The 66,894-nt window shown below is 42.8% G+C and overlaps 2 protein-coding genes across 4 annotated transcripts in view; both read left to right on the forward strand.

The window, feature by feature from the left end:
* The first annotated feature begins 10,613 nt into the window (after positions 1-10,613).
* Positions 10,614-60,596, forward strand: arhgef1a (Rho guanine nucleotide exchange factor (GEF) 1a). 3 transcript variants are annotated; one of them, XR_004555538.1, is made up of 23 exons: positions 10,760-10,822; positions 20,225-20,387; positions 21,159-21,226; positions 21,793-21,856; positions 22,286-22,418; positions 24,333-24,442; positions 25,405-25,548; positions 25,657-25,907; positions 26,606-26,731; positions 27,309-27,432; positions 27,727-27,803; positions 28,285-28,456; positions 30,525-30,601; positions 30,742-30,914; positions 31,873-31,940; positions 38,021-38,209; positions 50,003-50,089; positions 50,650-50,699; positions 50,906-50,956; positions 56,097-56,378; positions 57,098-57,260; positions 58,029-58,482; positions 58,555-60,596. XR_004555538.1 is itself a non-coding variant. In XM_034126236.1 (22 exons), exons 1-22 carry the CDS (start codon positions 10,760-10,762, stop codon positions 58,055-58,057), a joined length of 2,664 nt encoding a protein of 887 aa, XP_033982127.1. In that variant the 5' UTR covers positions 10,614-10,759; the 3' UTR covers positions 58,058-60,596. The 3 variants fall into 3 exon arrangements, 2 of the variants coding, with proteins under 2 accessions (XP_033982127.1, XP_033982128.1); XM_034126236.1 differs by having other exon boundaries at positions 10,614-10,822; positions 58,029-60,596; XM_034126237.1 differs by having other exon boundaries at positions 57,113-57,260; positions 58,029-60,596.
* A 4,323-nt stretch (positions 60,597-64,919) lies between these two features.
* tpm3 (tropomyosin 3) overlaps positions 64,920-66,894 on the forward strand; it is a 13,386-nt gene continuing 11,411 nt past the window's right edge. The window contains exon 1 of the mRNA XM_034126264.1: positions 64,920-65,160. Within this exon, the coding sequence (XP_033982155.1) occupies positions 65,047-65,160 (114 nt within the window). The 5' untranslated portion in view covers positions 64,920-65,046. The remainder of the gene's footprint in view (positions 65,161-66,894) is intronic.

The raw sequence follows: 66,894 nt of genomic DNA on the forward strand, positions 1-66,894 counted from the left end.
GATTTGATACGCTGCGTATTTTTGAAACCCTGTTTGCAACGAAGGTTCGAAACCTTAAGGTCTCATTACTGATGTACTTCAATACGGAAGTACTATCAGTCCAAAAGATGGAGTCTTTAAGTTGCATTTGCAGCTCCTTCCTACACATCTTGTCCATACGACTTGCAACCACGGCAGCCATCAATTCCATTCGAGGGATGGTTATTGGTTTCAATGGGGCCACTCTAGCTTTTCCCATAATGAAGACACAGTGCACTTGTCCTTTGATGTTATGTAATAACAGGTAAGTCACTGTTCCATAGCCGTCTTCACTTGCATCTGCGAAGTGCTGTAGCTGAGCAGAGGTCACTTCCCCAAAATCCACCAGTTTTAGGCATCTGTCAACTTTAAACTCTTCGAGATTGCAGAGCTCCTTCAGCCAACTTTTCCACTCTTGTGCAGCTGAGGCTGGTATAATATCATCCCAACCAAGTTCCCTTCTGCACAAGTCTTGAAGAATCATCTTGGCTGATAGGACCACAGGTGCCAATATTCCTAATGGGTCAAAGATTGAGCTGACCATGGAAAGGATCCCTCTTCTGGTTATGGGTTTGTCCTTGATCATGATCTTGAACTTAAAGACATCTGACTCAACACACCACTGTACGCCCAATGCTCTTTCCACAGGGAGTGTGTCATTATCCAAGTCCAGATCCTTAACTTCTTTCGCTCTCTCCATCGAAGGTATAGCAGCAAGCACGATATGTCTGTTGCTAATCCACTTTGTGAGATGAAAGCCCCCTTGAGCACAAAGTGCACAAAGGTCATGATAGAGTGCCACTGCCTCCTCCTCTGAGACCACAGATGTTAGACAATCATCAACATAGAAATTGTGCAGGACAGTGTTGATTACTTTGGGGCTGAACTGCTCCCGATGGTCCTCTGCACACTTTCTAAGGGCAAAACTGTGGTTATATCTCTCACAGGCTCCGCCCTCTACTGGACTCTATGGGTACTACCTTATCATGCAAGCATTCACCTACTGAGATTTCTATAGACGTAGCCGGCCCCGGGGCGGGCCTACCTGAATGTGTGCGCATCTCACTTCCGTATAAAAGGAGGCCTCGCCTCCTGACCACCATCCTTTACTCTTCAGCGAGCGGAGGTGATAGCCTAGCACTGAGTCCGAGACGTATTATTTGAGAGAAAGGAAGAAAGAAAACGAGTATTTTTTAAAATCATGCCCTGGATTAAATAGCGGGCGTCGATCCCCACCACCTCTGCTTCGAGTGTGGGGGACCAGGATATGGCCGAGGCGGTGCAATTCATGTTCGCCATTCCTTCCGGGTCCGGCGTCCATGGAAGTCCACCGCCCAGGGCTGTACTCTCCCTGGATGATGATCATGGCGGCGGGTGTGTGGGCTACTCGCTCATTGCTAGAGATGCCCCCGCCTCACAAGGTCAGAGCGATTATTGGGCCGCAAGGCCGAATAAGTAGCTTGGTCCACGGGCCTCGGTGGCTTCACATGATATAGGGGCGACCCTACTTCACAGGCCGCCGCCGCTGCCTGCCGTGTGATGTCCCTGGGATATCACGCCGCATGGCACTTTCCAAAGAGGACCTGGGAGCCCCCGTGTTTACGGAAGGGCTCTTTGGATCGATCTCCTTGCTCACGGGATAAGGAGTAATCGCAGTGTGGCTGCTTCTTGCCCATCCCCAGAGGAAGAAACACTGTCATACACTCCCCGCCTCTGCTGTAAACCCCAGTATAGGGAGCCAGCAGGTGGGCGTGTGCACGTGAGTGGGATAAACCGAGTGCTGTCAAAGCACTGTGCGGGCTCAAGAGACGCTATTGCCGGCGTGCTGTTGTCAGAAAACACACCTTGCCTGGTATAGCTCCGATTAATGCATTTCACCGTTGAATGGGAAATACAGCGTTAATACGTGGGCGCGCGGCCCTCGTAAGAGTGGCCGCGGTGCGTTCAGGGACCTCCGCAGGAGAACGGTGGTTTACGTTTGCAAACTCTAGTTCTGGAGTGGTGTGTGTGTGGGAAAATGCATTCAATAAACACGGTTGCATTTATCCCAGAGTAAGAGTCATCTCTCTCCACAAATTCCATTTTTCCCCATAATGTCCGTTTCAAAGAGAGGGCATTGTGACGGCGCGCGCGGCCCCCTCCCCTGAGGGCGGGCCGCGGTGCGTTCAAAGACCTCAGTAGAGAGAAGAGTCACCGCGGCGCGCGCTCCTCCACAGGCTTGCAGACGAGAGAGCGCAGACGAAGGGAGAGGTGCCGGCACGGAGATCCCGTGCCCGCGGCGCCCTCCACCTCTTCGGCCCACCCCGTGGAACCGGCGTGTCGGCACTCACGGGGACGGGCTGCCCAGCCCCGGCAGGCTCCGCAGCAGCAGAGAGCGGCCGGGTGGAGTGCTCCGTCTTTACGGAGCTGTCTGGCGGGGGGAGAAAATCTCTCCGCCCAGGACGAGAGGGCGAATCCCGCCTCCTCCCTGTACAATGCACAGATCACTACGTTTTCTAAATAAAAATGAGGTTGATCTGTATCCAAATCTAGGTGTCTTTTGTTTTCACAAATGCTACACTTACACACAATGTTAACCGTACAAATTCCCCATTCGCTGCCCCAGCTGTAGCTCCTGTAAAGGAGGTGACTAGTGGGCATGCGCAGATAAGAGGGATGAACCGCAGGGAGTGCTATCTAAAGGAAAGCGCTATGCGGTTACAGGGACATTATGGCCGGCGTATTGCTGTCAGAGAACACACTACGCCTAGAGCAAAGACTCCAGTTAATGCAGTTTACCGTAGTGGTAAAGGCTGCATTATGGCGGAGCCCGCACTCACACAAGAGCGCGTGGCGGTGCGTTCAGGGACCTTAGTAAAAACACTACGCCTATAAAAACTCAGATTAATGCTGTTTACCGTAGTGGTGAGAACAGCATTATGGTGGTGGTGTGTTCAGGTACCTCAGTAAATAATCGGTCCTTTCTGTGTCAACCCTCCATGGGCAAATCTTCCATTCATGGGGAGTTTTGCGGCGGAACGGGTCACCAGAGAGTATCACAGCTTCATAGCTGCGGCCCCACAGCTGAGGGCTTGTCCATAAACACAATGTTATGGGGAATGGAAACTCAGCTGTGTACTAATAAGGTGGTTGGACAGGTCGCTGAAACGGGGCTATTCACTCCAGTTTTGCAGCGTCCCACCTCCTTTTAGGGGCATGCGAGAGGTAAATCTGTCCTCCCAGGAGGAGATGGGTTTCCTCTCATAAGAGATTCGGGCTCTGGTGCAGAAGCAGGCTGTGTCTGTTGTGCACCCTCAGCACAGAGAAAAAGGTCTTTATTCCATGTACTTCCTGGTTTTCAGGAAAACAGGGGAATTCAGACCTATTCTAGATCTCTGCGGCCTGAATCGCCACATTTCCTGCAGGAAATTCCGCATGGTAACTATGAAACAGTTACTGGGCTTGTGCAGCCAGGCGATTGGTTCACCACCATCGACCTGAAAGACGTGTACTTTCATGTAGAAATTGCTCCAGAGCACAGAAAGTATCTGCGTTTTGCCTTCCAGGGGATAGCCTACAAGTACAACAGGCTGCTGTTCGGCTATTCCCTATCCCCACGCACATTCAGCAAATGTGTGGCCACAGCGCTTTAACCGCTGCGCGCCCACGGCATGAGAGTTTTCTTTTACCGAGACGACCTCATAGTCATGGCTGGGTCCCGGGAACAGGCAATGTTTTGCACAGCACGATTGATCACACACCTAACCAAATTAGGCTTTGCGATCAATTGGAAAAAGAGCACCCCCATACCTCACCAACAGGCGTTGTATTCGGGAGTGGTGCTCGATGCAGACGCGCTACGCGCCACCCTGTCAGAGAGCAGACGTGCGTCCCTTCTCCGGGCGGTGCACAGGCTGCGACAGGGGGCAACAGTGACAGCTTTAACTGTCATGCATGACCCGCTGGGGTTACTACATATGCGCCGCCTGCAGAGGTGGTTCTCCAGCCTGCGTTTGGATCCCAAGAGGCACAAACCGCGGCTGGTGACCATCCCCCCCTCAGTGGAGGGCAACCTCCGGTTTTGGGGGTCCCCGGATCACCTCCGGAGGGGGTCTCCACTGGGACGGGTGACCTCCTACATCACAGTGTTCACGGACATCCAGAACAGGATGGGGAGGGACCTGCCTGAAGAGGGCTATAGGTGGGCGCTGGGCTCTACAGAGTCTCGACACAGCAACCTCCTAGAGCTACGGGCGGTAGTGTTAGTTCTCCGGCATTTCATGCCCCTAATTCAAGGGAGACATGTAATGGTCAGGAGCAACAACAGCACCACAGTGGCTTATATCAACAGGCAGGGCGGAGTCCGCTCCGCCGCCTTGTTGGCCACAGCGGAGAGGCTGTGGTTATGGGCTTCAGAGGTGGTGTTATCTCTGAAAGCCCTCCATATCCCGGGACTGGAGAACAGGGGGGCCGACCTCATGGCGAGGGGCGGCCCCCTGCCAGGCGAATGGACGCTTCACCTGGAGGTGGTGAAGCAGATCTGGGCCCAGTTCGGGAGAGCGGAAGTGGATCTGTTCGCCAGCCGGCACAACAGCCACTGTGCCCTGTGGTTCTCCATGGCCCTGAGCGACGACCCGCCCTTGGGGGTGGACGTGTTTGCACACGAGCCATGGCCAAGGAAGCTGCTATACGCCTTTCCACCGCTGCGTCTCATTCTCTCTCTCCTGGGGAGAGTGAGGCGAGAACGTCTGGCAGTCATTCTGGTGGCACCGGATCGCGTCGGGGCTCCGTGGTACTCAGAAATGACACAGATGAAGGTGGGCCAGCCCTGGGGGGTTCCCCAGTTATGGGGGGCGATATCTCAAGAGGCAGGTGCAATCGGGGCGTTACCCACTCTGGGCCGTCCTCTCCAGGCTTGGCTCCTGAGAGGGACAGGCTGAGACAGGGTGGATTGTCTGACAGCGTTATTCAGTCTATCCAGGCAGCTAGAGCAGAATCCACCACAGCCTGTTACAGGCCGAAGTGGCTGAGATTCCAGCGATGGTGTGAGGAGCGGGGAATAGAGCCCCTATCTTGTGAGTTGGGCTCTATTTTATCCTTCTTACAGTTACTGGTGGACAGAGGGCTTGCTCATTCTACAGTGAAAGTGTATGCAGCAGCCATCTCGTCCTGTCATGAGGGATTCAACGGCAGGTCAGCCTTTTCTCAGCTGTTGCGGTTTTTACAGGGGGTCAGGAGGCTGCGCCCGGTAGTGCACGCCTCCGCCCCACAGTGGGACCTGCCGCTGGTGCTCGAGGCTCTGGTCACGGAGCCTTTTGAGCCTCTTGAGCTCTCCTCCCTGAAAGCACTGTTGTGGAAGACAGCGTTGCTACTTGCCTTAACGTCAGCCAAGAGAGTGTCCGAGTTAACCGCTCTGTCGGTGCACCCGAGCTGTTTACTGATTCGGGGTGACCAGAGTGGGGCGACACTCAGACCGAACCCCTCCTTTGTGCCCAAGAGCCGAAGGAGTGCGTTCAGGTCGAGGGCTATTCAGTTGGGGGGTTTTAGTCTTCCACCCCATGGTGGGGCTAGGGAAGCTAAATTACACCTCCTCTGCCCGGTGCGTGCGTTAGCATATTATGTAGAGCACACAGCTGCCCTGAGACGCACTGAACAGCTGTTTGTGTGCTTCGGGGGCGGGGTGACTGGAAAAGCTCTGTCCAAGAAACGCCTGGCAGGCTGGCTTTGCGAAGCCATTGCACACGCCTACAAGCAGGCAGGGAGAGCCTGTCCCATGGGGGTCCGTGCGCACTCCACACGAGCTGTGGCTGCATCAACAGCCTTATTCAGCGGTGTGAGTGTGGAGGATATATGCACGGCGGCGTCTTGGTCAACGCCAGGCCCCTTCATAAAGTTTTATCTCTTGGATATGTCTGGCTCTTTCTCAACGTCTGTGCTTGCTGGGGCAACACAGGACTGGTGAGGAGGGGGGGGGGGCTCACGCCGTTAAATAAGGCTGTTGACACAGCCATAGCTTGTGTAGAGTGTGCACGGACCCCCGTGGGGAAGGCTCTCACCGCCTGACCGTAGGCATGTGCAATGCACTCGCAGAGCCAGCCTGCCAGGCGTTTCTTGGACAGGGCTTTCCCGATCACCCCGCCCCCGAAGCACACAAACAGCTGTTTAGTGCATCTAAGGGCAGCCGTGTGCTCCACATAACACGCTAGCACACGCACCGGGCAGAGGAGGTGCAATTCAGCCTCCCTCGCCCCACTATGAGGTGGAAAAGCCCCCCAACTGAATAGCCCTCGACCTGAACGCACTCCTTAGGCTCTTGGGCACAAAGGAGGGGTTCGGTCTGACGGACCGTCCACACAGCAGCGTTAAAAAAATCTTGGAGGTGGGCGTATCTGAAGCTTGGGGATTTTTTGCGAGCAAGGCACCAACAACCAATCACATGAATCTCCCGCCCCCGACATACGAAGCAAAAAAGTTTGAAGTAAACTGGATATAAACTCCCCAAACAGGCGAAAACATACCACTGCCTCTGCCACCTACCTCCATGCCTGGCTCCTCCGGTTTATATCCCGCTAATTTCTCCTCCATTTTTTGGAATATGAGGAAATGACCTGCGGTATGTCTCTCCCAGCATACACGCCGTTTGATTGGCTAGAGCTTGAACTGTCAGATTTGCGTACACGGGATTTGATTGGCTGACGCTTCCACCTCAGCCTCAAAAGTTGAACATTGCTCAACTTTGAATCCTGAAAATCCTGAAAATCTCCGCTCGCCTGCCCACAATGCAGTTCGGCGAAAAGTGAGGGAAAGTGACGTCACCCCATTCAAAGTGAATGGGCAGAAGCGTTTCAAGATTTTTTTAACGCTGCTGTGTGGACGGTCCGTGAGTGTCGCCGCACTCTGGTCACCCCGGATCACCAAGCAACTCGGGTGCACCGATAGAGCGGTTAACTCGGACACTCTCTTGGCTGACGTTAAGGCAAGTAGCAATGCTGTCTTCCACGACAGTGCTTTCAGGGAGGAGAGCTCCAGAGGCTCAAATGGTTCTGAGACCAGAGCCTCGAGCACCAGCGGCAGGTCCCACTGCGGGGCGGAGACGTGCACTACTGGGCGCAGCCTCCTGACCCCCTGTAAAAACTGCAACATTAGTGGCTGAGAAAAGGCTGACCTGCCGTCAAATCTCTCATGGCAGGACGAGATGGCTGCTGCATACACTTTCACTGTGGAATGAGCAAGCCCTCTGTCCACCAATAACTGTAAGTACGACAAAATAGATCCCAACTCACAAGATAGGGGCTCTATTTTCCGCTCCTCACACCATCGCAGGAATCCCAGCCACTTCGGCCTGTAACAGGCTGTGGTGGATCCTGCTCTAGCTGCCTGGATAGACTGAATAACACTATCAGACAATCTACCCTGTCTTAGCCTGTCCCTCTCAGGAGCCAAGCCTGGAGAGGTTGGACCAGAGTGGGTAACGCCCCGATTGCACCTGCCTCTTGAGACATCGCCCCCCAGAACTGGGGAAGCGCCCAGGGCTGGCCCACCTTCATCTGTGTCATCCCTGAGTACCACGGAGCCCTGACGCGATCCGGCGCTACTAGGATGATTGAGGGACGTTCCCGCCTCACTCTCTCCAGGAGAGAGAGAATAAGACGCAGCGGTGGAAAGGCGTAGAGCAGCTTTCTTGACCATGGCTCGTGTGCAGACGCGTCCCCCCCCAAGGGCGGGTCGTCGCTCAAAGCCATGGAGAACCACAGGGCACAGTGGCTGTCGCGCCGGCTGGCGAACAGATCCACCTCTGCTGTCCCGAACCGGGCCCAGATCTGCTTCACCACCTCCGGGGCCCGCCGGCGGGGGGGAAAAACGCATAATCTGCAGGAAACAGCATCTGAGGGCTTCTTAATATTTAATAAACTATGAATGTTTCATATCCATGTAACGGGAAGAAACTCAGCTAACTGATGATATGAACCATTTTTAGCAAAACAAAACACAAGACTAACGCTGAGCCTCTGAATTAGCCCTGAGCGAAAACATGCTAACGCCGTTAGTACAGAACTCACGGTATAACACCCTTATTACTTATCGTAAATGCAAATCCAACCCATCGATTAGCATCGTGAGATTACACAGATTCGATAGGTATCTGTATCATCACTCCATGATCAGAACTTGCGACATTAGAAACAAAAACAGACATCACAACACGTGGCATTAGGTAGCCAACACGGCAAAATGGCTTACCTTTGTTGTTGTCTGATCAAAAGTTGTCTTCAATGGCATTAAAACGATAAAAACGCTGCTGAAGGTTAATCCATAGGTTAATCCAATGTGTCTGTGTCACTTTGAAATGATTTATGATAATCCATCAGCAATAAACCTAGTTTTACGTTTTCAGATTTCAGAGCGTAAAATAGGTTTCGCTTTGGGCAAACTGCGCATAGCCCCCACTTCTCAATGGTAACGTTGGTGTGTATGTGGAAATCCCCCTTCGATTCTATTGGCTCTAACGGTTCAAAAGAGAAACGGCAAAAACGCCCATTTCCACCCAAATGACCCAAGAGGTGGAGTTTTTTTTCTAAACCTCTCTAGAAAAGGTCAAATGTCACTTGTTTTGCATCAATCTTGATACAGGGTACTTATTATATGTTGTACTTTGGATTCCTAAAGCTTTTAGTCTACTAACCCATCATCCAAGGGTGGTTTTCACTATAAGTAAAAAATAATGTTTGGACGGACACTATAATTTAAATTTCTTTACTATGTTCAATCTGAATTTTCTTCAAAATAAAAAACATCTATATTGATTCTGACTTTTCTACATCCAACTCACAGGTTTATCATTACTTTGAGAAAAAAGATTATTAATTTTCCCCTTTCAGAAGTGTAGTTATGGTCATTTGTTCTGGAAATGTCATTTTCGAGCCTGAGACCTGAAAAACAGGCTTGGGGCTTAACAGGTTAATTAACTATTAGTAGAGAATAACAAGTAATGAATATACTTTATAGGGATCTGCAGATAAATGTTTAGTCTTCTCAAGCACCAACTATCAAATATAGGAGTTGTTGGGAGGTGCAATGTTTACAGTGTAGTATGTGCAATCGAGAAGGTTAAATAGGGAAAGTGCAATATGTGTAAATAGGTATGGATACAATAGGGATATGTGCAATTTGACGGACACTATGCATAGGTGCAATAGGGAAAGTGCAATATTTGATTTGTGTATGAATGCAGTAGGGAAGGTAAGAACATGTTTTTATGAACCCCACAGCTTCCGGTCTTCCAAGACCCGACCGGACAAAAAGACGTGTTGCAGGCACGAAACATACTACCAATAGAAATACATTGCTTTTAAAATCGTTCAGTGTGACACGAAAAAAAGGGGAAAATCGTGTTGGTGAACACGAATCAATAGATTCAATGTCGTGACTATAACACGAAATGCCGTGAGACTGGGTTGCTCAGGGAGGAGAAATCGGCGGAGCTGCAGCTGAGAAAAGATTGAGTGTGTGTGTGTGTGTGAGGAACAGCTCCTCGGACGTAACGTAACGGCTCCACGGATTGGTCCATTTGGGTATGGGCACGTCACTGTACCCAGGAAGAAAACAATGGAAAAAGAGAAATCTCCAACGAGGCGTTCTGGGGCAGCATAGACAGGTCTTTTCTGTGTTAGAGTTTTACTCTCTACAGGGTGTACTTTGAGGGTTTGTGACTTTGCAGACCGTTTACATGCATAAAAACCTTCATAACACACAAGGGGACGGGTAATAACCGGAAAAGCATCACATGGGACCTTTAAATAAAGCTTAGCGAAAGTTCAATCAGCAAGAATTCTGTTATACCCCTCCCATCTCTCTTTCTATCTCCCCCTTTGCTTGCCTCTAACTTAAACAGATGACTGAGGGCTGTCAGTTAAACCAATCAGATTTTGCCTCAATCTCTGCGAGCCAATCATCTTGTTCCTGTCAAACTCTAAAACTGTTCCTTTATCTGCTGCTGTCAGCTGTCATTTAAGTGTCAAATCGAAGCAGCCCTTCTCCGCCATAAACACCTCCATCCATCTCGACCGTGGGTCATCTACTGAGCTCATTATTCCAATACACATCGCATCATGCCACATCTTCAGAATGTATCTGTTTGCATGGTACCCATTTTAAAAACTGTAATCAATACTACTCATATTAATAATATCACAACAGTAAAGATTCCACTTTATATGTTAGGGCCCAAATAAGCTGCTCTCCAAGTAGAGGAGCTGATAACGTATAGCACACAAACACATCATCCTCTAAAACATAAATGTAATATTTATGCTTTGAGATATTCTTTGTGATAAACAGATAGGCCAAAAAAGCCTTAATCAACATAAATAATAACACTTTAGTTCTTTCCTCAGTGTAAACCGCTTTAATGTTAGCATTTTGTAAAGGGTCATATTGGGCAGTAGCAAAGGATAGTCTATACCAGGCATTAACAGCTGAACACTGTGTGTGCATGCGCGTGTGTCTGCGTGTGTCTGTGTGTGTGTGTGTGTGTGTGTGTGTGTGTGTGTGTGTGTGTGTGTGTGTGTGTGTGAGGGGGCGGTGATGATTCAGAAGTCAGATTTCTCACAGGAACAGCCACTTCACTAGAAGCAGAAGCACATTGCAGTTGGCCAGTGAGGGAAGAATACTTTTTTGATTTTCTCTTTGGAAGGGATCTAGAGGATTAAATAGAGAAGCATACACACGTTAATATTGGATATTTGATTGTCTGACTGTCACAATGTCCAGAGTTACCAACCTGTCGAAGCTGCGACAAGAGAGAGTGAAGGAGATCAACCTGCGGGTGAGTTGGCATTATGTTCATCATTAGGTGTGACAACAAAAAAGACTATCACGCGCTGGCATCTAACTGACTTCTGGTCCTGCCAACCACACAATGTATGTTTACGACAGGGAAAACACAAGTTAAGTGAAGATTTCCACTAAATGATATCATGTATATTTTAGTAGTCATTTCCTGTCTCTGTGTTTGTCACTTCCCTCCTCTTTCTTCATCATGTGTCATTGCCTGTTTTTGCACTCTAACCCATAAAACATTTCCTAATTTGACACGGGGCCTGCTCTGTGCTTCAGGAGCACGGGCCTCTCAGGCCATGGGCCCTGTTATAGGGGGGGTGCCATTCTCATCCAGATCTGCAGGATAAGCCTCTTTGTATTTGTGAATGTAGGTGGTGGTCTGTATGTATGTTTGCTTGAACACAGTGTGCTTGCTCACTTGATATTTGACTATAGCAACTGTTGCCATAGAAATGGCAGTGGGTGTGTGTGTGATATAACTGCTTTATTTGAGAATGTTGTAGGCCTGAATAATCTGTGTAAATAAATATATAAATAAATATCCAGGACTAAATGTACTAAGGCACCAGTCTCACAGGCGTTCTCATTAGAAAGGTGCGCACACGAGAGGGTCAGGTAAAAACGCTTTGTCATGGGATCAGCCAGATTCACTAATGTCACACAATTTGCAGTTCTTGTGAGCTACCATGGATGTATGAAAGGAACTGGACAAAGCATTGGAGGCAGGGCCCCATTCATTCCTATGAAAGTTGATCAGTGGCGCATGAAGCCAAAATGACCTGACTCTCGAGAACGGAAATACCCAGATCTTCCAGGAATCTTCCCCATCCTCTGGCTCCCAGCGACTACTATGTCAGGGCCGACATCTCGGATCAGTCAAATGAATGGAGGAGGTAAAATAACTCTGGATTCGGCCATAGATTGGCGCAGGAATGAGTCATAAACTGGGAAATTAGTTGGCATTTCAGCACTTCTGGGTTCCCTTGTTTCAAAGTCAATATCTTTTTGAGAACTTGGTTGGATGCCTGAAATGAGGTCTAAAACATGCTAATGAGATTTTCACATTTTCTTCTACGACATTAAATAGATCAGTAAATACTCCACTGGGGAATAACCCTAACCCTAAAAAAGACAGTTGCTAACAACATGACTACAGAAACGAAATGTCATCATGCCAAACATTAGCCGCCTTTAGCTTAGGCGGCTAAAAGTCATGTAAAGTAAGTAAGTAAGTAAAGTCATGCGACCGCCAAACTTTATTTATAGCCTAATATTAGCTTTTTAGTTTTACTTCTGGCTATTGCAGTTATGCTTCAATTATTATAAGTATCATAAACATCTGTTTGCCACATGGAAAAATCCCATTGCTTTTTGTATGAAAAATGACAATTACGACATCAATCTCAATCAATCTTTATTTATTTATTTAGCACATTTAAAACAACCTTCAGTTGACCAAAGTGCTGTACAGGCACTGTACAAGTTCAATAGACTCAGCAGTCCGGATATGTACTGGGAGGCTGTTCCACAGTCTGGGAGCTGCAACACCGAGGAACCACCACCATATTCTGCTGAGCTGAGCACAATGCTCTAGCTGGAGCATGGGGGTGCAACAACTCAGACAGGTAATGTGGTGCCAGTCCATGCAATGATTTAAAAACAACAAGTAAGTACTTGAACTGGATCCTGTAACTGACAGGAAGCCAATGAAGGTCTGCCACGACATCTTACATATGCTTTTCTAATATACCCTTTAACATTTTGAACAGAACCTAACTAACATGATTTCCTTAAAAAAAAGGGAGAAGAACCAAAGGAATCACATGGGGAGTTATTGATCATCTTGGAGGATAAAGTGATATTGTTGATAGTATATACCCAAAATACATACAAATAAAGGAAGAGAGAGGCCTGGTCAGTGGCGGATGGCCCATAGGGGCGCTGGGGGCGCCGCCCCACCTCTTCCCACATTCTAGATTGTCATTAAAACATTTTTTTTTAAACATTTTTTTTTTAATGAACAAGGCACATATTATATAGTTGGTGTCAGATAAATGTATAATCTACGATAAAATATCGAAAAAAATTGTTTTACGATGTCTGAAGTTACTGATAAGATATGTTTCCTGCTTGGGGCGCAGAAATCTTTACCCATAGAGTGGTGCAGTGATGACGTATTTACCCGGAAGTAAGCTGCGCATAAGTTCCCTCGACAAAAAAGCAATGAGATTTCTCCATAGGATAAATGCATGTTTTGTTCAGCCGGATAATATCCACATGTCTACCCTACCTTTATAATTTTCTAATCATAAATCTAATCGCCAGAAGCAAAATGCTAACGTTATGCTAAAGGAACTACAGCCGAGTACAGCAGCACGACTTCAACGTCACGCCAACTTAAGATCCATATTCAAACATACAGATTCAAAATGGTACAAGTTGAAGCGTTTGTTTGAACAGTTTGCAGGAGACAGGTACTTGCTTTCAAGCAGAACAGGGCAAACAAACTTAGCGGGAGTGTTTACGTGTTCGGCGTAATGACGTACAACGTCCTCCACGACTTCTGTAGTCCTATTCAGCCACTTGTTAACAACCATCGTTTTTCAGACACGTAAACTCTTGAAAATTCACCAGCGGGGTAACTGCTGATGGATTTAATGTCCTAGAACAAAACGTGATCCGTCTCTTCAATGTGTCTCAACCACAGACCTTATTTCCAGATATTTTCCAAAATCCTATGGAGAAATCCCATTGGCTCTGAGACGAGGGAACCGGTAAAGTGGTAAAATGCTAACTCACTTCCGGGTTTTAGGACTCGTCACTGCACGACTCTATTGACTCTCGTTATAAGTGGTGCATGCGCAGTCCGCACCTCTTCAATGCAACAGATAGGAGCAGCTCGGGGCGCACCCAAGCTGCGCCCAAAGCAGCTGTTGACACCGCCAACAACTAGGGGGCAGCAGGAGCGCCAGAGTGAGTGATTGACGTTTGAATGAGAGAGAGTTAGACGGAGACGGAGTGTAAACAAAACTAGATAGCGAATATGGAGAAGGAAAATGATGTTTAATCACTTAAAGAAACACCCTTTGAGAGGAGGAGACTGGAGGGAAAGCTGAGAGTAAAAGAGCTCGGACCTAATCAGCCTGACATAGGCAGGAGTTAAGGACAGAGGAAGGCAGTATACATGCTCTTTTTCAAGGAGCTGGTTTAACAAGAAGGCTAACTGTAGCAACACCAGTGCTATATTTAGCTTCCCCTGCCTCCCTTTTCAAACGTCAGGATCAGACCAGTCTATGGACCAGACCCAGCATGGATCCAGACAGATGTGAGTGACTTAAAGCACATATCAGACAAAAACTCAAAAGCATGAACAGACTAGAGTCCACATGGATGATGCTATGCGACTAGCCATGTTTAGGAAAGTAAACACAGCTGTCCAGTGAGGGCTACAGGATAGGGATCAGTAAGCATAATAAGGAGGTTGACAAAAACACTCAAATAATAGACTGTATCAAGTGCTGTGTGCCTTTGAGCTAGCCCTGAGTTGTAATATGACATATGTTTTGAGTTTGTGTATAAGTTTGCTTACATTTTGGTAGAGCCCCCCCTGGAGAAAAGTGCACCAGCCGCCACTGGGCCTGGTGTAGATTGAGCATGCCGGTTTGATTCCCTCATGTTGTACAGACAAACTGCAACACCTGAATGCAGCTTTCCTTCCTTCTTCTCCCCCAGCACTATTTTTAGTTTTTCATGTTCTGACTAAATTGTGGATTTCTTTTAGAGAACATGTTGGGCATTGTGTGAGGAAGTGCTGCTCTTCTCTACAGCAGTTCCTCCACATTGTTGGCACAGTCACTTCTCTTTTGGCAGCCATGTTTTTTCATATCAGCCTTTTTCTATGGCTAACATGTTTCTGTGTTAAACATCATACATGGTAGATAGTTCAGATAGGGCCAAATAACATTGCGTGTTTACTTTGATGGTTCAGGTCTCAGAAAACAGTTTGAGCTGGTTTGTGGACAAAGTGTCTTAGGGTAAAAAGGATCAGGTGGGGGACTTTTGTCTCTGTTCATCTCTTGATACTGCGGGGCCTTGTGATGGAAAGAGTGGGGGTCGCTTTGTTTTAGATGTATCCAATATTTTATTGATTATCTTTGAATTTTTTATTAGAATGGATATTGGTCGGATTCAGCTCTGCAGGTGTTGTCTGTTTTTGTCTAGGATGATTTTACAAAAGTAATGAGTGAGCATTTTCAATTAGCTGATTTTATTATTTGTAAACGTTTAGTTTTGTTTGCGGGTCCACACTTTGCTTCCATAAAGCAGAATGGGTTCTATTATTGATTGCAGTAATTTAAGCAAAATTAAAATTGGAATTAGTCTGCATGCTTTTCTCTCAGTTCATTGTCTGCTGGTTCTGAACTTCCTGGGGCTGTAGGACTGGACCAGTAGGAGGTGGTGTGAGGGTTCTCTGTCTCTGGTGCTCTGATCCTGGGATGGCTGCCTTGCAGTGGAGGGGATGGAGGGCGGTGTTGACTGGCAGGTTGTCTCCTGAGTACCAGTGTGTATGATATAGTGGTGGCTACGCTGGCCTAGGGTGGACTCTGGCTGGAGAGCATTGTCAGTCTTGGGACACCGACATTTACTGACTTTTTGAATGGAACAGCTGGTTCTCATTTACAGATTTCCCATTCAGGTCTAAGTGTAACAATGTCAGCATCACTGGGAGTTATATTGTCTCCAGATGTCTTGTGGTGGAGGGGGTGGGTCGTAATGAAGCTTTTTGTTGTGGCCTTGTCTCAGTGGAGGTGGAGGGCTGTGGTTCAGGCTGGGGTCTGTTGGTCTGAGTCTGGACCTGCTTGTGGGGGTGGTTTTATAACCGGCCCCTCTCTTGTACGGCATATATTTGCAGTCAGAGCCTCTCTGGGGATTGCTCTTAGTTTTTTCAGTTTTGATAGGGCTGTCAATGTTAATGTGTTAACGCTTGCGATTAATCTGGAAACCTTAATCACATCGCCAATTTTGACCCAAAGTCGCCCCCGTAATTTAAGCACGAATGTTTAACATTTTAACAAAAAGCGGAGAAAGTGGAGAAATCGGCACCAGACTTGTGTTCCACAGACTGGACATCAGTAGGAACCATCACTACCTTGCTGTGACGGCACAACTGCACCTGTTTGCTTTAGGAGTGGTGAAGACAGAGGGAAAGTCTTTGGCTAAACCTTTCTCAGTTTCCTGAAGTTGCACAGAAGTGGGAGGTAGTGGCCAGGGTCACCACGAACAGATAGCTCTCGCAGTGTGATAGCAGCTAAGATAACACAGTGTGCCCTGTGTGGCACACATCATTCAGAGGGTCATCACTGCTGCTCTCCATGACATGTCATCATTGTTGATTCTTAAACTGAGAGACAGTAAAAAGTTGGATTTAATTCCAAAGTTCAAACATTTTCAAACGAAGCATGAAATGTTATAATAAAGGAAACAAACCTCTGATTTCTCTTCCAATTTGTTATGAATTTCTTTATTACAACACCATGTATTTGTTTTATCAGCCCCCAAAATACAAGTCAATAATAGTATATTAAACTTGTGATTAATCGCAGATTATTATTGTGATTAACGCAAATACATTTTTTTAATTGATTGAGAGGACAGTTTATAGACTTTCTTTGCCGATGCACTTTTTGAATCTGTTGGGTACTTTATGATAAGGGGACAGAATGTTCTAATGGAATCATGATGGCTCCCTATCTGCTTCCTAGCAGACTACTTTAAGTTAGCTAACTTATCTTGTATCTTGAGGTCAGATTTCAAGTTCTTGTGGATATTATGATCCCACCATATATCCCATGATACACCTACAGCGTCCCTTGACTGGGAGGAAGAATTTGCCCAAGTCTGATGTCTTTATTCATTTGGTTTGGAGTCTTTTACATTACATTACATGTCACTTGTTAGACGATTTTATCCAAAGCGACTTACAGACATTCAATACTGTGAGCAATCCCCACAGGAGCAATTTGGGGTGAAGAGTCTCAGGGACACAACGACATACTGACTGCAGTGGGGATTGAACCAGTGCTCTCCTGATCCGATGATCAGATGATCAATGCACTAACTCACTGAGCCACAGCCTCCCTTAGTCTTATTGTCCTTAGCTTAGCTCAGCTTAGCCAAAGCCTACCTGTCATATGTTCTGTATGTCTCACCATTTCATTCAGTTCTGTAAAGAAAATCGACATAAAAAAATGATCCTAAAGTTTCTTTCTTTATTGGTTTATGTACACATTGAGTGTGAACACAAGCCACATTGAGATGAACGCATTACAAAACTAAGTCACCATCCAAAGCATTTGTATTAGGTCATCCAAGCCTGTGACTTAAGAATTTCATCGACATAACTACTCTGCAGCTATGGTTGTATGACTAATAAAGAACCTTGAACCTTGATATCTCTGCAGATTAATCAGAACATGTTTTAAATGAGATATTGGAAAATGAAAGTTTGTCACCATGCTAAACACTGTGCGGTTGTGGATAAACACAGAGAGTTTTTCCTATGAAAAAGGAACTTGTTGATGCATCAGGCTTCACAGCATACAATTGTTTCCAAAGATGGCAACTATTGCATTGTTTAGTGCTTATTGCACACGCCAAATAGCCACACAACCTGTGAACCTAAGGTGGACGACGAACCCAAGATTATCACTTTCCAGGAACACTGACAGGCTCTTTTTTTTATCTACTACAAGGAAGACAAGACAATCATGTATATTGCAATTATAATCTTGCTTGGACCACACAAAAATATATATTTTTCTCTTAAAATTGATGCATACTTTGCAATGCTTAATCACCCCATAACAATTTCGTTACAGACCGTACAGATGGATGTCTATGAGAAAAAAGGGCTTGAAGAGGCATTTGAGAGAAGCCCCACTGCAGTGTCATGTTGTATAGAAGCTCTGTTATATCTCTGGTGACAACAGAACCTTACTCACTGGGAACATGAATTAGCTCAAGCTTGCACAGTCAACAAACAATGTTTGCGCAGGTGTGTGAGGACAAGGTTCACCTGGTGGTTTTCATTTCACTTCAACATCAGATAAGTGAGTTCATAACTCTTCATGATCATAAACTACCAGTTATACCATCTGAGGATATTCAGCCTGTACTACAGGATGAAAAGTGCATGCTGGGTAACTTCCCCTCTGAACACTTCACCTTTTCATGTCATCCATCTCATAGGACACACAATGTGTTCGGGTGTTCATTTCCTCCTGCAGTGTCTGTACTTTGGCTTTGTCACTAATATATCGGTCAGGAAAGCTAAACTTAAATTACCCAGGGTGCATTGCTGCCCTTAGGAATCAATCTGGGTCACTCCATCCTCACAGAGACTCACAACTGTCCTGGGGGTTGAGACAAGCAGCACATGGAGGTTCTAAAGAGTACTGAAGACTACTGCAGAAACCATGTCTGGATTTAATAAAGCTAAGGATAAGCCTGTAGTGATGGGAATTACGGCTCTTTGAAGGGAGCCGGATCTTATGGCTCCCGCCGTTCAAAAGAGCCGTTTTTTTTTTTAAGGGGGCGGGGTTAATAGGCTTATCTGCGAAATAATCACCAGGATAATGATTGACTGTATTGCCAGAAATCTACTTTTACTCACAGAAAAAATGTATAACTTGCTTAATCTCTCAGCCAGCCAAACTACTACTCAAGCAGCATGCGCTACGCCATCATCTACTGTATGGCACAGTTGCATTCAGGAAAGCAAGTTCCTTTAAAGGCGAGTGGAACAGCTCTCACCAAGTAGGACTCGGTTCCCTTCGTTCGTACCAAAGAGCCCTTCAAAATAATCGGATCGTTCGCAAACGTCACATCACATGATCACTATAAGCCTGGCTTTAGCTTCTTTGGCTAATTGTGGTCACTTATGAAGTGTAGATTACAATATAATGAAAGATTGTCTTGAACTGGTAGATCTGCCGTCTCGATAGAGGGGCGCAGGAATGAGTCCTTTATACCCGGAAAATATTTAGCGTTTACGCCTTCCTGTTCCCTTGTCTCACACATCTTTTCTGGTTAGAAGCCTGAAATAAGGTCTGTGGTTAAAACAAGCTGAAGAAATGTTCACGTTTTGTTCTACAGCATAAAATATGTCAGTAAATCTCCCGCCGGTGAATGTCTGCAGCTTCTATATGAGGATAAAAATGGCGGTTGCTAACAAGTGTCTAAATCATCATCACGCCGACACAAGTCCGCCTTTAGTGTAGCGGTGGTGATAGGCAGCCATAAGAGGCTCTTACTCCTGCTGAACGCATTTGTGCTTCAGAAATCATAAAGTGGTGTTAATATGTGGAGATGATCCTGCTGATCCTGATATCATAAACATGTATTCTGGAAAGCCAATGGAGAAATCCCATTGGCTTTTTGGAGCGTTCTTTTCTGAGAAGAAAAAAAAGTAAATAGCAAATAGACAATACAAATACACCTAGGAAAATGACTGTGTGTAACCCCTTGCTTTATAAGAGGGAGCCACTGGGGAGGATACCCAAAAGAAAGCTAAAATAAACATTCTTAGTAAATCTCAGTAAACTAAGTAAGCAGATTAATGAACCGTGGCACCGGATTAGGAGACAAAGTATTAAAGCAAAGGAAAAAGTAAATATAACTTGTTTGTATTAGATGTAATATGTGGACCAGTATGCATGCACTGCCAAAGAGAAAAAGCTTCTTCAAATCATGCCAACATGGCATACTATGACCTTGCTGTAGAGGAGTTCTGTCTCTTCCGTTCCTAATGAAACTAAATTAAACCGATACGGTCAGCCAACGATTACAAAGAGCAGAATTACAACTTGCCTTCAGTGAGAGTGAGGATGATTCAAAGGTGTCTGCTGTGTCCATAAGTGCCTGCTCCTAACTCAGTCTTATGAGTCTTTAAAGGGGCCCTATTCAGCTGATGTTCGGGTTCATATTAGCATTTAGTGTCTCTACTGGGACATGGCTCCATGCTTTAATGTTCAAAAAGCTGATTGGTTAGCTGGCAGGCTCTGTTGTGATTGGTCAACCGCTAAGAGATGTCCCGCCCTTATAATATCATGTACAATGTGTCGCCAATGGAGGCGTTGTAGGCAGGGAGGGAGAAAACTCCCTCTGGAGGGAACACAGGGATTTCAGCCTTTGCAGACCATTTACATGCACTAAAACCTACACACTAAAACACTCTATAGGAGAGGGAACACCCCAAAAAGCAGAAGAGGGCCTCTTTGAACACATGCAATGCCTTCGAGGCTAACAGAGGTCAGCGCGTAGATGCTGTGTATACATTCTGCTTTATACAGGAAGTCATTTTTTCACATTTCTTGTTTCTTTCTTTCAGAATAAAGAGAGAGAACGCATGAGGGAGCGAGAGAAAGCAGCGAGGGAGAGGGAGGCTCGCTACAGCAACGGTCACCTGTTCACCTCTCTGACTGTGTCAGGGAACACGCTGTGCTCAGCATGCAACAAGAGCATAACTGCCAAGGAGGCGCTCAGCTGCCCCAGTAAGTCACAGTTACTGCACTTCAAGAAATATACACTGAGAGGTGGGTAGAGAGGCAGAAGCACAGGGGAGCATTCAAGACCAAGTCCTGCCCGTGAGAAATGTGCATAAAACATATCCCCGAGAACACACACACACACACACACACACACACACACACACACACACACACACACACACACACACACACACACACACACACACACACACACACACACACACACACACACACACACACACACACACACACACACACACACACACACACACACACACACTGTTCACTGAGTCAAGGCTGTTCACACTTCATTGGTTGTGCATAAAGCATAACATTTAACTTTTGCACACACTACTTTAAATCAGATGTATATCTCTGCAGTTAGCATTAGACTGTTGAGATCTTTAACAAATGAGTTTGGGGGCTGTATGAACATCTTTAGGTTTACAAAAATGTATAAAGAAAGAATCATTCAAATGATAAAGATGACAGGTAACCTGTTTTACCGATGGAAGATTGTTATGTTGACTTGTGATTTTGGTTTGAAGTTACTGTAAGTATTGGTTGCAATCAGCTGTGATTGACAGACCATACATTTTGAGTAAGGGAAGTAAAATAAGACTTTCTTCTCCCTGCTCCTTTCCATCATCGGCTAAAAACTGCTTTAAGTGTAGATGTTTTGTTTAATAATAATTCAGTGGAATAAACGTAACTAAAAACTAAAAGGTTTTCAAATAGTGTTTTGTTCTTTATGTTACCTCTGTTCTTCCTTAGCATGCAACGTCACTATCCACAATCGCTGTCGAGACGCTTTGCCAAACTGCGCCAAAATGAAACAGAGGGTAAGACAAAGGCTACACCACTGATCCTCAGCTCTCATAATTGACAGATCTTATATACGTTTGAAAGGTTTATTATTTACGCTCATATTTAGCGAGTCATTTGAAGACCACGATCAAATATTTGTTCATCAATCAAAAATGCTAGTTCTAGATTGTGACACATGTCCACTGTTACTCTTGGGACCATGAGTAAATATACAACACAAAAACATTTTACAGAATGTAAAAGAAAGACTATAAAGCAGTTATACCAATATTAGACAGAAACAGAGAATACATCTTAAAAAGCTATGTGGACATGGAGCAAACTTATTTCATAAACTATATTTCCCGGTTGAACAAGCCTTTGTGTCCATCATTCAGGTTTGAATGTGAAATAGGTGTACTGACTTTTTTCAACCATAGATGAGATGTTTTAACGAGATGCTACTGAGGTTACAATTGAATATATGGATATTTACTTCAGTGAACAATTGAATCATTGCATATCTTAAACTGTAACCATTTTGAAAATTGAGTATGCTATTTTACATGTTCATACTGATCAATTTCTTTGTCTAACACAGCAACAGAAGACAGCCCTAATGCGGAACAGCTCAGCCTTGCAGACTGTCACGCTGCGCACAAAAGGTGAGAGCTCTTCACACACTCAGATGTATTCAGTCTCCTTCCACCACCTGCATTTTATTCTCTTCTTCCTCAAAACGTTGTTCATTTTCTCCCTATTAAACGTCTCTCAACATATCCAACAATCATTTATTGGCATTCTGCAACACTAGTCCATTCATGATTACATTAATGATGTTCAAGTTTTTAAATATTCTTCAGGAGGAATGTAAATGTCTGCAACAACCAAAAAGGGTAAATGATCTTGGCAGAAAAAACATCCGTCATCAGGGAAAGTGCACCAAGCATCATTGATGTTATCCCTACTCCTCTCCTCCACCCACTCAATCCCTCCTACTCCTGTTTGCTCCTCTTCCTCCTCCTCCATGTCTTTCCCTCGTCACTCTCCCTCATGGTGCTCTCCCTCCTCTACCTGCAACATTTCCTCCGTAGCTCCAGGAATGCGCGAGCGTCCCACCTCAGCCATCTACCCCTCAGAGAGCTTCAGGCAGACCCTGCTGGGGTCCCGCCGGGGTCGCTCCGGCCTGTCCCTGTCCAAGAGTGTGTCCACCAACAATATCGCAGGGTGAGCCTCACTTTCATTGGCCAATGCTACATGTCAAATGCAACCCTAAGGCACATCTCTCTGGCCTTACTGAGGCGTAGGGATCTACCCATGGGTTTGGGTCTAACCTCTACCCCAGGGGTGTCAAACTCAATTTAATCGCGGGCCACATCAGCATTAGGGCTGCACTCAAAGGGCCGGTTGTAACTTTAAGACTATATAAAAATACATATATAAATATATATATAAAATAATGTATTATATTACATTATTGCCTCTGCATTGGATTATTATCAGATAGGGTAATAACTTCATAATTAACGTCTGAAAGCAGAAGTCTGGGGCAAATAATTGCAAGTCTCTTCAGTGAGAATGTCACAAAATGATTTAAAAAGAAAATACAAATTCTGGAAAAAAAAGTCAAAATAAAAAAAATAAGTGACATTTAAAAAAAAAAAGGAAGTAACAGTTAAAAAAAAGTCAAATTCTGAGAAAAGGGCACATTCTAAGAAAAAAGGCATATTTAGAAGAAAACATTTCAAATTCTGAGAAAAGGGCACATTCTAAGAAAAAAAGTCAAATTCTGAGAAAAAAAAGTCTAATTTGAGATGCATTGTGGGACATGTGGTTTATGGGCAACGTGCTTCTGTAAATCATCATGTAACCGTATAATAAACATATAATATTCTTTGCAAGCTCTTGTGGGGCCACAGAAAATGAAGTCACAGGCCGGATTTGGCCCCCGGGCCTTGAGTTTGACACCCCTGCTCTACCCTCTGTAGATGATTGTGGGTGGTGACCCTGCAAAATCTGCTAGGTAGATCCTTGGTTTAGTAGATCATAGTTAGTATATCACACCTGCCCTCATACGTGCAAAGTATCCCGGCTATGAGCCTTTCCCTAGTTTGGACCTGATTATGTTATAATGTTATAATGTTTGCATGAAGATATCTGGATATCAATTACATTACATGACATGTTACTTGTTAGACGATTTTTTCCAAAGCGACTTACACACTCAATACTGTGGGCAATCCCCACAAGGGGAATTTGGGGTGAAGTCTCTTGCCCAGGGACACAACGACATGCTGACTGCAGTGGGGTTTGAACCTGTGCTCCCCTGATCCGAACACCAACGCACTAGTTCACTGCGCTACACGCCTCCACGCATTCATGTCCCTGTTCACATGATTCGGTTTCAAGGTGATGGGCAAATGAACCATGGGGTCACTAAATAAGAGGTAGTCGGCATTTCATTTGTTATATTACTATGTCAGCCCCCAGGACTGTAGCACTTTTTTTTAAACAATTGAATGTTCTACTAGACAGGTGACAGACTTTTAAAATGCTAAAAGCTGTCTTTCTTCAAATGTGTGGTCATTATTCATCTAATTCATACTGTACGTTTTATTATACATTTGGGTTATTGTCTAATGAGAGGTGTAGGCAAACATTTGACTTCAAGGATTTCCCTTTTGTGTAAGAAAAAGGGCTACATAGCCCATCCAAATGCTTATGAAAGGTAATAAACACATAGAATGTAACCAATATCAATAACCGTAAGCCTGTTAACGCATCCAAAGAAATAAATGTTCAAATGATGCATTTAATAATGTCACTGACAACACTGATGATGCATCTGATGTGTTCAAGTGTTCCAGGGTGAGCAACAGGAAGTCAGCATGCATAATACCAAAGCAGCTAAATGGAACTCAGCCATTATTCATTTGATCTTTTACCGTTGCACTTGCTCTAATGCGCAAATGTTTTCTTTAATAGCTTTTGCCATAAACTGTAAATGTTCTGCTTCTTGACTTTCTGAACTTTCTTATATTAAGAGGCTACTTCCTGTCACATAGGCTGTCTGGGTTCAAACACTGATCATAAATAATGGCTTTCCTCACTAAAGTCTCAGTAAGTGTGTGTGTCTTGCAGGACCCTGAGTGAGGACTCCACCCTGGGGCTGCGCAGGATCCTGTCCCAGTCCACAGACTCCCTCAGCTTCAGGAACAGAGCTATGTCAATAGAGTCCCTGAACGATGACGGTACGAGAAACTGCACATCTTCACACCAAAATGATAAAAGTAATGTCAGTGCCATAGGTCAAGTGAGTAAGCTGGTTCTTAGAAAGCAGGCAAGAAAGCCTTCCGGAGAGTCAGAAGTGCAACAGGGAATGGAAACGGCAGTTCGTTCTGGGGCGTATCAGCCGTTTTTGAAGCAGAAACAGAGGAGTGTTACTGTACTATAGTGTTGTAGTTTGTGTTGTGCCTACACCTGTTGGCAATTTAAAAATATATACATAATACATTTTTGAGGCCCATGTTGAGTTAACAAACGGGTGGATACAGGACCTCCAGATCTACAGACCTATTGACATTCCCTATAGGAGGTGCAAAGCAATGTTAGGAGAGTTCAGTGACCCACCTGATGTGAATTTAGGCGAAGTGCATTGACTATTATGTCAGAAAATGGTAATGGTTTTTTAGGTTAGATGGAGAATGACAACTTGGTTAAGGTGTGTAGTGTGTCAGAAGAAGCACGAGTGTTTGAGACTTTTCAGTAACACCAATGCTGTGTATCAATTCAGATACTTCCCTTAGTACACGGCATGTCAGGGCCGCCCCTCCCTACACGCAGATCACACAGACGGCGTGGGGCCTCATCTTGCGGAGGGTGTCTCATCTTATGCGCAAATGCGCATAAATAGGTCTACAGTAAAGTTGAGATGTCATGTTTTGTGCTGTTATTTCTGTTTATTGATATGATGATCGCTGATTATGTACTCTATATTGTACATGATGAATGTCTGAAATGACTAAAACATATATAACTATATTCACCTTAACACAAGTTTGACTGCACAGGGTGATCTGCTGACCTTCCAAACAGATTTTCGAAACAAGTGAAGGATCAAGTTGTCTTTTCACTCCTGGGTAGATCACTGTGCAGCTCCAACAGCATGTGTGAGCCTCTGATTGTTTGATGCTGAAGGTTTTCTCTTATTTAGGAGACAACTACTATAGTTCAGTATTAGAAGAGCTGGAGCTTGAGGGACAGGACTTCAAGGCTGACTCCTGGAGCATGGCCGTGGACAGCAGCTACCTGCAAACACACCGCAAGAACATCATCAAGAGGCAGGATGTCATCTATGGTGACGTATATTCATCTTTATCTTTCTTCCCAATAGTACAGACATTTAATGTATCGTTGAACACAGATCATTTAGACTCAAACATATGTATGTGTGTGTTCTTCTCAGAGCTGATTCAGACAGAGCTGCACCACATGAGAACGCTGCACATCATGGAAAGGGTTTTCCGGCAGGGCATGCTGGATGAGCTCCAGATGGACCTGTGCACCGTTCATGCCATGTTCCCCTGCCTGGACCAGCTGATCAGGATACACTCCCACTTCCTGGCTCAGCTTCTCCTGCGGCACAACTGCAGCCTGCAGCCTGGATCATACCGCAACTACACCATCCACCAGCTGGGAGACATTCTTCTAGAGCAGGTGACAGAAACACTGCACACTGGCAGAGTCACGCAGAACTAGAACTCATTTGGTTATGACAGAAAATACTTCTGTGTAATTCTATGGCTTAGTGACTTTGACAGGGTGTGCCGGTGTCAGGGACACAGCGTTTTGAATGACCCTGAATAGATGCAAATAATTTGACACAAGACATTGATTTATTATGATCGTATTACCTGCATTAAGAAAAAAAGTGCGTCTTACGGCGAAGCAGCGCTACTCAAGATTATTTCAGTTTAGCCATCATGAATCCAAAAATGTCTTCTTTCCATAAATATACAAATATTCAACAAGTATGTGTTTTGGTCACAGCTGACGTTACATTTACCAGACCAGTCCCTTGATCAAGCGTCCTTAACAATAGTCTGCTATCAAAAAGGAGCAAACTGTTGGATATCCAAATTGACCAATCAGTATCTAGTATTCAATTAAGCTCTTTTATAAGTTATTTATAAGCCTAACTTGAGTTGGTATTGTTATTTTAGTTAAACTGCAGTTTTTTTACAATGAATTGTTAAAATAGATTATATATTTTTAATAAAATATTTATATTACCTTTTAGATTTGTATCTAATGGTAAATGTGAATAAGAGATAGCAGGTCAGAACAGTGTCTTCCATTAAGCAGTTTTCTCACATTCATACACACAGACAAAGCACCACTGTGTTCTTCTGCAGTTCTCAGGTCAGTGTGCAGACGACATGAGGAAGACCTACGCTGAGTTCTGCAGCCGCCACATGAAGGCTGTCAAACTGTACAAGGAACTGCTGGCCAGAGACAAGAAGTTCCAGAGCTTCATACGGGTGAGACACATTAGAGACACAGCAACTGTACCCCATGTGTTGGTAACACAGAGTCGGGGTCTAAGTAAACCTCCCAAGGCCCTGGTTTGTAAAGACACAAGCTACAATTGCTGATGAAGCCCTTCATTTCCATATGAAAGGAAACTATAAGTATACACCACATATATATATAGATATGATGCGTCTTCTATCAGTGGATTGGCTGAAACTCTGAATAGTAAATCTGTTTCTAATGCCCCGCCAACAATGGACTTTAAAATATTTGAACCTATCGTGTGTTCTGACTGGACCTTATTCTGCTGACCTATCAATTCATCTAATATTATGGTACATAGATTCCTGCAGTCAAATGTGTAAATGCCTTTATTCCTGAGCAGCAATGCCATTTAGTTACAATGGGCGCATGCACTCGCTCTGCCATTGGGCTGGGGATTGAGCCAGAAGGTGGTTATAGATGTATTACTATGGGATGGATGCAGACCAGGGATCATTCAGGGTGAGCTGAGTGTGGTTGCAAAATAAAAATAAAATGTCAACCAGGATCCTTTTTTCTGTGTTTCTCTCTGTCCCTGGGCAGCGGGTGAGTCGTGGGTCCTTGCTGCGTCGCCATGGTGTTCAGGAGTGCATCTTGTTGGTGATTCAGCGGATCTCCAAATATCCTGTCCTTGTTCAGCGTATTCTGGAAAATACTGCAGTGAACGGTGAAGCATCCTATATAAGAAGATAATGATCAGTCACTGTGAAGTGTACCTCCATACCCACAGCTTTAACAGTTTACTGCCCTTATGTTTTGTTTGGTGATTGTTAAAGTCTGAGAAATCTTCCCAAACCTAAATCTGTTTAATGATTGGCAAAATTGATACATTTGGTAAATGTTCCGTCTACAAAAAGTAATTTGCCCGTTAATAAAGTATGTCTTGTACTTTTTCTTTGTGCTTTTTGCTTTAGGTTCTTATTCTTAGCTAATAATCCTGTTTCCTGTATTTCTCTTCCAGATGATGAAGAGGAAGCCTCTTCTATAGCCCAGGCTAGCTTCATGGTCAGAGAACTTCTAAGTGCAATAGACCAACAGGTACCACATTTGTTTTGGAAACATATTGGCCATATACAGTATAAGATATAACATATATAAAGGCAATATAATACATGGGCTGTTAGCATTTGTTGAGCTTCTCTTGTGTGACATATGTTATGTTATAATCTTATTATTATAAGACAAAAGGCAGTCGTGGAAACCTTGAAGAAAAATAAGGCAAAATGCTTTTAAAAGTGAACCAAGTTAAAAGCTAGCTAGTTGTTTTGCGTTGCATTGATTTGATGTTGGTGAAATTGACTGAAGAGTCAACTGCAATTCAGCTGCAAACTGTTGGTCATTCCCATGTCTTCCCATGTCTGGATTATGTTTAGAATGATTAATTAAGCACCAATTTGTTGTTGTCCCCTACTGAATTAAATTGAAATAGAATCAGATTAGCAAGGCTCTTTCATGTTCATTAGTACTGTCTTTTGTACTCCAAATGGAAGATACAGTAACTTTTTGTCCTGGTTGGCAGATGGAGGACCTGGAACAAACACAGCGTCTGCAAGAGATCCAGGCCAAGCTAGACCCGCGTTCTGAAACCAGAGTGAGGGATGGGGGACTGTTCAAGCCTTCAGAGCTGTTCCGCAGGAGACTGGTCCATGAAGGAACCCTGTTCTGGAAAACCCCAGGATCCCGGCTCAAAGGTACATCAAGCTGTAAAACTATCCGGTCTGTCTTCTTCTGCTGTTCCCTTTAGTGTTAACTTCCAGTCTGTCTTCTTCTGCTGTTCCCTTTATTGTTTACTTCCTGTCTGTCTTCTTCTGTTGATTTATCGGTACTTCAACTCTCTGGGCCTTTCTTATTTCTCTAATTTCCCCATCTCGACTCCTCGGTCCTCCGGTAGTGACCCGGAAATGGTTTTCGGCGCGCCATGTTGAAGGACATCTCATTTCTCTAAATGCACATCGAGGACCGAGGATCGAGAGTCGAGGAGGCTCTCTGGAGGAGCTATGATCGAGGATACACTGATGGTTCCTCCGCGGATGCATTTCCGGCAACAGAGATGTTTCAAAGAGTCGTGACGCACGGCCGGACTTATCTCAGCCAATCACAGCTCTGCATGCATCCCCTGGATATTATTTTATTAACTGCTTTCATCGCGACGCGATGTTTACAGTGAGAACAGCTGTGAGGTCCGTGCAGAAAGCAGAGCAGTGTGTAAAATATATATCACTCAGTATAACAGGCCTACTCTCTTTATTTGCTTTAGTTTAGTAGATATCTACAAACAAAGTCGATATTTTTCTAAAACCATTTAGTGCTTCACATAATAAAATACACAACGGCTGTAGCCTGATTATGCTTTAGGAGCTGTAGGTGCGTGTGTGTGTGTGTGTGTGTGTGTGTGTGTGTGTGTGTGTGTGTGTGTGTGTGTGTGTGTGTGTGTGTGTGTGTGTGTGTGTGTGTGTGTGTGTGTGTGTGTGTGTGTGTGTGTGTGTGTGTGTATGTCCGCATCTGTAGCCTGTTATTGTCTCATTATACCGCACTGTGAATGAATTCAAAGTAAATATATAAGTCGTCATGAACACATCTGTCCATCAGACAGAGTGCTGCTGTGCCTCCTGTCATCATTAATAGACGTCTCTTTAAAATGACCGCTCAGAGGAGAGGAGTTCTCATTTCTCTAACCGCCTGCTGCTTCCACTCCTCTCTCCTCGTTCCCCTCCTCAGTCCTCCGCTCGCATCTCCTGTGGGCGGGACTAAGACACGAGGATAGGAGTCGAGGAGAGGAAATTAGTGAAATGAGAAAGGCCCTCTGTGTCTTGAACCTCTTCCTTCTCTTGTGTTGTTGTTATTCTTTTCCTTTTATACTGGGGACAGTTTAGCTTTTATGAATCCAGTGTTTTCTGATGGAGATAACAGCGGACAGTATATTGACTTATTTGACTGGTTGACATGAATGGGTGTGGTCCCTTGATCAGAGCGTCCTTAGAAACAGTCTGCTATTGGAAAAGGAAGAAATAGTTCTAAATGTTGAAATTGACCAGAATCAAGTTTTCATCCAAACTGTATAATAATAATAGCTGCTAACTTGCTCACTTAATATGAACTCACAGTTACTAGCACGCAGTTAGCAACAGGGTATTATTATAGACAGGCAATAATATTGTGCAATTAAAGCAAACCGGGCCAAAGTCACCAGATCATCTAAACATTTAGCTCACCAATTCCTCCTTCCATCTCAAACCAGATTCTCATTGTCTCATTGTCATTGTCAGCATAATGTGTCCGTGCCTGTGTCTGTGTGTCTGTCCACTGGCACCACAACGACAGAGAAATATGTATCTGTCACCTCTCTCCCTGCAAATGTGTGCTGACTATAAATTAGGACCAAAACATAAGATCTATCTATGATTGATCTATTGAAAATGTATAGGTGATTCCCCCAGCACCTTGATACGTTGCTATACTTTTAGCCATTTTTTAAAAAGCACTACTAAGCATGATGTCAAAAGGAATACATTGATTGACACAGTCGTGAAACATTGAAATGATGGACTAAAGCACCGGAGGTATGACAGGTAGGGGTTCGTCCAACATTCATCTGGGATTTGGAATCACAATATTATGACAGCAGAAGCATTTCAGATTTCTTTCAGGGTATCTAGGTATCTGTGGCTTCAGGTTTACATGTGTTCACATAGTGGAGAAACAAGTTGAACCTGTTTTGGTGAACTTGTATTCTGTATGTGTGTGTGTGTGTGTGTGTAGATACAACGGTCTTATTGATGACAGACGTCCTGGTGTTTCTGCAGGAGAAAGACCAAAGATACTTCTTCCCATGTCTGGTAAGAAATGTACTCACATACACACCAACATTGCATCTACCAATGTATATTTTTGTGTGCAGATGACTGGAAGGACAGCTCTCCATACTGTCACTCTATTATTGTTCCTGTGGCTAACCCTCCTCCTGTGTGTGATCCAGGACAAGTCCTCAGTGCTGTCCCTTCAGAACCTGATAGTGAGGGATATAGCCAATCAGGAGCGAGGCATGTTCCTCATCAGCGACTCCTCTCCTCCTGAGATGTACGAGTTCCACGCTGCCTCCAAAGAAGATAAGAACGTCTGGATCCGCCACATCCAGCGCACCGTCAGCAAGTGGGTTAATGCTCAGACACATGAACGTACAAGGTTTCTCTCTATGCTGAAAAAATACTTTTATGTGAACTATTGTTCATTATATTAAAAGATTTTCCCTTAAACTAATATTTACTTAACTTCTCAATGTATTGCATTTACAATGTTACATGTAGCTTTGTTGATAAGACAAGAACAAACCACCTACAAATAGTCAAATTGAACATCTGGACTTCATGTTTTTGAATTAGTGGCACTCTTTTAGCTGTATATGCGTCTATTTATTTTTGTTGAGTTCTGTCATAGTATCATATATGTCATCAATTAAAAACCAAATCTGGAAATGAGTCAGTAGTTTACCACTTCCTGTTCCCTCGCCTAGAATTCAACGGTTTTAAGAAAGGTGTATTTCCTGGAATAAGGTTTGTGATAACACAAGCTTAAGATATTTGAAATTTGGACTATGACATATGTCAGTATGTTTTTTTCTGAAATGTCTGAAACTTCTATGTATCGTTGGCGGTTAGCGGTAAAAAGTGTCTAAATAAGACTAGGTAATTGTGCAGTCATGTCACCGGGATAGTAATAGTTCCTTTTTAAACGTTAGCTTTTTACCTCTTTTGATTGTATTTACGCTATAAAAGTAGTATTTAAATATGGATATAAACCTGGTGAACAAAAGGTGTAGGTATCATGAAAGTGTGTTTGCTTGAGAGCAATGTTTTGCAACATTCCAATCCAATGGAAAAATCCCATTGCTTTTCGTTGAGGGAGCCCTTTTGATGCTAACTTACAAGTCGGCCTACATCAGTACATCATCACTGCACCACTCTGTGAACCTTAACCCTTCAGCATGACTGTGGTTGTATATGGTTGTTGTATCTCTGCCTCTTATGTGTCCAATTTATGTATAAAAAAACAGACACAAAAATGAATCACATGAATGATAATTGTGAGCTCTGTGCTTTTGGTTGATCAGGTGCCCATCGAGAGAGGACTTCCCCCTCATAGAGACGGAACAGAAGGCCCACCTGAGGAGACTCAAAGGTCAGGAGACGGACATTTTGACACACTCAAAGCAGCATTTATTGTATGCATCATCAATGTTTAGGTCCGACTTTTCAATCTGTTTCATGAATTCTTGTTTTGTCCTAAAGCCTAATATCTATATTAAATCAGACATATTTTCAGCTCTTTATTAAGTTTTACGTTGTGTCATATTAGCTCTTTTCTCTCTAAGAGGGAGGGAGTTTCCTTCCCCTAGCCAACCAGCAGACACCACTGTTAGCTGCAGTGGCGAGCCGTGACTTTTATACCTAGGCCCTCTGACCCCACCTTCCCTCCAAAAAGAAAAAGAAAAAGAAAAACAGTTATTACGTCACAGCCAAGCGGCAAACTCTGGGGCAGAGCCGGGAGGCCAATAAGGAAGTGCCACAAACTGCAGTTCATCTATTGGCCGATAGGCGATGACTGCAGAAAGGATGAATTTCCATAGACCCCCATGTTAAAATGCCCAACTTTCCAGCAGAAATAAACATGTTTCTATCCCTGGATGCAATACAAATTATTCGGGATATAGTTAGATTCCACCTTAATTATTATTAATTGTTGAGTGAATTGTTTTATAACGCAACCCTTTTATTTATATTAGGTCTTAAAGTTTTTGCATAAATTAGGGCGTGGTCACTTTGATGGACAGGTACGTGCCTCACTGTCAGCTAACAGCAACTTGTCCACTCTGCTAGGCTACAACGTTAGCTAGTTGTAGTTACTGTACTTGACCCTTTAGCCGTGTTCGTGGTGATTGTGCCTTTTAGGGAATGTTGTTACAAATACCAGACAATTAAAATGTCGTGCTGTGCGCTTGAATGTACTAACAGAACTTCCAAGAAGTCTAAAATGATAATATTATACATGAACCCCGTTAGCAGGTGTTTGTGTGCTTGTTAGCTTAGCTTGTTATATAGCTTATTAGCCAGCTAAGGACGTAACCCTTTATACATGTATATATATATATTAGGGCTGTCAAGTTAACGCGTTAAAAAAATTAACGCCACTAATTATTTTAACGCGATTAACGCATGTGTATTTTTTGTCCTCGGCCGCCCCGTAGTTTCAGAGCGCATCGAGTTTAAAATACCATCTACAAGCTGATGCTGACAGCCCCGCTCCTGCCGCCCGCTTGTGGCAGACCACACTTCCACGCTCACTGGCAGGCCCGGACTGGCCATCGGGAGGACCGGGAGGGTGTGTGTATGTGTGGAGCGAGCGAGGCACACCTTATGTGTTGTTGTTGTTGTTGTTAGCATCTGGTGCTAGCTAGCTGCGCTAACGGATATAAGGAGCTGTTTCAATGAAAACAGAGGAGCGACATTTCGCCGACAACTGCGCCGAGCACTTGACTTTATGCAGGTAGCCAGACAGTGGGACATTGTACGAAAAGTCAGCACATTCAGCACGGATAGTGCGCGCAACATGATTGCAGCGTCCAGGCAGCTCCCGTTCCAGCATATATGCCTTGAGCTGCACATAGCTCCAACGATCCATCACAGTGTCTCCACATTCACACACACACACACACACACACACACACACACACACACACACACACACACACACACACACACACACACACACACAGTATTATTGTATGAGAGAGGTTCCAGGTTGAATTGAGGCGAATATTTGTAATGTTCAGAGGTTGTTGTGTTTAATATTCATGAGAATATTTGTCATTGTTCAAATGATAATAAACAAATATATAAAGCATATTTGTCCACTCATATGTTGATAAGAGTATTAAAAACTTGAAAAATATCACTCTAAGGTACATTTAGAACAGATAAAAAATGTGCGGTAGGGTAGTGTTAGTTATTCTTGAACCCCGAGAGCAGGAGAGACTGAAAAGAGTCAAGGCAAGCTTATACAAGTTAACAGCATTTTATTACACAAAAGATGCGGTGGTTTACAAAAGGAATGTGCTCGTTGGTGGTTTGCTCCTCCCAGCTGTTTTGGTCCCGTCCGTCCGGGTCAGCTGCGGGCAAGGAGAGAGAGGGAGATCCTCCTTGGGTCTCCCGGGTAAGACCTGTAGTCTTCTCCTATTGGCCGGCGTCGACGGGGGCGTGTCCAATGCAAATCCTGTCGGTTTCTGCTGCTAAATTACATCACTCTGTCTGTGGTCATCTAAACATTCCCTAATAAACCTCATTCCAGCGTCAATAAATGAGTGTTAAACTCAGGGTGTTTAGTGTACAACATCACGTTATTTCACCTTCAATTCACGGTTTGAAAACGTAGCATTTCGCCACAAGCTAATGCTAACCGGAAATGACGAAATTCACCAGCGGAAAAACCGGAAGTCACATGTGAATCTTCGGTTTTCAGAATAAAACAGATTTAAATGAAATAGTGTATTTCATTCAAATTACGCCACATCAACATTGATTTTAATTTCTAACAATCCCTCCTTTCACACCTTTTAAGGTGTGAACACAATACTGGAATCAATGAGTTCTTCATAAGACTGCTTTTAAACTGACTGTATGTTTTAGACTAAATTATGCCATAAAACATTGATTTTAATTTCTAACAGTAGGTAAGTTTGAGAAACCGGCTCGAGATACACTTTTTGTTATATTCCATGGAATGCTCTTAACATCCCGATAGCAATGAATATCTTAAGTGCTTTGACAAAAAATCCATAAAAAAATGTCATCTGTGGAAGCCGTAATACTGGCCCGGCTAAAATAACTGGATGGCCTACCTGCCTGTCAGCCTTCCATCTGTGCACAAACTTATCTCGTGCCCTCATTGGTCATGTGCGCGTTCGTGTGTGTTGGAGGAGGGGCTCTGTAAGGAAGTGGCAGATTTTCTCCGGTTGTGTATTTTCAAATTCTAGCGATCTCGAGCTGGTTTCTCAAACTTACCTACCCCACCTTTAACTATGGACAATCATGCGATTAATCGCGATTAAATATTTTAATCGACTGACAGCCCTAATATATATATATATATCAGTGACGTGCGGTGAGGTTCATGGCTGGTGAGGCACTGACTCACTGAGTCAGATTTACAAATATTATATTTTGACCTTAATCGAAATATTCGGTTATTTTCAAAAGCTTTTTTAGTCTGATGCTTCGATTCATTTTAAACAGACCGATCAACAAAAGGATATCCAAAATCTAAATATTGGATTGTTCTTTCTTAGTAAGATCCCATTTTCATTACAAATGCGGTCTTACCTTGACTTGAAGATGAAGTCCATGCTATCCTTCTGGACAACAATCTCTATAACTTTATTGTAAAAGTCCTCCTTATCTTCCTGTAGTTTCAAAAGTCTAGTTTGTTGTTTGCGCCTACCGTCTCTGCGTAGAATAACAGTAGCAACAAGAACCTGTGGGCTCACGTGCGCCCCCTTCAGAGGTTATGGCTGCCTCCCCTGGTGCTTTTTTCATTGCCGTTGTATGATGAGAACAGCGAGCCTAAATATCATATATACGTGAAATAAGTTATTTAGAGACTATGGATGGCGAGGATAAATGTAATAAAGGGATCTACAAACATTACATTGTTGACCTACAGTGAGATGGTAACAGGCATGCGCTTAGGGCCCGCTTTCCAGCCAGTTTCTGTGGGGTGACGCATTCTGAGGTGAGGCAGAGCTCATCTGTGCCTCACCTCACCCCACAGTAACTGGCTTGAGCGCGCTCACAAAATAAGTGCCCGCGCTAAATTAGTGCCCGTGCTCCAGCAAGTTACTGTGGGCTTACGAGAGGCAGAGCACGTCCCTGCCTCACTTCTCATCGCTCCCGTAGCGGAGCTCGGCAAATTTGCTGATTTTGACTATAAAAAGCGATTGGAATCATACAGAAATCACACTTACAACACAGATCAGTGGAGACATTTTATTATTATTACTATTTGCCCATAATGCTAAACGGGAGCAAATGTTAAAAGGGGACCCAATTATCCCAGTGGTGGCCGCCGGAGCTAACAGAGCCGCAGGGGGCTAGCTCCAGCCGGCGTCCCAGCGGCGGAGTCCGGCGTTATAACTGGAGATCAAGGAATGCAGCGAAACGCGGACTTGGTTCGCCTGCAGCCCGCTGTAGTATTAGCTAAATAAATTATGTTGAACAAGGCTTATTAAGCTGAACATCGCCACAATTGTTCTGCTATGTATCGGTACTTATTTTATTTTTATTAACGTGTGAATGACAAGCATTAAGAATAACAAAAAATAGCTAATTCTCTTGCAGATTGTCTCGTTTGGTTATGAATGTATCGTTTATATAGTGGAACTACACTGTTTTATCAAAAGTGCCACGCAGTAACTTGGTATGCATGTATTTCATGTTAGCTTAGCTTCTTAGCTTGAACTAGCTCTGTTACTTCCAGCTCGGAGGCAGAAGGTCCCGCCTCGGCTCCGCCTCTTTGCCCTTATTTGGATCAGGCTGGAGCAGGCGGGAGTTAGACTCTGACATCACTGTCGAGACGTTAGTGGCCGACTCCGCCTACTAAGGGCTTCTCGGCAACTCTGCAGAATCCTATGGGTGACGTCACGGACACTACGCCCATTTATATATACAGTCTATGGTCACAACGTATACTTCAGCGGAATATCAAAACAACGGCCCGGGGTGCAAAACGCATCAATGAAAGCGACCCTCTACCACACAAAACAACACCTGTAAATAACCCAATTTGTGTTCTTTCAAATTGAAAAAGATATTGCATTGTGTTTGTTACTTTCGTTGCAGTTGTTTATATGTCTTAAGTGTAATTTGGCTTGGCTTCCTATTTTGTATGGACAGTTTACGCTGTTGTTGTTGCTATGGAAACAACGTGACGGAGAAAAGCTTCACAGCGGGCGGAACTTGTCATAAAGTCCGCGATAATAAAACCCACCCATTTAGAGGGAAGATATGATCGGTCAATTGTACTGTCATTTGACATTACTCTCTCGTTCAGTTACTGTAGCGGACCCTCTGTGAATTTACAGCAGGACCACCAATCAGCTCCTATCTTCACAGTAACTCGCAGAGACGACCAAAGGAGCTTCTTTCATTTAACCCTTCACATTCCAACAGAAACTGAATAGGCAGATTCGAAGGATTTATTTATTTGGAAATGTTATTTTAAATACAATTAAATCAAGTTATTTTGGTAAAACTAATGAAAAATATAACTAAAAGAATATTTAAAAAAAATATTACAATTTCTTTCTATTTTTTCATGTTTTTAAATATTATTTTGTAGAATATCTTAGGCCCTCAGAGGGCCCTGACGGCTCGCCACTGGTTAGCTGCTTTTATCATGAAGATAGAAACAAAGCCATCTTTTAGTTTGGAATGGATTCTGTTTGCTCTATCTGCATTATTACCAGATCTGAGGTCTGGAACCAGGCTTTAATTAAAGCAGAGTGTTTTGAAATGGAGATACAGACTTTGACAAGAGAATACAGAAAAAAATTGATTTGGGAAAATATAGAGAAATGTACAGAAAATGTGCATACATTATTACAACATTTATTAATAAATACATGTATTACAAAGTTAATGAGAATAAATAAATAAGTGAAAGGGAAAATAATATAAAGGTAGAGTACATTAAACTGTAATATCAATTAAATCAACATTTAATTTAACCTTAGGCTATACATGATTTACATGGCAGTTGGGTGACTTCACGTCACCATCGCTAAGCTAAATCCTGCTTATTTTGGGGCGTGATGACGTTTAGTCTCATTTAGCCACTTGTTAGCAACCGCTGTTTTTAAGACAAGTAAAAGCTTCAGACGTTCACCGGTGGATTATTTACTGACACATTGTATGCCTTAGAACATGAGTTCTCTTCAGCTTGACTTAACCACAGACCCTATTTTGGGAATGGTATACCAAATAAAAACTGTTGACTTTGAGACAACTGAACCCGGAAATGCTGAAATGCTGAAATGCTGAAATGCTAACTCATTTTTGGATTTAGGACTTATTCCTGCAACACTGTATTAGGGCTGTGTGTTGTATGCACATAGGTGTGTACCATGTCTGTACATATTGGTGCATTAGCTGTGAGGCAGTACTTGTAGTCACAGGTGATTAATCGCCCCCGATCCCCCCCACCCTCAGCTGACATCCAGCAGAAGGACCGGGAGATGCTGGAGCTCCTGCAGGAGAGGGTGACTCTGTTCTGTGAGCTAGCCGAGGTCACCAGCGGTCATGAGGGGCTGCAGACCCACAACACTCGCATCCTGTTCAGGGCGGACACCCCCCAAGCCCCCCGGGCAGAGAAGCACCTGCAGGACGCCACAACGGAGGGTAAGTCTCATGTCAACTTGGAACTGATGCTTTTGTAACAACGACCAGCTGGTGAGTTTGTCCGTGTTGACTCATGTGTATGGAGCTAATTTCCTGCCATAACTCCACAAACAAACTAAACAAGTTTTACAAATGCCTTATGATTCACTAACAAACACAGTGTGGTTAGCAAATACAAAACACCATCTACAAACTAATGCATTTAGTTTTGCAAATAAAAAACGTATCTATCAAACAAACACATTACATTTGTCTAATAAATCATGTTTCAGAGACAAATTCAGCATAGGTTTTACAAGTACAAAACTTTTTTTTACAAGTACAAAACTTTTTCTTCTTACGTCACAGAATATTACGTGACTTTTGGCAGTAATATTCCGCCGTGGTTGTGCTCAGGATTTTCTCACAAATGTACACATACACACTCATGCTCCACGGCAGGGCAGGAGGGGGCGCTACTGAGTCCATTTGGACGGCGGGAGGTTGAGCAGAGCATGGAACAGCCCCTGCCAGTCTGATGACAGCGGTGTTTCTAGCGATCCGATACCAGACTAACAATAGGCCTATGTTAAATATCTCTCATTGTCTGGCCTTAGAGAAATTAACCTATGCTTTAAAGGGAAAGTCTGATATCTTTAATAAAATATGGGGGAAATTCTTACAGTTTTAGAAAGGAACTAGATATGACTTTGGCGATGTATATGCTATGATTGGATGTGATGTAGCTTCTTGTCTTGCAGCTTTGTAACCTAATGTTGAAACCTTTTGTAAATGTCCATTTACATATTTTTTTATAATTTATGTTGTTTTGAGTTTTCTCTTTTAAATTATGCTGACAGCACCTGTATATTTTTGTATTTTATTTATTTAAGTATTACTTTTTTTCTTGTTTATTAGGGCCCGAGCACGGAGCGCTAGGACCCAATGGCGTCCTAGCACGAAGTGCGAGGAACCTATTGTTCGTCGTGGTATTATTCTTCTTCTTATTTTTCTGCTGGCGTTTCCTGTTTTTGAGGCCTTTAGGACACTTACAAAGTTGTATAATTTTGCACGGACGCCAGGACTGGTGAAAACTACAATATTCTGGAGTCAATGGGTTAAATATTCCAACCTGCTCACTAGCGCCACCTATCAAAATCCCATTTCGGAATACATTTACAAAGTCGCACCGTAACTCCAAATGACCTGAAATTTTGCACACATATCCGGGTGGACCTGCTCTACAAATAATTTAAATTAGCATAATGTTCAAAACAGTGAAATATTCACTTAAATTTCAATTTTCTGTTTTTCAACACCAAACTTCGTATAGAGCATCGGTGGAGGGTCAGACACATTACCGTAGAAAATGAGCATGTTAGGAAGATAAATATTGCCGCCGTCAACAGTGGCGTCGCCTGGCCTGGGCATCCGGGGCTTTAGCCCCGGATGTTTTTTCTGTAGCCCCGGACAATTCTCCCTCAATAATATAATACATTAACCGTGCTTTATGTGAACCTCATCATGACACAAGAGAGGACGGCAGCACTGTAATTTCCCGTTTTCAGTGAATGCAACAGAGGCATGACACCAGACCAATCAGAGAGTTGCATGGAAATAAACGTGTGTCATTCAAGCTCGGCTCTGTGTGTGTGTGTGGCAATAGCGCATGTGAGAGAGAGAGAGAGGGGGAGAGAGGGAGAGAGGGGGAGGGAGAGACCGGTGTCAGCATGGACCGTGTTGTTAGCATCTGGTTAGCTAGCTGCACTAACGGACATAAGGAGCTGTTTGTTCCACAAGAAGCTGGAGGAGAGTCCTCTCCTCTCAGACTGAGAGACTCAGGTGAGCTAAAGGACTCTCTGAGTGTTTAGATAGTTAACTTTAGTCTAAGTTATCTCAGTGGGTCTCAAACGGTTTGGTCACAAATTATTCAAAAGATTATTTCCGCGGCACACCTTCATATGATCATTATAGTTATTAAAAAAAAGAGAATAAAGGAAAAACAGTTATGAAATACTATATGGCAGTAAAACAAGAATAGAGTTTAAAAGGGGAGTGATTAGTAAAATATCCATAAAGAAAAAGTACATCTGTTTACAGTTCTGCTTCATATGGGTGTTGAGAGAGGTATCCATAGATCTCTTCATTTTGCTCTCAAAGTGCACCAGATTGATGCATTTAACTTCAATATTTAAAAAAAAAATCTTCCCGGGGGAGCATCCCCCCGGACCCCCACGAGGAGGTGAGCCCCCCACTCATAAACAATACCACTTTACTCCTGCCTATATGCCGTGAGCTGATTATCGAGCCTTCATTGTAACAGTCGCGGGTGTACTGTGTGTGTGCGTGTGGGGAGTGTTGCAGTAAAAAATGCCACTGTAGTGCCGCCGCCACTGTGGGCTAAGCCCCGAATGTTTTCAGGTCCAGGCGACGCCCCTGGCCGTCAATCAAAACGTACTCGAAAAAAGGCGGGGCTTAGAAAGAAATGCTCATAACTCATCAACAATGTATCCATATATCACAGATTTTGGTGGATAGGTTCAGTCTGTCTTGGGGAATAGGCACACCAAAGCATTTTCATTTTGGACTATAGGGGGCGCCAAAAACACCACCAATTTATAACTCAAGAACGGATGGACGAATTGATTTTATTTTTCTTTACACATACTCTCGGGGTGACTACGAACTGAGATTTAAAGTGTCGCAACAAATTCAGAATGTGGGCGTGGCCTATAATTGCAATTAATAAATTGCGATAGCATAAAATTAGCTTCGGACGCAAAACTTGGGACACACGTCAAAGCCCACGACCTTTTCGACAATGTAAAAAAAAAACGTAATTTTTCAAAAAAACTGCTCACTACCGCCCCCTATTGTGTGGTAGTCACATATAGTTTCTCAGAACTTCACGAATTTTGGCACAGACATTCCTCATGGAATTGCGGACATATTACTAATTAGCTTCCATTAGCCCCGCCCCCCAGGAAGTCGGCCATTTTGAAAAAAAATTGTTTTTCATGCATTTTAAGCACATTCTTGCGAACTCCTCCTAGGGGAATGATCGGAAAAGTTCCAATGCAGGACAGGTTCAGCCCCTAGCCAATGTCATGAAAAATTGCGGAGTACATTTTTGATATCTCAATCGGGGAGGTCGTAAGCTAACAGCGAATACACCATTTTTGACGATTTACATTACTCCAAACTACTCGCATATAGTTTTTCAGATATTCACGAAACGCTGTATCCACATTGCTATTATGATTGCATACATATTTCAAATTACTTTTCATTAGCCCCGCCCCCCAGAAAGTCGGCCATTTTGAAAAATGTGCGTTTTTCATGCATTTTAAGCACATTCTTGCCAACTCCTCCTAGGGGAATGATCGGAAAAATTCCAATCCAGGACAACTTAAGCGCATATCCAATGTGATAATACATTGCGAAGGAATAGTCATTCGCTCGAACGGGGAGCTCGTAGGCTAACGGAGAATGTACCATTTTTGACCATTTATATGTCAGATAACCTACCTGTCTGTCTGCCTGGCACATCAACTCACACACACACACACACACACACACACACACACACACACACACACACACACACACACACACACACACACACACGCACATATTCGGGTGGACCCACTCTACATATTATCTCCTTGAACCCCTAAACTCCGCCTACTTCATTTTTTTCAAATTAGCATAATGATAAAAACAGTGAAATATTACCTTAAATTTCCATTTTTTGTTTTTCAACGCCACACTTAGTATACAGCATCGGTGGAGGGTCAGACACATTACCGTAGAAAATGAGCATGTTCAGTCGATAAATATGGCCGTCATTAATCGAAACCTGTTTGCAAAAAGGCGGGGCTTACAAATGAATTCTCATAACTGGTTAGGGTTAGGGTTAACCCACACACACACACACACCGCCTCTGCTGGCGGCAAATTCAATTACAACAGACACTCATACACTCCACAACACAAACATACAGCTCCTAAAGCATATAATGTATATCAGGCTACAGCCCTTGTATATTTTATTATGTGAAGCACTATATGGTTTCATGAATAATATCTACTCTTTACTTGTAGATATCTACTAAAGCATACAAATAATGTGTGCAATGTAGGCCTGTTGCATATATTATTGCTGTTCTCACTGTAAACATCGCATCTGAATGAAAGCAGTTGTAGCAAAAACAAATAGCCTAACATCCAGGGGAGATAAATGGGGGAGATAGTGAGTAAACAAACGGTAAAGGGCAGAAAGTCTGATGCACATTTGATCATCTTAAATAACTTATAATCACAACGGGAACAGTTTGCAGAGCTGTGCTTCGTTGACATAAGTCAAAAATTATAGAAATGAGAAACTGCTCATTTCCGAGGACTCGCACGCGTCTGCTTGACGCCGGGACGACCGGCCGCCCTCCCCGACAGGCGCACGGACGCGAGGGCCCGCTCATCACTGCGCGCACTTCTGCGACCACAGTTTTAATTGTATTTATTTTTCTTTCTTCTCTTGGGGATTATGTGTTTGTGTAATGTCTTTTGCTGAAAGAAAAAAGAAGAGTTTGTTGTTGTTTCTGGTGAAAAATGTTAAACTCCACACGTTACTGTTTTATGAGTAGGATGATATCAAGGAGACTGCAGGAGCTAGCTTACACCAATTATATATATCTTGATATATTTACAGCCCCAACTTTCTCCATGGTTACGACCGAGGGAGAGGTGAGTGAGGCGCAGCGGCTGCTAACTAGAAAGCCGGTCAGAGACAGTGAGATGGAACAGTGTTGTTGGACGACAGCGCGTGTATACATCGGGGCTCCGCCCACTATACCCATAGAGTCCAGTAGAGGGCGGAGCCTGTGAGAGATATAACGAGGGGTTACGTATGGTAACCCTTGTTATATAAACACAGGCGGAGCCCTCTACTCAGGGGCCCCAGAGTCCTGCATCGGGTCTAAATTAAATAACAAAATTATTATAATAATAATTTAGTTTAATGTTTAAATCCTCAGACCTCTCCCCCGCGGGACCGCGCATCATCATAACCTCTGCAGCGCATCAATCTGCTGCTGAGCGCACCACATTCGAAATGGCTGAGGTGAAGCTCTCTAGCGGAGAATACAGCATTTTCAATAACACTTCCTCAAGAGCGAAATCCAACGTCTGCGAGGCTTTTGGTGTCATCCTAGATGGAGAAAATAACCAACATCCCACGCTTTTTGAGACAAATATGCAACTGCGTGTGTGCACGTTTTCACTGCTCATATATATGCGGGTTCGGGTCGGGTTGCGGATCTTGTGCCGACGGGTCAGGTCGGGTATTGCACGTCGCGGGTGCGGGGCGGGAGCGGGTCTTGAAAATCAGACCCATGCAGGACTCTGAGGGGCCCTGTCTGTCCTATGCTGCTTGCTGAAGAGAAGTGTAGGATGACAGTCAGGAGGCGAGGCCTCCTTTTATGCGGTGAGATGCGCGCGCATTCAGGTAGGCCCGCCCCGGGGCCAGCTACGTCTATAGAAGTCTCAGTGGATGAATGCTTGCATGATATGATCAAGGGGAGTACCCATAGAGTCCAGTAGAGGGCTCCACCTGTGTTTATATAACAAGGGTTACCATACGTAACCCCTCGTTTTGTACTTTTGTCGCTAGAAACACCGCTGTCATCAGACTGGCAGGGGCTGTTCCATGCTCTGCTCAACCTCCCGCCGTCCAAATGGACTCAGTAGCGCCCCCTCCTGCCGTGGAGCATGAGTGTGTATGTGTACATTTGTGAGAAAATCCTGAGCACAACCACGGTGGAATATTACTGCCAAAAGTCACGTAATATTCTGTGACGTGATAAGAAAAAGTTTTGTACTTGTAAAAAAAGGTTTTGTACTTGTAAAACCTATGCTGAATTTGTCTCTGAAACATATTAGAAAAATGATATGTATTGGTTTGATAGATACGTTTTTCATTTGCAAAACTAAATGCATTAGTTTGTAGATGATGTTTTGTATTTGCTAACCACACTGTGTTTGTTAGTGAATCATAAGGCATTTGTAAAACTTGTTTAGTTATGGCAGGAAATTAGCTCCATACATGTGACAGAGCAGGATGACTTTTTCACTGTTTAAATGAAACCATCCTATTTCCACCACCCTTAAACTGAAATGTTTCATTAACATATGAGACGTTCTCTTAAAGGTCCCCTGTTATACAAAATCCACTTTTCCGTCTTTTATACATAAATATGTCTCCCCTCTGTGTAAAAAGACTCTGAGTCTGAGAACAAAGCTTCCCTCTCTTTTTGTCCTGATCCATCTTTATAAAAACCTGTCTGAAAATGAGCTGATCAGATTTTGGTAACTTTGTGATGTCACAATGTTTTTTGGGTTGTGCAACCAACCAAAGTAACCCCCGCCCACCTTATCACCTGAATCTCCTCCTAGAGCACCATTGCGTTTTTTTAAACCAATCATCTCTCAGAGGGGCGTGGCCTGCACGTCTATGTAAAAGACAGAATCAGCACTTTTGAAACAGGGCTGTTTCAGCCAAACACTTCAGAGACATCTTCTATATATATATCTGAGACCTGTAATATATTGTTGAAAAGGACTAAAATAGGGGACCTCATGCAGCCATCTGCCCTGACCTCCCCTCTATAACTAATGTATGGTGGGAGAATGTTGTGGAAAACCCTGCAGGCAGTATAAACTGTCCTACAAATGTATGGCGAAACAAAGTGTTGTAACTCATCAATACAACAGCAGCAGGCAGGTCAACATACAGTAAACACCTCCAAGGGGGGTGTTAGGCCTCCTGCAGAGGACGTTTGCATTCACTGGGATTACATTTTAAAACATTGATAGCCCTGGGGAACAGATATATTGATTAATTCAAATGTCACATCGAGAGAGATTAGTGCTCCTGGACGATGCCCTCTACACAATTGAGACATGGTGCAGGATTTTGCGTTTTCTGTTGTATAGATAAAGACATTTCCATCATAAATAACTGCAGAGAAGCTGGAATAAACGGTTGATTGGGAGGACACCGGCCTAAGGATTAAATGAAATCTACTCTTTGTCATATGTTTGTTTTCAAATACATGTGGCCCTTTTAACTGTGTTAAAGAAGGAGGAATTCCAGACAAATGTATTTAATGATTTGCCTCTCTCACATCCTCTGCTTTCCCTGAACATGTATTCCAGAAAAGAAGACAAAAAGTAGTCTTCATATAAGTTGTTTCTGTTGCTGTTCAGAAGCAAGGCTATATTATATTATATTTGTGTGAACATAAAAATAATTTGTGTGTAAATATGTGATTTGTAAGACAGACAACTTCTAAGTTGAACTATTTATTGCAAAGAGAGCAAAAGATATATATCACTTGGCCAAGGACTCGTCACATCTTTGGGAATCACAGGCAGCAAAGCTGTAATCTGTAACCACCAAATCCGTCAAGAGCCTCGAACCTCGTGCGACAATACATTTTATTACACAGCGCGTTGCCCGTACATTTTTCAAGACTAGCTGAAGAGATACCGCGGTTTAGACTTGATTCTCTTTGGTTGGTGCACAGACTCAGATAGGGTCTCTTGGCAACCTCTCTACCTCAATCTCTTGGATCCTCCAACCAGCATTCGGCTGGCCTGTGGAAGTCCCTCCCTACTCTGGCACCATCATACTAATTTGTTTTCTCTAACGTTTCTTCAGATATAGCGGGAAACCATAATGTTGCTTCCTAGCTTTGCGGGGGAGCGCGGCTCCCATACAGAGTCAAGGCCGGTGCGATGTGCTGTTCTGACTACCTCTTTGTGTTCTCTCAGTCTCTGCACTCCACCTTGATACTTTCAATATTGCAAGCTAAACACTTTCTCATGTAACTTTTCCCTACGTTCCTGTCCACCCCATCAACACTTTGGGGGGGGGGTGATTGGGTCAATTTATTCCTAAATCACAGCCACATACAATGAGCACAATAAGCAAATAATGTAATAATAAGAATCAGTCTTTCTAATGTTATATAAAAATAGCCTCCACAAAATACGCAAACATATTTTTTTTGAATATCTCTTTAACATTTACAACTTTCAATCAGGCATTTGTGAATCCATTTTGTATTTGTCGACCAAAAATGCGCTTGTGGATCTCACATTTCTGCATGTGGATCTCAAATCTCTGCTTGCGGATCTCAAATCCCCATTTTGAGACAAACTTTCTGCCGGTCTCGGCTTAAATCTACTCTTGTCACTCGGTTATTTTCGGAAAACACGTGATGGCCGGCTGATGACGACATTTCCGCATGGTTTTCAAAGTAAGAGCATGATGTTTTTGTCATGCTCTTACTTTGTCTATTGTTTATTATAATGAACAGCGGAACGTTAGATGCATTCTTTATCACCATCATCATCATGTTATAGTTTGTGTTAGTTTATTGGTTCAATACAGCATATCGAGCACATTCGTATGCATTGATGTTGAAGTACAGGCTACGCCACTTTCGGGTCCCGGGGGAGCAGCTGGCAGTGAAGCAGCCCAGAGATAACTCTTTCTTCATTGTTTTTTGTGTATTCAGTCAAGCGGGTCAAAGTTACAAAGCACTTCACATCTTATTAATCAGCCTAGTTTTACCTTACCAGTGCAGTTGTAAGGTAATCTGTAGAAAAGCACCGTATTTAGGTTAGCCTTCATAGTAAGGCTACACACACGGAGCCGAGCTTGAATGAAACACCCAGAAGTAGGCTACTTGTAAGGCTATACTGTAGCATATCATTTTCGAATCAATCATTTTTCAAATTATGAATTTCACATATATAAAAAAAAAACATACATTTCTTGGGGTTGCTTAGCAGTTGCTAGGCCAATTGTTGGTGTTGCTGTAGCAACTGCAAGCTACCGCCTGGCGCCGCGCCTAGATAGATAGATAGACAGACAGATGGATAGATAGATAGACAGATGGATAGATAGATAGACAGATGGATAGATAGATAGATAGATAGACAGATATATATATAGATAGACAGATGGATAGATAGATAGACAGATGGATATATAGATAGACAGATGGATATATAGATAGACAGATGGATAGATAGATAGATAGATAGACAGATATATATATAGATAGAGAGATGGATAGATAGATAGATAAATAGACAGATGGATAGATAGACAGACAGACAGACAGACAGACAGACAGATAGATAGATAGATAGATAGATAGATACTTAATTCATCCCAAATTGTGAAATGTGTGGAAACAAGTATAAACATAATAACATTAAATACAAATGAAAGCAATAGACAGGAATATATGCATATACAGTAGAAAGGACACGATGAATATTATAACATTTAATGTAGCCTTACTATGAAGGCTAACCTAAATACGGTGCTTTTCTACAGATTACCTTACCACTGCACTGGTAAGGTAAAACTAGGCCGATTAATAAGATGTGAAGTGCTTTGTAACTTTGACCCGCTTGACTGAATACACAAAAAACAATGAAGAAAGAGTTATCTCTGGGCTGCTTCGCTGTCAGCTGCTCCCCCCGGGACCCGAAAGTGGCGTAGCCTGTACTTCAACATCTATAGAGAACCGCAGTGACGCGTCCTAAAACCCGGAAGTAAGTTAGCATTTTTACCACGTCCGGTTCCTTCGACAAAAAGCAATGCAATTTCTCCATAGGATTTTGGAAAATAGCTGTAAATAAGGTCTGTGTTTGACACAAATTGAAGAGAGAGATCACGTTTTGTTCTACGACATTAAATACATCAGCAGTTACCCCGCTGGTGATTTTTGAAGAGTTTACAGTACGTGTCTGAAAAACGATGGTTGTTAACATGTGGCTGAATAGGACTACAGAAGTTGTCCAGGCCGTTTTACGTCATTACACCGAACACGTAAAACACTCCCGCTAAGTTTGTTTGCCCTGTTCTGCTTGAAAGCAAGTACCTGCCTCCTGCAAACTGTTCAAACAAACGCTTCAACTTGTACCATTTAGAATCTGTATGTTTGAATATGGATCTGAAGTTGGCGTGACGTTGATGCAGCGACCCTGCTGTAGTTCCTTTATAGCATAACGTTAGCATTTTGCTTCTGGCGACTAGGTTTATGATTAGAAAATTATAAAAGTAGGGTAGACATGTGGATATTATCCGGCTGAACAAAACGTGATCCGTCTCTTAAATGTGTGTCAACCACAGACCTTATTTCAAGCTATTTTCCCAAATCCTATGGAGAAATTGCATTGCGTTTGTGACGAAGGAACCGGAAGGAGTTTACTTCCGGGTTTTAGGACACGTCACTGCGGTTCTCTATGCTGTTGAGGTATAACCATAGACTGTATATATAAATGGGCGTAGTGTCCGTGACGTCACCCTTAGGATTCTGCAGAGTTGCCGAGAAGCCCTTAGTAGGCGGAGTCGGCCACTAACGGCTCGACAGTGACGTCAGAGTCTAACTCCCGCCTGCACCAGCCTGCTCCAAATAAGGGCAAAGAGGCGGAGCCGAGGCGGGACCTGCTGCCTCCGAACTGGAAGTAAACAGAGCTAGCTCAGGCTAAGAAGCTAAGCTAACATGAAATACATGCATACCAAGTTACTGCGTGGCACTTTGGTTTTGATAAAACAGTGTAGTTCCCCTATATAAACGTTACATTCATAATCAAACGAGACAATCTGCAAGAGAATTAGCTATTTTTTGTTATTCTTAATGCTTGTCATCACGTTAATAAAATAAAAGAAGTACCGATACATAGCAGAACAATTGTGGCGATGTTCAGCTTAATAAGCCTTGTTCAACATAATTTATTTAGCTAATACTACAGCGGGCTGCAGGCGAACCAAGTCCGCGTTTCGCTGCATTCCTTGATCTCCAGTTATAACGCCGGACTCCACCGCCCGGAGCTAACGGAGCCGGACGCCGGCTGGAGCTAGCCCCCTGCGGCTCCGTTAGCTCCGGCAGCCACCACTGGGATAATTGGGTCCCCTTTTAACATTTGCTCCCGTTTAGCATTATGGCCATATACTATAAAAGTCTTACCCAAGGCTGAATCATAAACTAAATTGTATATATATATATACAGTATACATGTATAAAGGGTTACGTCCTTAGCTGGCTAATAAGCTACATAACAAGCTAAGCTAACAAGCACACAAACACCTGCTAACGGGGTTAACATGTATAATATTATCATTTTAGACTTCTTGGAAGTTCTGTTAGTACATTCAAGCGCACAGCACGACATTTTAATTGTCTGGTATTTGTAACAATATTCCCTAAAAGGCACAATCACCACGAACACGGCTAAAGGGTCAAGTACATTAACTACAACTAACTAACATTGTAGCCTAGCAGAGTGGACAAGTTGCTGTTAGCTGACAGTGAGGCACGTACCTGTCCATCAAAGTGACCACGCCCTAATTTATGCAAAAACGTTAAGACCTAATATAAATAAAAGGGTCGCGTTAGCGCGTTTTTGGTCGACAAATACAAAATGGATTCACAAATCCCTGATCGATAGTTGTAAATGTTAACGAGATATTCAAAGATCTTTTTTTATTTGTAAAAATATTTTGCGTATTTGCAGATCCGTTTTACATTTGCACATTTTTTGTGAGTTTGCAAATCTTTTAAATGCATTTGTGGATGCTGTCTTACATTTACAAATCACATATTTACACACAAATTATTTTTATGTCCACACAAATTATTATGAGACATATCTAAGCCCATACTATAGCCACAGTTCACCAAGGCTTATGGTGTTGTATGCCCATGTTCATTTCTCGTGTGTGTGTTCCCACAGTTGACAGGTTAAGTGAGCTCCTCCTTGGTTCCAGTGTTGACATCCCTCTACCCGGCCATCACAGCCACATGGAGGGGGGAGACACCAGTGAGTCAGACAACCATTCATCATTATTCATCACAAGTATAAGAATGAACCGCCACCTATAAAGAACTTACAAGCAGGGATAATATGCAGGGATTCAGCCGAGTCCTGATCACCCTGTCGGGGTTCCTGTCACTAATGACCAGCTCGCTAACGCGACTACTTACTACACAAGTCAATAAATCAACACCAAATATTGATTTAAACATGATTTTCGCAGAGCCCATACCATGTTCAATTTAGTGTTTACTTCCTGTCAGAAAATGACACTTTTAAGACTGTAGCTACAAGATGTGACATGAGGGTTTTCTGATGGAGAAACAAATATTTTTGTTGTCCACAGCTGATGTTAAATTGACCAGACGTCTTTCTGCGGATTGATATTACTGCACATAGTCCCATGATTCTCTTTAGCAATGGTCATATTATGCTTAGCAGCAGTCTGTTAGCGAGTATTAAGGACCTCTGAAATGTCGAAATTGGCCAATCAGAATCCAGTATTCAACTAAGCCGTGTAATAACAGTTATAATCATTTTGTAACACTGCTGTGCTCGTTGATCAGGTGCTCAGGATCTGTTGGTCAATGGAGACCATGATGGCTTCACAGCAAAGGTGAGTTGTGGGCCAAGATTGAGGTAAAGTTTGGTGTGTGTGTGTGTGTGTGTGTGTGTGTGTGTGTGTGTGTGTGTGTGTGTGTGTGTGTGTGTGTGTGTGTGTGTGTGTGTGTGTGTGTGTGTGTGTGTGTGTGTGTGTGTGTGTGTGTGTGTGTGTGTGTGTGTGTAATAAATCATTAATGAATATACTGCTTGTTTTTACAGAAGATCTACCAGAGGCTGGTGAATCTGAGTGTTTATCTCCATGCAGTCCAGGTGAGTGTTTCTGTGCAGCTCTACCATGAGTCACATGCACCAGGACTTTATATAGCTCACTATAGACGGAGCTACAGGCACAGCTACTGAGAAGGTGCAGACTCTCAGCTTCAAACGTTCTGTGAGTCTTCTGTGGTGCAGGGGGTCAATAAATCTCCTCCTTTGACCATCACAACTTATTAAACAGTTTTCAACAGTTCAGTCAGACAACTCACGTGCTTCTTGATATGTTTATTAGAAGCAGCATATAGTTTGAGTTTGGCGTCTAGGCTCGGGCCTCATCACTCCACAGATTTACAAAGAACATTGAGTGATGATTAGATAACTATCCCCTTAGCCTACAGGTGGATGCTGGGGTGGAAGCTGGGGTGGTGGGGGGGCAGGCGAGCAGCAGCAACATGAAACACAGCAGCAGTAGCAATGTGAACGCAGCAGAAGGGCACGAACACAGCAGCAGCAGCAACATGAACGCAGCAGCGATGCATGCTGCTGCATGAGCGAGGCAGAGGCAGGCAGACCTGGCAGCTTAAATAGAGCGGCACGTTTAGGAGACTGTGATTGGTTGGTTGTAAGAGAGACGAGGCGCGTCATGTGTAAATGTATCATTGGTGCTCCAGTTGACTGCCTGAACTAGCTCGCAGGCTTCAACCCATTTGTGTACAGTCTTTTGTAAATATGATGAAGCACAGAGCGAAATCCATTGATCTCACCAGTGTCAAAGAAGTACACTATTTTCCTAACAGCTTTCACTTATTTTTAAAGTGTGTGTCTGTGGATGGTAATGAAGGAACATGTGCACTAGTGTGGCTCATATTGGAGGTCCACTGCACAGAGGAAGAAGATCATCCGTCTGTGATACAAAACGTGTTAGCAGATATTCACTCTAGGTGCTCATGGCCTTTACCATAGGATACAAAATGTTGGCAGACTTTTTGAAAGGTTAGTGAAATTAAAAATGTTTACAATAACAATCATGAAGAGTACACAAAGCCAACATTGGGTGAGTTCATTCTTATTGATTGTGTTGAGTCAGCAGATTGATTGATTGATGGATTGATTGGTTGATTGATTGATTGATAGACTAGGTTCCAGTCCTGCATTCTAACTCCTGGAGGGGTCTTTCTGCAGGACTGCAGCAGATTAGGCTGAGTGTGTTTGTTTAAATGGGCTTTTCTGGTTTAACCGGGTTAAGGTGTGAGTTAAAGGTCCCATGTCATGGCCATTTCCACTGATCATAATTCCATTGTTGAGGTATACTAAAATAGATTTATACTGTGCATTTTTCCAAACTCACATTGGTTTCGCATACAGCATCTCTGTCAAGTATGTGTATTCAGCAGTATTCACTTTCTCCACTAAACGGCTCGTTGCAGCTCTTGCCCCCCCTCCCTGTGAGCCTAGTGTGCTCCGATTGGTCAGCTCGGCCACTCTGTTCTGATTAGTCAACCACCAGAGAGGCTCCGCCCATGTCTAACAGTGCTTTTTTCGGCTCGCTCTCAGCGGAACAACAGTCTTATAATGGCCTCGGTACAGCCGTATATTTTATACGATAACTAACCGAACTGTACCTACAACTGTTGTTATAGAAGAGTAAGCTATTTTTACCTGTGATAAACTACTACTGTTTGATGAGAAATCAAATCATGGTTTGCTATATATGAATGATATGTTATAGGAGCAAATAATTCAGGGAAGAAAGGATACTAAGTATTTCCATCAAACTTTATTTTTAGAAATGTACAAAATGAACATGTGTAAATATACATATATACACTGTATATCATCCATTCCTCCCCTTATAGGTGTTTTCGGCATCTTGCCTATCGCAGCTTTGTAAGCGGCTGCCGGGGCTTTTTAGGACGAGGCATCAGAGTGGGTCATCCCGTGTGTGTGTTGTCCGCCAGATACGCCAGGAGTTTCCTGATCTGGCTGGACGAAATCAAATGCAAATCACAAAATATTAGAGAAACTTAGTTGTTTTAGATTCGTTAGTAGTAGTTGTTGTAGGAGTGTGTATCTACTATGAACAACAGCTAGTCTAGGCTAGCAAGAACATGTTTACAATTGCAATCTTATACGGGTAGTCTGCTATGTTCGGTCATTCATTGTAGCTGGCATGAAAACAATGTTTTCCCTAGCATGTCTAGCTCTAGGTAGCCTTGATGTTTAGCTATGTAGCATACACGCTATGAACGGTAGCTCGGTAGCATACACGCCAGGAACGCCAACTATAATGTACGGTAAATCACCCGGAGTATGAGTATTTCGTGTGTGATTGCAGACATTCTCCTGCTATGAGATACATGTAAGGCCATCTGCTAACATTGGAGTTGATATATGGAAACGCTAGCAACTTAGTTAGCCCAGTTAGCATTGCTCGCACACACACAGACACACACACTGCTGGAGGAGCAGACAGGCTTGGCGATACAGCTAGAACAAGCGAAACTCATCCTGAGCACACACAAACACTCACAGCCGAAGTAAAAACAATAAGTGTGGCTTGATATTGAGTAAGAAAAAGGTTTATAACCAGGGGTTAAATTGGGATTTGATATGTGGGGGGGCTCTGTGTGGAGGGGGGGGGGGGGGGGCGGGGGGTAGAGGATCTCATTATTAGACCTTGAGGGCTATACTGTATATGAGGCCCTAAAGGAACTGCTCCATTATCTGTATCAAATGCACACATTGATGCAACCAAATTACACAATACAAATAGAAAGTACTACAAATAAATTGGAATTAATTTACACAAAAATGTATACACATATCCAACCTTCAAATTGCTATTTTAATTTAATTTCTCTGCACACTTGCTAAAGAATATTTGTGTGGAAATCTCAGTTCATTTGTAGGGCTGCGAGATTATGGCCAAAAGTATGCTATACATTTCACTGTAAACGATTGAATCATCACCAAATGTGGTGTTATTATGACCGATCATAACTCAGCTTTATGCACACGCATACATTTAGAATGGTTTAGCAAACGGGCTCCGTGTTACAGGACGGGTCGGGGGTTTCGCGGCACCGCTGCAGACTCTCTGCACGGAGCAGAGACACGTTCACTAAGCCGAAAAACTATATCCGGTCACAGAGATCTGCTATTTTAAAGTAAAGTTAACACATATCGACCCTAAATATAGTCTATATTAAGAACGAGAAAAGTTTTAACATATAGTTTTTTTAATACAAATGTGCGAGGGTGATGACGTCAGAGCATCGTCCTATGTGCCGGGGCTTAGCCCCGGACAGCCCCGGCCCAATTTAACCCCTGTTTATAACGCTGTGAGCATGGGTCTGCGGAGAACATTTCAACGTAGTAGTCCGAAAAACGTTTACCCATTTAAACAGTCGTGGTAGATACCTTGTTTGTTTTAAACATCATAAATACACAAACAACAATGAATACTTACAGGTTGTGTACCCGAACTCCCGCTGGTCCAAACAAAGTAGGAACAGCATCGTTCTTCAGTGCCCTACGCTGTACATATCCGGCATGAATCCTGAAAGGTTTTGGGAAGCTTTGTTACGTGAAAGGCTGGCAGAGGGTGCGGCCATAGCTCTGGGCGTGGCTACTGGCCATTCCTACGTAGCGATACCCAGGAAGTAAACAATGGAAAATGAGATATCTCCAACGAGGCGTTCTGGGGCAGCATAGACAGGTCTTTTCTGTGTTAGAGTTTTACTCGCTACAGGGTGTACTTTGAGGGTTTGTGACTCTGCAGACCGTTTACATAAAAACCTTCATAACACACAAGGGGACGGGTAATAACCGGAAAAGCATGACATGGGACCTTTAAACTCTCAGGCCATCACACCAGGTGCATTGTCTGACAGGGGGTGTGGGAAACTGAGTAATCTAGTCTGGTATCCTGATGAAACAGCATTTGATTGAATGGGAACCCGGGAACCCGGCACCAGTTTCAGATAAATGATATGTAATCAGTGACCCTAAAATATATATAAAAGTAATATAAACATAATGTACCTCAATATCAAATGCAATGCAACAAATACCAGAGAAGACACATATCAATACAATGTTTTTACGAACAGAACAATGTGACCTTAGAAAAGAAGAAACCAAGGTATTTAGTATCACAAATATGTCATATAAAAGTATAGGCTATACAGGCTACATAATCATTTTGTGTAATATATGAATTCAAAGCAAACACAGTATTTTTGTTCAATAAATCAGGTGTTAACCTACTGCATTTAACAAAGAAAGAAAGTAGCCTAAATGAAAACCAATGCATAACATTTGTCTACCTACAATATATTGATCTTTATTTAAAATCCATTATACTGTAACTAATGTAATCCTGCTACTAATGCCCTTTTTGTAAAAATATACCAGTAAACTGATTACGTCTTTTTTAATGTAACTGTAAGGGAGTTATCTTTTTGGTATCCTGATTACATGGTCCTGTTACATGTAATCTGTTACTCTCCAAGCCTCTCAATAATGGTGTGTCCTTCTGGGGACTGACCGTAACTCTCCAGCAACAGAGGTGGGAGAAGTACTCTTGTACTCTCTTGTACTTCAGAAAAAGTAGAAGAAGAAGAAGATGGACCTTTATTAATCCCCAGAAGTACCAGAGTGTAGGAATACCCTCTTACAAGTAAAAGTCCTGCATTCAAAATGTTCCTCAAGTAAAAGTAGAAAAGTATTATCATCAAAATATAGTGAAAGTAGCGACAGTAAAAGTAGTCGTTGTGCAGATTGGTCCATTTCAGAATAATATATATGATATGTTTTATAATGATTGATCATGAAAGTGTTCTCAAAGCTGGTAAAGGTGCAGCTAGTTTGAATGACTTTGTATACTACAGAGTAGCTTGTGAATTTACTCCAGGTGGAACTAAAGTCTGATTTAACACTTGATTATATTTCACATCATTCATCCACATCTGTAAAGTAACTAAAGGGATTAAATACATGTAGTGGAGGAAAAGTACACCATGTACCTCTGAATTGGGGTAGAAGTAGCATCAAATGGAAGTATCTAAGAATGTTACAGTTCAGTATACTTGAGTAAATGTACTTAGTTACTTCCCACCTCTGTCCAACAGGCACACTTCTGATCAGCAGGTCCTGTTAAATGTTTGAAACTGGGTTCTCTCATGTCCTGCAGGGGGCGGTCATCAAACAGGACTCCATCTTAGAGCAGCTGCTGCAGCCCCAGGAGTCTCCCCCCCCAGCAGCAGGGGGGGGGTGGCGCCCCCTCTGGAGGGACGGGGTGACCCGGGAGGCCGGCGCAGGCTCCAGCGTGGGGGAGCTGACCCTCCTGCAGAGGCAGCACAGCCTGCTGCAGGAGGAGCTGCTGAGGCTGCGGGACGCCGAGGGCCGCTTCAAGGAGAGCGAGAAGGCCCGGGCCCGGCTGGAGAGGCAGGTCCGGAACATGAAGGACTCTCAAGTGAGAACTCTTTTATTAAATTACATAAAGTTAGGGGAATCACAAGAGACAGACAAGTCAAAATCAAAGAGCAAATATCAGAATCGGGTACGTTTCACATACAAGTTATTTGCCCAGGAGGATTGGTTTATCACAACCAAATATAAAACTGAAATTAAAGCAAATGCAAGAAACTTGAAAATAATCCACAATTACCATATAAAATACAAAACAAATATGAACAGTATAGGAGCAAGACAATTATGAGTTTATTATTTGATTATTTAATTATATCTAAAAATATAGAATTTTGAACCTTATATACTGAATATATAAGGTTGTTAATTTCTTTATTTGTTGAGACTCAGCTGATGGAGGCAGTGATTGTCTCCGCTGGTATAAAAGAGGAACATATCTGTGGTTCTTTGGTTTGAAGCCACATGGTTTTTGTAAAGTACATTTAAGTTTAATTAGATTTAACTTCACTGTCTACCTGTGTCTACGTCATCTGGTAAGACCAATTATTTTGTCTGTAAAAAGAGGAGAAACTTAATTAAAGGAGTTTGAAGGAGAAAAGATGCAACAATAAGAGAGGTTTGTGCAGGAACTGACCAGGGAAGTCAAAGTTCACAGCATGAATTATAAAAAGATATTCCATGCACTAAGAAGCTAATCTACAAGATGTGTGTAGAGATAAGGTTATCACAATGATCCATTCACCTGTGCTCCTGCTGCTGTAGCCTGTATCTCTGCAGCCACACAGGGAGCCCCCCCACGGAGCCGAGACCCTCTGGATCAGCCGGGACCCTGCCAGCCAATCAGAGGGCCTGCAGGACGGCAGTGATGTGGAAGTGGACATGACGTCTGATGATGACGATGGGACGGTATCTGAGAGCTCCAAAGGTCAGCTGATGAACCCTTTTGGTATCACCGTGTTCTGTAGGTAGGGGGGGGACTTAAATGAACATACTGTTAATCAGTAAGTCAGTTAATGTACTCTGAGTACATTGCTACATTTTTAAGTTTAATTATCGAACACCTATGGGCTTCAAATGAAAGAGCTTTCCCATAACAACATGAACACAATACACAAACCAGCAATACTGTTTGATATGGATGGAAATGTGTAGCTTGTTCAACAAATTATTACTTAAATAAATGAGTTAAAAAAACCCACATTCTTCAGTTTAGCCCTAAAATAATGACCAGAAAAAAGGCCATACTCACACAATTAAACTCAAATCAAATAGCTTTTGACACCTCAGCAGGTGCAACTAACATTGTTAGACTACATATATTTACTAATCTGTCATTTTACCAACAGAATAAAAATCTCAAGGTAGCCAACAGAAAATATTTAAAGATAATTGAAACGTGACATCAGCTGCAGCCCAAACCATACTATATTAAAACAAGAGACTGCAGTTACACACAGCTGGCTGGGAGTGACAACAGTTAGTGTGTTTGTTTCCTTATTAAATATAGTATAGATTCAAGCCCTCCATGACAAATGATTTTGCCTTTAAGAAATACTTTGTTAAACATCTCTAAACATCTCATGGCTGGATGGAGCAGATATGTGTTACACTTTGTTAATGCTGAATAAATACTTTGTTAGTTAAGAGTGGTGGGAAACCTCGGGCTGAAAGTGGTGTGTTCTCTCCTCTTCAGATCTTCAGGACATTCCAGAGGAGATCTGATCCTCCAGAGGAGATCTGATCCTCCAGAGGAGATCTGATCCTCCAGAGGAGAACTGATCCTCCAGAGGAGAACTGATCCTCCACAGAGCTAATGAGCCTTTATAGCTATATTTCATTATGATATTAACTGATTCCAACAATGTGCATGTCTACATTTTCTGCACTGTTTATTTAGCTGCTTTGCTTGAGATGGCTTGTGACATTGAGCTGTTTGTTTCAGTATGATTTGGACTGTTGGTGATTTAAGTTCCTCACTTGAACAAAGGAGGGGGGAGTTTTGAACATGAAGATTCACAAAATCTTACGATTCAACAAAATCTATGAGTACCGATGGTCAGGGTTTCCATTATTTTCATCGTTTAAGCATTTAATCTGCAAATATTGTTATGTTGAGCAGAAAAGAGAATATTGTATTTAGGCATGAGGTGGAGACAGACACCCCTTCTCAGGTGGAGACAGACACCCCTTCTCAGGTGGAGACAGACACCCCTTCTCAGGTGGAGACAGACACCCCTTCTCAGGTGGAGACAGACACCCCTAGTGTTTCTCTGGGAAGGGTTCATGAGCTATAATGTGGAACAACATGGATGTGCTATAGAAGATGTGTTGTATTTGATAGAATTTGAATATTCTTTCCAATATTTGCGTGACACCAAAGAGCAAAAAGCTCCCATAGATCATTGTTCAGGGACATCTCTCTAACATGGAGCTTAGCCTTCCTATTGGTACATTTTGTATTTATGTAGAAGTATCCATGATGACTGGTAATGCACTGAAGACAGGTTTTACGGCGCGGCATACTACTATCTACTATAACTGTGTCACAGAGAAACTGGCAGCACATTTAGCTAAACATTTTAAAACGCGAAAGGTTTGATACATTTATCAAATCAAATGAACCGATACTTTCAAAAGACTCTGTGTGCACAAATGAATATTTACCAAAGACTGATTCTTCCAGCTGTGATTGGTTTGTCCTTATCACATCACACTTACGGTGGCCCACAGGTGCAGACACAATACAACGCGCGGTGCACTTTTAGAAATGATACAGATATAAATACACAAATGTCCCAAAACACATGAAGAAACAGCTGTTTCATAACTGTATCTTTAGTATATTTAATATGACTAGGTTCACTAGGTTAGCTAGCTAGCTTATAGCAGATCAGCAATAATATCTAAATGTTTTCTAAATGTTGCATGTGTTTTAGAGTTGGTGAAGATGTTTCTTCATCTGCATGTGTTGTGGCACATTTGTGTTTTGAGCCGTTGTAGACATGCGGTGCGCTGCTGTGTTACAATAGTTGGACCTCGCATCGTTTTCACATATTCTTGTTACACTTGCTACACTGACAACATTTTTTTAGGGCGCCAAAAATTCACAATGTGTACAGCCCCCAAATTCACATTAAAATATAACAACACAGGGATTGCTTTGAAGTGTTTCAAGTGACTGACTGTAAAGGACACTGGCAGGCTAAGTTACAAAATGTAATTCCTGATTTGAACCCAAGTTATAAATCAGTAAAGATTCATAGGTCTTTTTATAGTTGAGGTATATAAGAAGACATCATTGCCTGAAACCAGACACAGCGGCATCTCATGTGAAAGTCCCATGTTTTTCGGTGCCATCAGCTCACCCGACTTCCACCCAGCAGCCAGCAGTGCCCCGGACTGAAAGAGTGTGTGTCAGAGCTCATTGATGAGGACATCCTGTGGCTCTCACAAGAAACTCTCCTCTGTTGATTTATGTCCAGTAAACATTCAGCAACACAAGTATATTATGTTTATATAATGTGTTATAAAGAAGACTACTAGAAGAAACACATCACAAGGCCTCTGGAGGAACGGAGGGTTCTCTGAAGCAACAGACTCATAGGGCTTTGCTTTTGAAATCAGTTTCAGTGAGGAGTGATAGTTCTTCATGTTTTAAGCTACAATCTCTCTTTTGTAACAACTGCAATAGAAACAAGCTGTGAGCTTCATGCTGTTTGCATCCTTCAACATTTTGATATGTCTGGCTGATGTTTTGGTTTGACCAAGAACGACTGACACGTGTCTGGCTGATGTTTTGGTTTGACCAAGAACGACTGACACGTGTCTGGCTGATGTTTTGGTTTGACCAAGAACGACTGACACGTGTCTGGCTGATGAATGTGATGGCATATTCAGGATATTGCTTTTTATTGTTCTTAAATGTAAATAGAGCTTGATTTTGCTATTGTTTTTTGTCTGCAAAATGATTGTGAACTTTTAATACGTATTCTCATATTACAATGCTGTACGTCTACGTTCTGCTGAATCTCAGTGACATCTCTCAGCCTAAAGCGACGGGGTTGATTTTCTGATAGCAAATATTGTTAAAAACCAACCTATTAATAGTATTATACTGTATATGAAGCAGACGCTTTACTCGTCAGTAAACAGTGTAAGGCCTCACATTATAAAAGGGCTGTCCTTACTTTTGCACTCCTGTCTGTCATTCATGTGAATTGTATAACTATATGAAAAATAAAAAAGTTGTATTATCAAAAAATGTTGTGTTGTTAAATGTAACAAAACATATTTCCCAGTTGGAGACAAGTGGGAAGAAGATTGATGAAAAATGCCAAAGATGTGTTCATTGACTTCATTAAGAAACAGCATTATCTGTTAATACACATCACAGACTTTATTCATTTAAATAATGTTGGTTAAAGGGGAGATATTATGTTCATACTTCTTGAGCTAAATGCTGCAGGTCTTCAATGTTTTTAAGGCCAAGGACCCCTTAGCTGAGGAGAGATGTGGCAGGGTCCCCTTACTGTGAAAAGGACTTGCATATTAAATGGGATTAGAATAAAGTTTAGGGTTGTCTCACATTCCATATAAAGCCTTTTTAAATGTATTCAATATTAAGCTGTTAAATGATCAATTCATAGCTAACAACTAGTTTGTTGTAATGGATAGAGGGCAGCACAGTGACAGTTTCTTTACTCAGGAGAACCCGCTCAGGTACGTTACACTTCTTTACCATGCAAATGGGCAGGTTGGCCTTCCTGGTTATTTTTCTGTTAAGCCTCTGTCAAGTCCAACTTCAAGTCTGAGTAGTTTGCGCTATCGATAAACTGTTAGGATGTAGGACAACAGGGATGTTCTGAAAGCAAACCCAATGGAACAATGTTCCTGAGAGCTGCCCATGGCATTAAAGAGGTATTGATCAGTTATTATTCGAGAGATGCTGATTCCATAATATGGTTAAAAAAAAACATATGATTGTTGCTGTTTCTGCCGGAGGGGGGGGAAGTTCTTCTCAAAGCTTGCTGCTGAATTGTACACCCCCCACCTTAAAGAAGAGTGACTACGGATGGAGTTCACTCTGTCCAGGAGTTGGAGGGTGTAGGGGCCGGATTGGAATAGCTCCATGTATGAGGAGAACTGGATACAGTGATGGAGGCGGGGCCCTTCCTTCCAATCAAAGTTAAGCAAAACTAAACTTGAAAAGTTGCATCTTATGTGAACTTAGCCCTAACTTATGAAATAAGAAGTTATCATCATCAAGCTTTAACTTCAACATATTGATCCTTATGGGTGATATATTTTCAGAAAATGCAGGTGTTACAGAGGTTACATCTGTATTAGTCAGGACATTGTAATACATCATTGGTCAAGTTATTACGTTATCGGGTTTTGATTTTTGATCTGGTGGGACGGACAATAATACATTTTCCACTACTCAAGCAAAAATACAGAGTTGGTGGTGAAGTCATTGCAGTCAGCTTCTTTTGGTTAGGGTTACCTGTTTGTTCATCATACAGGTTCTTTTTACCAGGAGCCATATTTTCCTCAGGGGCCTCCTGCTCTCCAAAACAACAAGCTCTGATGAAGAAACAATGAACGAAGGCGTTTCTCATTTACAATCAGTGTTTCAAGGCTACGAGCTAAGGGCTAACATCTGCCCAGTTTGTTCCTCTGATTAAGATCCGGACGTCTGATTAAGTCCTATTGGTAAAATATAGTTAAAAAACACTCACATGTATGCAGTGGTGTTTTTATATGTAAAAAAACTGGAGGGGCACGAACAACTTAGATATTTCTATATACTTTAGGCTTCTGGTGCTTTTTTAACACGTCAACAAATAGGAGGCAACAGCTAGCTGATCCTTACATACAAAGAGAGAACGAGGGGGGGGGGGGGGAGTGTGTGAGAGAGGGAGGATGGGAGCAACAAATGACATACTGTCGGAAGCCGTGAATCAACAAAACTTACCTCCAGTTTTTCTCCTAGAGTAAGCGTCTCAAATGTGAGCTCCAGTCGATGATCAACTTCATTCATTTTCATTTTTTATTATTTTGGTGATGTAATTCAAAGCTCTCGTCTTCTCTTCACACTTTTCGCAGCACTCACACTCACAGCCAATCAGCTCTGAAATATGAGATGATGTTTTAGTTAGGCTGCGAGCGCTTTGCCCCACCCGGGATAATTTTTTCGCCGTACATATTGAACAAAAACTACTCTGAGCCTGCGCAGTGTAGTTTTGACAATACACGTTCATTTTTACAGAGAGATGGGCAGCCCCACATCGCTCAACCCGACTAAGTACGCACACTGTGGACACTAATCAGAAGAAGGCAGTCTGAAGCAGCTGTGCCCCACCTGCCCCTAATGACGGGTTGCCACTGCATGTATGAAAATGATAAGCTTACTGATTAGTGGAGGGTAGAATGATTTCTTGACACTATGTGTGATGATTGAAAATGTGGAAACCATGCAAAGGGAAAAGTTCCTGAGGGTAGCAACAGCCTCTGAAACCGCTGTGAATGACTCTTTCTGTGAATATGAACTGTTTCACATTTAACATGAATGCTAAACAACTAGTTATACATAGCACATAAATCCTGTCACCAGAGACTGTATGAACACCATCAGGCCGCACTGCACACATCACAGGAAAGGTCACTGTCACAGAGACGCACAGGGAATTGATACCAGCATTCTCATCTGATTGTTGCTTTCATGGCAAATGCATTTTCCAAAATGTCCCAGAGTTCAGATCATCGATAAGGACAGAAACAAACCTCCTCAGTGATTTGGATCTTTTTTCTCTGCTTTCATGTCTGACTATTTGTGTGCACCGCTCGTCTCTTATTCTAATCCTCTGGACAATGTCAGCCAAAAGATGTTTATTAATAACCATCGGGGGCCTAGAGAGGGGAATAACTGACATAGTCACCCCGTCGCCCCTGTACTCTACCCATCCCATGGAGAAATCCAATTATAGGCATTACAGGCCAGGTGATGGAATAGGGTTACAGGACAGGCATTCCTCCCCAGTGTCAGATTGTATTGTGTTAGTTCTATCTCACAGACTCTCACAGCATCGTCAATACAATTTATATATATGAGATATACTTTAAACATCCTCACCGTTGTTCCTACAAGTGTGAAAAAGCTGCTTTTAGTTATGAATTCAGAGCATATTTTTTCGAACAAAAACCTGCTTCTTCCTTTGAAGACAATTGCGATATTAAGTGAACAGAAATGTCAACCATCCCAGTAACTCGACACTCCTGAAAAGTGAAAAAGAATGATGAATAATGCCTTCTGACGGGAAATATATGACATCTCTACCTCCATCAGTGCTCTAACCTGAAAAAACACTTACACTACAAATGGACACATACTAGACAATCAGGATTACATCTGCACTGTTTTTGGGAAAACAACGGAGTAAATACAAGTTGTCCCTCTCTTATCTCATCGTTTCTCTACTGCTTCACTCTTACTGCTCTCATTGACATCAACCTTATAAGACCTAACATGCTTTCATCAGAATTTTTTTACATTTGACTTCTAATGTATCTAATTGTAAGTTGTTCTTTGTACAGTAGATGAGTGCATTTAGCTTTCTTATCTTTTACTATATAATAGATTCAAAACATTTTCTTAGACATCCTTGGTTTCCCTTTAACATACAGTAATACTCAAGTGTGTTAAAGTGCCCATCCAGTCCTGTTGCACTAATGACCTAATTAGCTAACACATTACGGGCAATGACTTGTTATGATCTTCTTAAATCATGAACATTATGAGCCATCACAATATGTTCCTCACTGAGAGGATTGTCAAACCACATCTGCGGATCAAAAGACCAGAACAGATATTAAATGGACCTTCGGTGACTATCCTAACTGTCCGCTATCTTCCATGTGTTGTGATACCCCCCGCCCCCCCCCACATCACATGCCACTGTAGACCTAAATGGTGTCAGATGGATATGAGATTGTAACAGTGCTCTGCTCACTTAATGGCAGCAACAGCTGTTGTTTAACTGCATGGTGGCCGTACAAAAAGTACAATTAAAGACAAAAAGTTGTTACAGCATACTTTTTAAAATAAAATGTATCTTCAAAAGTACTAAAAAAAAAGTATCTGAGGACCCTGAAACATTTTGAAGACAACTCTCATCAACTGGAGGAAGTTCGACCTTTGTCTGGTCCGTAATATGAGCATTATGACAGACAGAAAAAGACTAAAGCATTTTTCTTTGTCATGTCTTCAGTTTAGCAACGTAGCTCAGCCTCAATTTATTTCATATTAAATCAACTATATTGATATTGTGAAATAAATTATAGTTTTCTTTCTAGTCACACCAATGTTTTTATTTGTTTTAGTTTTCCTGACATCACAAAGAACAGAGTAGATTAAATATTAAAATGGTGTTGTACTTGTGTCTCTAAGCATGGAAACATACAAATACACAAGTTGTCAGTGTGCAGGTTTACCTCTCATTTGAGGGCGGACTGCAGGGCTAGAGGAGGGTGAGTGTGTGCGGGTGAGTTAAGGGGCTTGGATGTGGGAGGGTCTGCCCCTCTGTCATATAAATGCTCTCCCTCTATCTATGTCAGAGTTTAGTGTCTCCCCCAGGCTCTCAGGTCATCCGTCCTGCACCCGTTTGTCTTCCTAACTGTACTCAGCTGCAAAAGCCCACCAGACCTCAGCCAAGATGGAGGCCATCAAGAAGAAGATGCTCATGCTGAAGTTGGACAAGGAGAACGCACTGGACCAGGCCGAGCAAGCTGAAGCAGACAAGAAGGCAGCTGAAGACAGGAGCAAGCAGGTGGGTTGTGGACACGGATACAAGAACTCATATTAAACAGGTGTGAGGCAGGTACTTTGAAAGGTTCAATGCCAAGGTGCCCTTGAGCAAGGCAGCAGACCCCCATACTGCTCCCTGGATACTGTATAATAGCTACCCACTGCTCCTCAACCCTAACACTTCTTGAATGCAGAGACAGAATTGTACAATGTGTGCAGTTAGGTTAGGGTTGGAGTTAGGTTAGGGTTAGGGTTAGGGTTAGGGTGGTGTACAAGATGAAGACTAAAAGGGACTTTATGCAAATCATCTATATCCATATTCCGTTGAAGGTCCTGTGAGGCAGGGAAGGATTCATGTCATGGGCCTTAGGGTGACCTGTCACTCCTTCAAGGGACTTTTTCCTCCACTGTCTCATGAAGCTATCATAACTGAGGAGTTACTAAAGCTCATGTCTTGTGTGGTCAGAAATCTGGAAGGGTTCATCAATCATTTTGAAGATGATGGTATAACCTGAAGTTATATTTTATTAGCCTTGCCGCTCTTGATCTTTACACTGGCATTGTGAATCTATTCGCGGCACACCCTAACCCACATGCATAGGTCGGTACAGTCAGAGACAGAAATAATAATTCACGGTTTATTATTTTAATTTGGTTTCATGTGTGAGTGTTAGCCAAAAGCACATTTTTCAGTTTCCCCATAATGTTAAGGAAGCCATTTGAACAATACATTCATGAGTCTACTTTAACGTTGGATTGGGAGAGCTAACATTCCAGAGATCCTGCAGCTGTGCTAGCATTTGTTCCATGATGTATAATGGAGGATTTCTTTGTCTGAACTTGTTACCAGAGTTTTCTGTCCGTATCAGAAGTAAAATGAGTATCTACTTTAATACTGGATGGTAGAATTTGAGCATTTAACCATATCAATCTGTAAATGGACATTCTGACCACTTTCCTCATGAGTTGCTCCTGATTATCATTGAATAAAGTAACTACTCCTATTTCTTAATCATTAACTCTTTTGTGCAACCTTAACTTAAATCATACATAACACACAGTGGTTATTAAATAACCCTCGCTGCTTCATGAGTATCTAACCATAGATTTCATTTTTACTTTTGGAATAATTCCTTAGGATGGACCATCTCATTTTCAAAGGGGTCCTCAAATATAAGCTAAAAAACAAAAATAATATAAATAAATAGAAGATACAAATGTGACAAAATCCAACTCTGACAAACCAATAAACAAATTATACAACATGCTAAATAAAAAGATTGCACTCAAGCAGAGCATTACAACGGATCATTCAAGTAAAGATTATAGAAAAATAAGTGTTTACCTTTTATGGACATGTCCAAAAGGCCCTGACTTCTTGATATATGATTGGTTGTATAAGTGGAAATGTGATGGTTTATTTATGAATGTGCTCATGATGCCCCTGATACAAAAGTCAGACTGAGAAAAATAGGAATTGTAAATCGAACCAGCCAAACTCAAGGCTTAAGTCAGAGCTCTTTAATGGAAGCAGAGTTGACACCAGAAGACTTCGATGCACATGCTGAGAAGTTTTTGTCGGTACTATAATTATCGAGCTATCATGCTGTCATCAAGCTAAAATAAACCTGTTTATTCTCATCAAGCTAATCCGGATCCTTTGACGCAGTTTGAGGATTGAGTTGTTAATCCTGGATGAAGTTATTATAAACTGTAGAACTTCGCCAAGGCCCCTTCCATTAGTGAAACACATAGT

The sequence above is a fragment of the Trematomus bernacchii genome, unplaced genomic scaffold (genome assembly GCF_902827165.1).
Source record: "Trematomus bernacchii unplaced genomic scaffold, fTreBer1.1, whole genome shotgun sequence".
Taxonomy (NCBI): Eukaryota; Metazoa; Chordata; class Actinopteri; order Perciformes; family Nototheniidae; genus Trematomus; species Trematomus bernacchii.

Bases quoted from the DNA above. Each gene is read 5' to 3' on its own strand.
- arhgef1a (XM_034126236.1), top strand. From the start codon at position 10,760: ATGTCCAGAGTTACCAACCTGTCGAAGCTGCGACAAGAGAGAGTGAAG. The intron at 21,857-22,285 runs GTGAGAGCTCTT...TTTCCTCCGTAG, and splicing joins TGTCACGCTGCGCACAAAAG to CTCCAGGAATGCGCGAGCGT. The intron at 50,957-56,096 runs GTGAGTGTTTCT...CATGTCCTGCAG, and splicing joins TTTATCTCCATGCAGTCCAG to GGGGCGGTCATCAAACAGGA.